The sequence below is a fragment of the Ptychodera flava genome, chromosome 2 (genome assembly GCF_041260155.1).
Source record: "Ptychodera flava strain L36383 chromosome 2, AS_Pfla_20210202, whole genome shotgun sequence".
In the NCBI taxonomy this organism is placed as follows: domain Eukaryota; kingdom Metazoa; phylum Hemichordata; class Enteropneusta; family Ptychoderidae; genus Ptychodera; species Ptychodera flava.
In genome coordinates this window covers 2,592,885-2,664,973 of record NC_091929.1, presented here as the reverse complement: position 1 = coordinate 2,664,973, position 72,089 = coordinate 2,592,885, and the positions used below count along the sequence as shown (strand labels likewise).

The following is a 72,089-nucleotide window of genomic DNA, read 5'->3' as shown; positions in this document are numbered from 1 at the left end:
TGAAAATCCATTCATGGATGCATTGACTTTCAGAAATAAAATTACAAAGAAATAAAGTAAAAGGTATGAAAGTAGCATTGAAGATTTATAATTTAGTTTCATACCTATTATGCCTGAAATGTTGAAGTTCATACACATGAACAGACTATCCATAAAGTCATACACCTCTAATCATATTAGTGGGATACAGTGCTGAATAGCTGTCATTAGAGCCAATGTCTTAACTGATCGGTTTTAACTCTCTTACCATCATACATTAGTATATACTCATTGTTTTCAGAGGTCGATTGGACCTGTGTACAAGGAAATGGTGATAAAAGAATTAAATTATATTTTAAATATAAATATCAAGAGCCTATTCATAAAGTCATACCCCTATACTTATTTAATGTGTCTCAATTTCCACAAAGTATTTTTATTTAATGAAGGTACAAATGCTCTTCCTAAATTCTGGCCAATTATCATAACAGCTCCCCCGCACACTGTACCCTCTCTCACTCTCTCATTTCTTTTTGACAAACGGGTAGTATCTCTCTCTCTCTCTCTCTCTCTCTCTCTCTCTCTCTCTCTCTCTCTCTGTTCTTTTTGACACACGCATGCATCACAGGGTAGATTAGTGTACTCTCTCTCTCGCTCTCTCTCTCTCTGTTCTTTTTGACACACGCATGCATCACAGGGTAGATTAGTGTACTCTCTCTCTCTCTCTCTCTCTCTCTGTTCTTTTTGACACACGCATGCATCACAGGGTAGATTAGTGTACTCTCTCTCCTCTCTCTCTCTCTCTCTCTCTCATATCAGTTCTTTTTGACCACACATATAAGTTCCCTTAGAGACACATCAAACAGATAGCCATATTGTGTCTCTGTCAGTTTCTATCTTCACATGAAACACCAAGTAATAAATCAATTCATTATGACAAATAACATTGTCATTACTCAGCGACAAAAAAGGACTTTTTAACCAATGAAAATTGGCTTGAGCTTTACTTCTACTGAAATTGCAAATTACACAAACTCCCAACACACAGACACAGACACACACACACACACCACACACACACACACACATTCATACAAATAAATATTCACAAAATGCAATTGTGCATTGCGATGGACATGACCTTTGAGGCAATCTTACTATTCACAAATAAACTCAGGGCTACTGACCAAGTTCAGACTATGAAGTAGCTTGATGCACTATAATTGTGACTGTTGACAACACCATGTTGGCTATTAAAAAACAACATAAGTATGAAAACTGCTCGTGGACTTTTAAGCAGTATTTGGGTTTTTTTTTTTTTTTTTAACACCATGTTGGCTATTGAAAACAACATAAGAATGAAATTTGCTTGTAGAGTTTTACGCAGTTTTTGGAGAGTTTTTTTATAACACCATGTTGGCTATTTATATTGAAAACAACATAAGAATGAAAATTGCAAGTAGAGTTTTACACAGTATTTGGGGAGCATTTTTTTTTTTTTTTTTTTTTTTAAGATCATGTTGGCTATTGAAAACAACATAAGAATGAAAATTGAGTGTAGAATTTTACATGTAGTGTTTGGGGAGTTTTTTTTTTTTTAAACACCATGTTGGCTATTGAAAACAACATAAGAATGAAAATTCCTTGTAGAGTTTTACACAGTATTTTGGGAGCATTTTTTTTTTTTTTTTTTTTTTAAGATCATGTTGGCTATTGAAAACAACATAAGAATGAAAATTGAGTGTAGAATTTTACATGTAGTGTTTGGGGAGTTTTTTTTTTTTTAAACACCATGTTGGCTATTGAAAACAACATAAGAATGAAAATTCCTTGTAGAGTTTTACACAGTATTTGGGGAAGGTTTGTTATTCTTTAACCCTTTTTTCCCCGATCTTTACATAGTGATATATATTTTAGACGTGTAAACAAGCTTTACAGAATGTGATCAAAGCCAATCTTGGCATGCAGTTTTTAACATAGCCACTGAGTTTTCCCTGGTAATTCAGGGTTCCCTGAGTTACCATTCACAATTCAGTATAAAGGTCTCGTGAAAACCCATGTTGCAAAATAACACAGATATCCTTCAGGGCCTATGGAACAGTTATGAACATTTCTGTTATTGTTTACTGCAGCAGTGCAGGCTATTTTTAAATATGGCAAGGGAAAATGCAATGTGGTCATATCCCCAAACCCTATCAAGTCAACTTTATTAGCCTTTCTAATGTTTGCCCGACACTATACATGTACCTTTTAATGGGGAAGTATTCTATGCCTTTGAAAGCTTCCCATATGTTGAGTAACTTCTAGGGTTTTCATAATTAGTATCATACTATATGTTTACACTGATGCTCACCACACATAAAATGCAATAAAAACTTGGATGTAGAAATTCTATTAAAATGATTTGTCACATTCGCAAATAAATTCAGTTTCACCAGCCAATCTACCAGTTTTGCTGATTGTTGAAGCAAGTAATGCTTCCTGGTTTGAAACCAAGGCAATCAAGAAGCAAAGTCCATCAGAGGGCATACTGACCACAGTCACTTGTGGTTCTGTACATGATGGTGATTGCTGTGTGGTACATGGTATGCATTACGTATGCCACACAGCAGCCACTGTGTATTGAACAACAAGTAACTGTGGTACAGACGGTTTGGATGAGTTCAAACTGTACATGTCCATGTAGGGATCATGGGCATGATCTTCCCGCAGTAGGAGTCCACAATATATGGATTTAAATCAGGACATGCCCCCAACATCTAAGCATTGCAGTCACATTGGGTCCAGCAATTCATCTCCAACAGACATAGTGCTAGCAGGAGTCTACTGGTGAGAAACAGAGGGCTCGCATGGGTTGCACTGACCACACATGAGGCTTACTTTGAGTTACCAGAAAGATATGGGGCATTTATACGGTAAGGGGCCGTTATTCAATGTACAAGAGGAATGTTGTGACAACAATGCACTGACCATGACCCGGCTGAGGGCATGGCCTAAGTGTAGCAAAATGATCCTGATAGAAACCACACGTAGAAATACAAAAAACATTAACACTTGCATGTTCTTTTCTGTTGCAATTCTGTTGCAAGTGTAATAATATTGCCCCCTGGAAGATATTAGTCAGCAGAACAGGTTGATTTCACAAGACCTTTAACCATATTGCTTCAATATACAATACAGCAGTAATCTCTGTCATTTCATGAGCATTTAGAAATTTAATATCAGAGTGAGAGCAAACACTAGCTCACTGTCATAATTGAATTTGAAGACTAAAGTTTGCATTTTTCAGCATCTCTGACATAGCTTTTGAGTTAAGGGGCCTTTCTTTCCTCCACAGCTCTCCTTCTCCCAATGGTCTTCACCCTCACAGTGAAAACATACAAAGCTGTCCATGTCATTTGCAGTAAAAGTAGATGAAAGTATTTCTCCATAGGCACAGCAGCTTAACACTTTTATCTGCTACTGGAGCATCTCAGGCAGGTATACTGGCAGATGGCTTTATTTTTGGCAGTTTTTTTCCCTAAAATTCCTCTCGGTTGTCACTTGCACAGTGCTGGCTGAGAGACTGACGTTAGCCACTGGAATATATAATTGAACCATCAAGTATATGGGTAAACAATCTTTGTCTTGCAGTGTCCAATTCAATTCAACACATCCATGTACAAAGTTGTCTGCAAAGTCTTAAAGCGTCCACTTTAACACATCTGTTTGCACAGAAGCTGTCTGGTATTTTATTGACATTAATCACTCTAACTTCTGTTGTTGAATCTAAATGGCATAGTGTTCATCAAGTCCACCTAGATGGCATACCGATATACTGTACTGTTAAGGATATCCCTTCTTCTGTCATTGAAACAGCACATACACATCGATGGTAGTCAGTTTGTAATATGTAAGTTAGGTAATCACATTGTTCCTTAGTTCATCTACAGTGTAAACTGCATTGGACGTCCATCTTTTCTTCTCTTATTGGAATACTAAGGATTATTTTAAATGCATGTCCAAATGCTGTGAGAACTATTTTAAGAAAATGTTTAAGTAATGAAGAGTAATTTCTGAGGTGGGATTTTTACTATTTGTACCATAATTTTTGGGAGTGGAGATTTAGCCGAGCGGTTCTCTCTGTGGCCTCTCCGCTAGGCGACTGATGCCGTATGTTGTGAGTCCGAACCCGATTGAGAACTAGCCGTATTTTACTCATTTGCATATTAGTTATACAATCAGCTTATTTTGAACAGCCTAAATCTGCATCACAAAATAGGAAAGGTTTGTACAAATTTTAAGAGACCTAAGGCAAGTAGTTTAAGATTTGAGCACTTCATGTATTTATTTACATAGAGGTAATCTAATTGGTATGGCTTGAATAATTTAGAATTGCAACTCAGATTATTTTTACAAATTTGAAGTACAAAGGAGGGAATTTTGGAGATTAAACTGAGTTTTGATCAATTCTTCATTATTGATCTCATTTACATATTTCAGAAGCAATGACATTTACTCAAAGTCATTAAGAAATCAAGAACTCTTTACGGTCTAAATTAAAGTGTCTGCAGTAGCAGTTTTACGATTTTTTCATGCTTTTATGTTATTTTACATGTCATTTTCATGGTATTATCCATGACAATTATATATTTGAAAACATAGGTAATTTTTCAATTTTCCAGGACTTTCCAAGACTTTACCTCATTTTTAAGCACTTTCTTCGACATTTTTAAGGTTATTCAAGGTGTTAAAATGCAAGGACTTTCCATTATCATATGGACCCTAGTTTGGGGTAATGTGCAGCATCTTAGAAGCTTTTTGTCAATTGGTTGGCTGAAACCAGTTGTTCTTATTGAATTATTTCCAAATAACAATTGGGTTGAGAAAATTCTAGGCACAGATTCCTTACGCTACTAACAATAATGGTAATCTACCAAGTAGATACAAGCTTCTAATATGCTCCACAATACAAGCACAGCTTTGTGTGCATTTCTTTGTTTCATTGAGCAGCTACTTGAACTTACATGATGTTTGCAGTTCCTCTGCTGTTTTCTTCTTTCCAGATCTTCTACACAATACAGGGCATCACAGGCACTCACAGCAATCCAGAAAGGAACATGCACCATAACAGATATGGATATGAAATAAATAGAAAGACAAATTCACTTCAGTCCTCCCACTATATATGCAACATATATTAGAAATCACATAAACAGAAATTGCAGTGTTTGCAAGACAATAGCATTAACCTACCTTTACCGTAAGCTACTTGAACTTGTATGAAGTTTCCAGTTCTTCTGTTGCTCTTCTTTCCAGATCTTCTACACAATACAGGCCAGGCACAGGCACTCACAGCAATCCAGGAAGGGCATGCATCATAGCAGATATGGATATGTAAAAAATAGAAAGAAAAAATTCACTTTAGTCCTTTACATATACAAGAAATCACATGAACAGAAATTGCAGTGTTTGCAAGATATCAGGACAGTAGGTTTTGGAATTTCGCTGGGTAGTTTTGACTTATGTTTTGGTAGGCTACTATGCGCCTTGAGAGTTCGATCCAAACGAAAAAATAAAAGAATCCCATTTGCAATGGGTTTTCAACCACAGTTGCCGCTCTTGCACAATGCTAACTGAGAATACTTGCACCAAGACACACAGGTCGGTCCTGCTTTAACCATCAGGGTCTGGTAGTAGATCATAATCATAAGGAATATCTGTAAGTCATCTCATTAATCCCATTTATTCATGTATTTCAAAGTGTAATCAGCCAGGTATTATGAACTAGTCACTTTTAATAAGTCATCATTTTGTAAAGTTTGCTAAAACCAGTGAGGCATTAGATGTGCCATGTTGCATTGTAACAAAGGTTTGAATATTTGAAGACCCTTTGAAAAAGAGATACTGCACATCTTTTTTACTGACTCAACCCATAATAACACACCATGGAGGTGCAAATACGCATACATTTTGGCTCAAAATACTTCTCACTTACTAAATTGCAGATGGGGTGACAGGTCTAACAGGACAAAGTCCCTATTTGATTATACACAAGATAATATAATCTATGGAACTATAAACTGTCTTTCCTATTTCCAATACAAGTGACCTGCCAGTATGCATGTACATAATGTAGATGACTACTCTGTGAATTGTCACAGACAGCAATCGTGGAACTTATCTGATACTCAGTGGTATTCATGATTCAAAGGACTCGCTGAAAAAGATGCTATAATGAAATGGCAACCAGATCACTGACTGGTGGACAGTTCCAAATGTCATAAACTTAGCACAGGATACCTTTCTCTAATATCAGCTCCCTTTAAGGCACATCAAACTGATCAGCCAAATTATGTGTCTCTGTGTCTAAATGTTCTTCCGTCTAGAGCTAGTGTAACTGATGCCAACCTTTGTTAGTGGAATACACTCATAACTTACTGCAGTCAATATCTTCACTGATCCGCTTTAACTCTCTCACCACCATACATTTTGTCAGTATTTTGATTGAACCCATGTACAGGGAAATGGTGGTAAAAGAATTACAGACCTTGCCTCCTAAATGCCCATGCCATGCAAACACCGTTGCACCCAGAGATTTCCAATTCTGCACAAAGGTAAACTCTTAGTAGGTAATTTTTTGATCACATTACCAAAACAATCAGTCACCTGACCTTCCGGCTATTTTGAATTTAAATTTTAAAACTGACCTACTTTGCATATAAAGGGATACATAAAATTCTGCTCAAGTCACTTTTTAAACAAAATAGCCATGCTCCTTCATGCCAAATGTCAAGGTCATAGGCCTTGCCAAAATTGAGAAGATGATTTTTAAAGCATTATTTTTCAGATTTTTCTTTAACCTTTGACTTTCCCTATACCTGTGCGGGTAAGCTATAGCAATGTCTCATTCTGGCCTTATTAAGAATCCAAAAAGATAGGTTTAGGACCAAAATGGAAACCTTAATTTTGGGTTGCCCTGACCTTTGACATCCATAGCATACTATGCCTCATTAATTATGCACATATCTACTTCTGGGCTTTGAAATAGAGCTAGAGGTCTGATTTTTTAGTATACAGGGATAACTATGGGATCAAACTTTTTTGACAAAATGTCACATGACCAGGCGCTTCCTAGTACCTCATTAACAATGCAAATTTAATTCAGGGCTAGTCAATAGACCTAGAAGTCTGATTTTTGGTATTAGAGGTTAACTATGCAATACATTTTTTTGACAAAAAGTCACTTGACATTGATTACTTTTGACCTCAAATATACATTCATAACTCGGTAACCACAAGTGTTACACACTTTACATTGGTATGATTGGAGACCTTATGATGCCACATCCTGTACCTCATTAATTATGCATGTCTGATTCTGAGCTAGCCAATAGACCTATTGGGCTGAATTTTGGTACATAGGAATAACATTCACAGAAAATATGACAAAACGTCAGGTCACAGGGATGACCTTTGACCTCAATTTCACAATATACCTATAGCTCATTACGCTATGTGCATATTTATTTGTCATATTCCCCCTGTGCAGCGAATTGTGTCAAAGCCATTGTTGCTTTGCAGCTATATTTATTTATTTATTTATTTATTTATTTTTATTCTGTATTTGCATGTCTTTTTTCAATATATGAAAATCCATTCATGGATGCATTGACTTTGAGTAGTAAAATTACAAAGAAATAAAGTAAAAGGTATGAAAGTAGCATTGAAGATTTATAATTTAGTTTCAGACCTATTATGCCTGAAATGTTGAAGTTCATACACATCAACAGGCTATCCATAAACAGTGTTTCCGTTAACGCAAATCCTGCGTATTTTACGCAAAATTGTTCGGAAATACGCAAAAAAAATCATGACTGCGTAAACAAATACGCATTGAGAAATACCGCCAAATGACACGACGTACTTGGCCCGCACTACATTGCCTGAACGTGGTTCAATGCAGGACAAAAATAGAACATATGCACCTGCTTTCAAGTGACATTTATCATGGTATTGCAACATTTTAGACTTTAGCAGACCGCAGCACTTTATGCAACATTGTATTTCATCATCACAAAACGTCATGTCAATCAGTTCTGTACAGACAATGGCACTAGAGATGCAAAAAATTCGAGAATCGATCGAGTCTACGTTGTTGGTAACACATTACAGTTAATGGTCATTATACGTTGTATGTTATTTGGAAAGTGTTTACGGGTGACCATTTAGACTCTGTCAGGTTGCATTCTTGAGAGGTCCCGCTGGACTTTAAACAGTATCTCCTTTTTGTTGGCCCTTTGAAAACACTAATGTCGTAGTCAGGAGGTATTTTCTTTGAACATGAACTCATTGGGCTGCTCAACGATCATATCCGGGACATGCATCAAGGCATGGGCATGGCAAACGTTACGCGTTCAGCTACACCTTGAAGCCCCCCAGGTTGTTGTTTTTTGTTAATAGAGCATGCGCATTACAGGAAACGCCCCAAGTTCTACAGAAAGACTGCCCAGCTCACTTCAGATACTGATTCCTACCGTACGCATTTTGAATACATTTTACGCAAATAAAAACTCAGTTGCACAAAATCATACGCAAGTTTTGAAATTGTAACGGAAACGCTGCATAAAGTCATACACCTCTAATCATATTAGTGGGATACATTGCTGAATAGCTGTCATTAGAGCCAATGTCTTCACTGATCGGTTTTAACTCTCTTACCATCATACATTAGTATATACTCACTGCTTTCAGAGGTCGATTGGACCTGTGTACAAGGAAATGGTGATAAAAGAATTAAATTATATTTTAAATATAAATATCAAGAGCCTATTCATAAAGTCATACCCCTATACTTATTTAATGTGTCTCAATTTCACAAAGTATTTTTATTTAATGAAGGTACAAATGCTCTTGCTAAATTCTGGCCAATTATCATAACAGCTCCCCCACACACTGTACCCTCTCTCACTCTCTCATTTTTTGACAAACGGGTAGTATCTCTCTCTCTCTCTCTCTCTCTCTCTCTCTCTCTCTTTTCTTTTTCACACACATGCATCACAGGGTAGATTAGTGTACTCTCTCTCTCTCTCTCTCTCTCTTCTTTTTGACACACGCATGCATCACAGGGTAGATTAGTGTACTCTCTCTCTCTCTCTCTCTCTCTCTCTCTCTGTTCTTTTTGACACACGCATGCATCACAGGGTAGATTAGTGTACTCTCTCTCTCGCTCTCTCTCTCTCTCTCTCTGGTCTCTTTGACACACACATGCATCACAGGGTAGATTTAGTGTACTCCCTCTCTCTCTCTCTCTCTCTCTCTCTCTCTCTCTCTCATATCAGTTCTTTTTGACACACACATATAAGTTCCCTTAGAGACACATCAAACAGATAGCCATATTGTGTCTCTGTCAGTTTCTATCTTCACATGAAACACCAAGTAATAAATCATTCATTATGACAAATAACATTGTCATTACTCAGCGACAAAAAAGGACTTTTTAACCAATGAAAATTGGCTTGAGCTTTACTTCTACTGAAATTGCAAATTACACAAACTCCAACACACAGACACACAGACACACAGACACACACACACACACTTCATACAAATAAATATTCACTAAATGCAATTGTTCATTGCGATGGATATGACCTTTGAGGCAATCTTACTATTCACAAATAAACTCAGGGCTACTGACCCAAGTTCAGACTATGAAGTAGCTTGATGCACTATAATTGTGACTTGTTGACAACACCATGTTGGCTATTAAAAACAACATAAGTATGAAAACTGCTCGTGGACTTTTAAGCAGTATTTGGTGAGGTTTTTTTTTTTCTTTTAACACCATGTTGGCTATTGAAAACACATAAGAATGAAATTTGCTTGTAGAGTTTTACGCAGTTTTTGGAGAGTTTTTTTATAACACCATGTTGGCTATTTACATTGAAAACAACATAAGAATGAAAATTGCATGTAGAGTTTTACACAGTATTTGGGGCATTTTTTTTAACACCATGTTGGCTGTAGAAAGAAACATCAGAATGAAAATTACTTGTAGAGTTTTACACAGTATTTGGGGAGCATTTTTTTTTTTTTTTTTTTTTTTTTTTTTAAGATCATGTTGGCTATTGAAAACAACATAAGAATGAAAATTGAGTGTAGAATTTTACATGTAGTGTTTGGGGAGTTTTTTTTTTTTTTAAACACCATGTTGGCTATTGAAAACAACATAAGAATGAAAATTCCTTGTAGAGTTTTACACAGTATTTTGGGGAAGGTTTGTTATTCTTTAACCCTTTTTTCCCCGATCTTTACATAGTGATATATATTTTAGACGTGTAAACAAGCTTTACAGAATGTGATCAAAGCCAATCTTGGCATGCAGTTTTTAACATAGCCACTGAGTTTCCCTGGTAATTCAGGGTTCCCTGAGTTACCATTCACAATTCAGTATAAAGGTCTCGTGAAAACCCCATGTTGCAAAATAACACAGATATCCTTCAGGGCCTATAGAACAGTTATGAACATTTCTGTTATTGTTTACTGCAGCAGTGCAGGCTATTTTTAAATATGGCAAAGGGAAATGCAATGTGGTCATATCCCCAAACCCTATCAAGTCAACTTTTTTAGCCTTTCTAATGTTTGCCCGACACCATACATGTACCTTTTAATGGGGAAGTATTCTATGCCTTTGAAAGCTTCCCATATGTTGAGTAACTTCTAGGGTTTTCATAATTAGTATCATACTATATGTTTACACTGATGCTCACCACACATAAAATGCAATAAAAACTTGGATGTAGAAATTCTATTAAAATGATTTGTCACATTCGCAAATAAATTCAGTTTCACCAGCCAAATCTACCAGTTTTGCTGATTGCTTGAAGCAAGTAATGCTTCCTGGTTTGAAACCAAGGCAATCAAGAAGCAAAGTCCATCAGAGGGCATACTGACCACAGTCACTTGTGGTTCCGTACATGATGGTCATCGATTGCTGTGTGGTACATGGTATGCATTACGTATGCCACACAGCAGCCACTGTGTATTGAACAACAAGTAACTGTGGTACAGACGGTTTGGATGAGTTCAAACTGTACATGTCCATGTAGGGATCATGGGCATGATCTTCCCGCAGTAGGAGTCCACAATATATGGATTTAAATCAGGACATGCCCCCCAAATCTAAGCATTGCAGTCACATTGGGTCCAGCAATTCGTCTCCAACAGACATAGTGCTAGCAGGAGTCTACTGGTGAGAAACAGAGGGCTCGCATGGGTTGCACTGACCACACATGAGGCTTACTTTGAGTTACCAGATATAGGGCATTTATACGGTAAGGGTAGGCATGGGGCCGTTATTCAATGTACAAGAGCAATGTTGTGACATCACAATGCACTGACCATGACCCGGCTGAGGGCATGGCCTAAGTGTAGCAAAATGATCCTGATAGAAACCACACGTAGAAATATAAAAAACATTAACACTTAACACTTGCATGTTCTTTTCTGTTGCAATTCTGTTGCAAGTGTAATAATATTGCCCCCTGGAAGATATTAGTCAGCAGAACAGGTTGATTTCACAAGACCTTTAACCATATTGCTTCAATATACAATACAGCAGTAATCTCTGTCATTTCATGAGCATTTAGAAATTTAATATCAGAGTGAGAGCAAACACTAGCTCACTGTCATAATTGAATTTGAAGACTAAAGTTTGCATTTTTCAGCATCTCTGACATAGCTTTTGAGTTAAGGGGCCTTTCTTTCCTCCACAGCTCTCCTTCTCCCAATTGGTCTTCACCCTCACAGTGAAAACATACAAAGCTGTCCATGTCATTTGCAGTAAAAGTAGATGAAAGTCTTTCTCCATATAGGCACAGCAGCTTAACACTTTTATCTGCTACTGGAGCATCTCAGGCAGGTATACGGGCAGATGGCTTTATTTTTGGCAGTTTTTTCCCTAAAATTCCTCTCGGTTGTCACTTGCACAGTGCTGGCTGAGAGACTGATGTTAGCCAATGGAATATATAATTGAACCATCAAGTATATGGGTAAACAATCTTTGTCTTGCAGTGTCCAATTCAATTCAACACATCCATGTACAAAGTTGTCTGCAAAGTCTTAAAGCGTCCACTTTAACACATCTGTTTGCACAGAAGCTGTCTGGTATTTTATTGACATTAATCACTCTAACTTCTGTTGTTGAATCTAAATGGCATAGTGTTCATCAAGTCCATCTAGATGGCATACCGATATACTGTACTGTTAAGGATATCCTTTCTTCTGTCATTGAAAGAGCACATACACATCGATGGTAGTCAGTTTGTAATATGTAAGTTAGGTAATCATTGTTCCTTAGTTCATGTACAGTGTAAACTGCATTTGACGTCCATCTTTTCTTCTCTTATTGAAATAGTAAGACACATGTTCATGGAACAGGTTATAGCACATAGTTCATTGATGTACAGTTGTAAACTACACTGTTAAGGATGTCCGTCCTTTGAACATTTGTTTCTTCTATCACTGTAAAACAGGGCATATATGTACATGGAACATTATAGCCCAGTCTTTCCTTCATTGATGTGCAGTCATAAACTGCATGCACTTTTAAGGATGTCTGTCTTTTCTTCTATTACTGAAACACAGTGCATAAATGTTAATAGTATAGCAAGTCCAAATCAGTGTACTTCTCAGTTGATCTTCAGATGTAAACTGCAATGTTCAAGATATCCTTACTCTCTTCTGTTGTTTAAATACTACAGTCCATAGATGATGGAGAGTTAGTTGTCCCGAAGGTTCAGTATTTCTCAGTTAATCAAAGGTGTACACTGCAGTGTTCAGTATATCCTGTCATTCACTGGTTTGTTCTTGATATGTCAACCAAAGTACAACATTGGTTTGATTTCCAGGACACGAGAATCATACAATCAGAACTGTCAACGATGGTGGATGGTTTATCAACAACATTTGGCCACTTCTTACATTCTGTTGTATTGGTAAACTGTAAACTTTTTGTGACGTTGAAGCTGTAGTTCTTGAACAGACCAATCTCATCAAGGAGGCACATTGCTAATCTTAATCCAAGGAGAGCTGAAGTTTCCACAGTTATTCCATTATCAGGCAACTTGCAGTTAAGTAACTGTTAGCTTCTACCTCATACTGCTGGCAGTTGCAATTAATAATCTTATGCATGGTACACATCAGCACTTACTGAGCTGTAGTAAGCAATGACACATTCAAGTTCTGGGACATGTTCAAGTCATTGAAATCTGTGTCAGCCTCAGTGTAAATGTCATATGTCCATTTCTTTATGAGGTTCAGGAGTTGGAAACAAATGCTGAACATTTATTCCTCTTCACTGCCAATGCTTGTCTCAGAGCTGTCATCAGGAATTTCATGATCAGATCCAAGTGAAATCCAACATGATTGATGTTAACCCTTTACTCAAGCTATGTCAGAGTTTATGGAGCCATCTAATAAGAAACAAAACTTTAGGGCAGGTGTACCTGCACAAATTGCCATGGACTCAAAGGTGTTTGCTCTGTCAAAAGTAAACATGGGGCCCCGGGGGCACCGACGTCCTTTGTGCCTCCTTACTGTTTATTATTTGCCATAAATGTGAAATCTGGCAAAAAGTCAAATTGTTTGGACATAAATGAAAGTTAATGTGAAAGTGAATCAAGAATAAGAGATGAACTCAATAGGATCAACAATATCTAAAACAGGAAACGGTGAACTTATATGATACAGAAGGGGAGAAAATTTAGCCACAAACTATTGTAATATAATGGACAATGGCTAATCTAAACCAAATTACTTAAACTGGATTGTTGGCATTGATTACACATGTATTTATTGTCCATCAAATAGAAAATAAATTTGGGCCATTGACTAAAAAACATTTGCTTGTTACACTCACCACACTTGTACTTAGTATTTGGAGTGTACACCTATCTACAATACAATGATAAAAAGTTTGGACTCTGTAGGTCAACAGTGCATCTTTAATGTGTGAGACTAAATTAAGCTTACCCCTCAAGTATGTATAGGCCAAACACAATATTTAATTTTGAATTATGTAGTGCAGGGAAGGACATAGAATATGGTGAAAAGCAAACTAAATATAAAAACTGAATATACAATTATATGGAAATGTTGTTTTACAGTCATGAGTATCTAGTGTGTGCCGAGAGACATATTAATTGGACAGTATCATCCTGACCAGAGTTTGTCTGAGTGGTTGTTTCCTTCTGATTTTCTGACACGGTGATAGGTACAAATATTATGTTATTCACCATAGTTAAGCAACATAGCTTGCATTTTGTTCACAGTAGAACTGAGTTTTACATGTAAGATAACTTTCTCATAAACTGTAAATTCTGGCTTGTGGCAGCTCAAACGTCGCAATACTACATTTTTTGATATGATATGGAGTGACTTGCACACATATGCAATATGCAGTGACAGTCGATATATTCATAGTAAGAGTCTACTACATTCAAGCATAGTGATGTTGACAACTACATGCATGCCAGTGCACGATTTCAAAGTAGCCAGGAGGAAATTCTAATAGTCTTTTAGTGGAAATAGGCCCTATAGGTATTAAACCACACGTGAAACAAACAACATTAGTTATCGTGACCTTGCTAAAGTGCAATCTCGGATCATGTATGATCTGATGATCATGCCAAATTACCATGTCGGATTATGCCGTGATTCTGAAGTGCGCGTAAATCGGTCAACATAAGCACACATAGACTCTCGCCAGTCGCTTGTACTGCTTGGTCTCGCGTAGCTTTCGGTATTTATACAAGCTCGTGCCTTCGGCACTCGACCTTGCGCCTTCGGCGCTCGATCGCCTACGTTGGATTACTACCGCAAGTGACTCCGGATCCGGTCAAAAGAAGGCACGAGGACTGTCGACAGTCTAAAGCACACACTGTCTTCAACAATGATGCTTCGGCGCTCGATCGCCTACGTTGGATTACTACCGCAAGTGACTCCGGATCCGGTCAAAAGAAGGCACGAGGACTGTCGACAGTCTAAAGCACACACTGTCTTCAACAATGATGTCAAAATCAATGCACAACTGTCGAAATTACCCAAAATAAGCAACAGAAAACTTAAGGTTATCGCTGTGTCGAAAGGACAGTACATCAACATAAAACGACGCTAGTTTGTTATGACATGGAGGTAGAAGGACAGAGCGAATTCTCTCGCTCTCACCTCTCGCTCTCACCTCCATGCTCTCACCCAGCTATTACTAACGGGCCGCCGGTGGGATTGCCTCGCTAAAGCAATGGATTCGCCGGTAACGAAGGAGCGTTTCGTGCCAAAAAATACATGACAGCAACAAAATACAATCACCGTGAACTTCATATTTACAAAATATCATCAAATAAATGCTAAAAGCTTCAAAACGTCAAAATTCGCACAAGACCGAGAAACAAGACAGCGTCGGTTTGATTTTTCAACCTTGCAATACAACGCTAACTTGTTATATGCGCATGCGCATATTAAGGAGAGACCCATTTGATTTCGGGGGGGGGGGTATGCAGGAAGTGGGTATGGGAACTTTTTTGTCAGAGAGACAGCATTTTTTAATTTCAACTGTCACACCTGCATCAATTTTTTTATCAAATGGAGTAGCAGTGCAATTTTTCAAATTTAAGCCAGTGTTTCACATATCACAGGATGGTTTTATATATTCATTTTACATTCCAACGAATGAAAACAAAATGGAAAGTCTAGTATATATACAACTTAAATTATAGAACACTTTTTTGGCAAATCAACAGTGATCAGTACTATACCTGCTTTTCTTTATAACAGTCAATTCCTTTTAAGTTCTCAGGGGAGATGTTATCTTTTGTGGTCAGAGAAACAAGGCTCACACATTGTATTTCATTATATTTGTTGTTCCTCAATTTTTCTTTGACAACTTGTAATCTTTCTAACATATTTATGTTGAGAGAATAATATATTGGTTTTTACACTAGTTTATTGACTCCTGTCTTGTGTTTTCAATTTTCACAATGTACAGAAGTCAAATAGTCCCATCTAGATATTGCCTGTACCATTGAGATATTGCAACAGAAATCCAGAAATATGATTTCTTGGGTCAGAAAAGGGAAGGAAAACATCGAGTGCACTGAGGTGTAAAGTAGTGAATGCTTATATCATAAGTGCTGGGGAAAAAAACACATGAGAATTGCTTGTGGTAAAACATTTGCGCTGCCTATGGCAGCATGCTAGCAAAGAACACATGAGAATGAATTTCCAAAATTTTGCTCATTTCAACTGCATTATGACAATTCCATTTTTATTTATTTCTGTCTGTTATGAGAATTTTTTTTCTCAAGCCATTACAGGCTTATTTTTTTCTTTTATTTCACCTGGTGACATTTTTTTTCTCAAAATCCTCCATAACCCCCCCCCCCCCACAAATCAAGTGGTTCTCCCCTAAGTGAGTCCCTGACCTATGCGGGCCAGTGGATTACTTCCTCAGTAGAACTGATATGCCTGCCGGTACCATCATTCTTCAGTCGATCAAAGGCGCCTTTCGTACCAAAAAATACACGACAGCCGCAAAGTGCATCACTGTCAACGTCATAACTATAGAATATATTGAAATGCACAGTGAAACGTTCACAAAGTAAAAAATGTGCCCACATCGAGAAACAAGATGGCGTCCGATTCGATTCTCAACTCAGATTTTGTCCTAGAGTTGTGCGCATGCGCAGACGGTAGCTTTAACGAAAGCGAGTCAAAATCAAGTAAATATAAAATAAAAATGGATAAAATATTGTTTAAAATAATACAAGGCATGTATCACCAAATTTTGAACATTTCTGACGGCATTTCAACTATACGAACACCCATGCCAAATATCACAATAATCAAATCAGTGGTTTTGAGGAAAAATTGAAAATAGTGGTTTTCACAAAAAAGCTAAAAAAGTGACTTTAAAATGATTCAATCAAAAAAAGAAAAAAGACCGTTTGAGATACATGCCAAAATGACCACCAGACCAAATTTCAGAAAAAGTTACTGAAGCGTTTCCGAGATACCTGCGTCCACAGCATACGGCCCACTGTATGCAACAACAGAGGCCGCGTCATCACATTAGTACTTTGGGCCAAAGGCCCAAAGGACTAAAAAAAAATGAAAAATCAAACAATCCAGAGATATCTGCTGATTGTTCATCATCATGACAAGATTTGTTCAACGCATTGGTCATATCCCTATGTACACACCCTTTGAAGACTTCATGTACACATACAAACACTCATGTATGTACGGACATATATAAACACACACATACATCCCCCTTACGGAAAACCTATGTCCACAGTAGATGAGAGTAGATCTACGGACCGTCTGCAGTAGACTTTATGTAGATCTACATCAGGGTTTTGTAGATGAACAGCCACAGCAGTTTGTCTACATGAAGCTTTGTCTACAGATATTGTCCACACCAGACATGACTATGTCTACATTTCGCACTAACTTCGTCTACGTTTGATCTACACTGATCTACCATCCAATCTAAGGGAGTTTCATCTACAAAATTCACTTAGGCAAACAAAGACTCATCTACTTCTACTTCAAAAATCACCATCTTGTCTACATTTAATCTGTACTGTTTCTTGCTGTATACTATGTCCAACAATCCAATCCCTTCAAATTCTATGATTGGCAAACTGCAGGCTCTATGCGAGAAGGCATCAGTAAAAGACAAGACATTTTACCTTACATTTGAATATATACTGTACAACATAGAGAGAAGAAATTAGTGAATTAATTTTCTTTTCATCCTAAGGCACTCCTGTTTAACTCGAAGAACACAAATGCAAAATATCACAGGGATCAAACTACAATTTTGTGGTAAAGTTAAAAATGTAAAGATTATCCAGTAATTAATTTTTGAAAAAGTGACTTTAAAGTGAATCACAATAAAATCAATAAAAAAATCAAGGTTTTCATTGATACTTTCTTCAGATGGGTCAATACAGTAGCATAACCACAGGCCGGACCCTGATCTAATTCGTAAGTTTTTTTTGGAGTTATGTGACTAATTACAAAACTTCATAAATATGCAAGTTAGCTATTTGTTAAATGATAACTTTTATCCTCGGCTTCATATCCAACAAACAATCAAACGAACCTGTTTGATATCCCAGCTGCTTTTAATTGTAAAAAATAAAATCAAAACTATCCTCGTATAAAACTTTCTGAGTATCATTAAGTCACTTCTGAATCGTGTGAAAATCAGCAGCCACGGCCCTATCTCTCAGTCAACTTACAAATAATTGTATTGACATTCTTATCATTGCCACATACGTAACAGATAAGACTACAGTACAGTGTTATTTTGGCAATGGCATTTCAGTACACATGCATAACACGAGTCAGCTTTAAAAATTACCAGTACTGCTTTAAGTAATTTCTTCACCTGCGAGTGACTTATTTTCTTGCATTTTTCATGGAGAGTTCGCGCATGGACTGATCTCCCCACCACCTTTCAGCCTCCATCTTTCAGCCTCCACCTCTTGCTCTTTAGAGCAAATGACCTGTAACTGGCTTCGATTTCCGGGTCAACTGTGAGAGTTGACCTTCTGCGCATGCGCAATCAGAAGGCGCCATGTTTTTAACGGTTCAGCATATCAATGCATATCGGGGAGAGAAGCCAGCCTGCTCACCATTCGTACTTCAACAAATCTTATTTTTCAAGCACATTTTCGTCATCTGTACACCTTGGAAACAATGTGACATCAATTCTGATATGCATAGAAAGTGTTCCGATCGAGAATTACATCGGGTTGAGACATAGGTTGGCATCGATAACTTGACGATGGCAGTGCCTCTACACTGCCAGTATACAGCTGTACTGGTACTGCGGTAATTGTAATGCAACTTGTAAGGTAGGCCCGTGAGGTAGGCAAGGTTTGTTGATCGCCTGTTTTAATACCACGACCATATGAATTTTGATTGTGTAACATGTAGAATATTTCAGTTCTAAATTTTTTAATAAAGCGTCGTTGAATGTACTGAAATGCTTTGTATGCAGTTTGTTCTGTTAATCATGTAATGGTATGTACAGTTGAGAAAGATTTTGAAAAATTTGAGTAGGCCTAAGCATGCACAATGTTCTACTCTCTATTTCGACCTGAATACCACTCATGATCGGTCATTGAATGATTGATTTTTCCAGCGTAAGATATCTCATGTTATGCAAAGGTCCTTGATACCATGGTGCTCAGTGAAGTTGCCACCAAATTACATCAAGAGGATGTTGTTGTGATATGCAATATAGTGATACTCATCATGAACTGCAGCCCTAGCCTGTGCTACACCATGGCCATCGGTCAATTTTTAAAGTCTAAAAATTGATTGACATGTTAACATACTTACATTTTCATTTCCAACACTTTTGCAAGATCTCCATGCCTCACTAATTTCTTGTTCTTTGTCTAAGCTACATCTTATACGTAATTTATTCCATCTACATCTTGTCTGCCTTTCATCTACATTTTATCTACTCTTTAAACTATGACCTGATGATTAATATGCACAAAAGTAGACGAAGCAATAGATCTACATCTTGTCTACATTTCATCTACCTGAGATCTAAATTTCGTCTAATTTTTCATCCACATTTTGTCTACATTTCATCTACTGTCTGAACTATGACCTCATTAGTATGCACAAAAGTAGATGAAGCAGTTCATCTACTGCCCAATTAAAATAAAGTCTACTGTAGATCTAATGTGGACTAGATGTAGATCTCAATTTTCCGTAAGGGCCAACACATACACATTCACAATGTAATCCTAAATTATATACACACAACATTCAACCGTTCATAATTGACAACACACTCTCTCTGTCTCTCATACCTTGCTGGTATACACAACCATACACATGCAAACATTCATACATGTATCATATAACATAATCCATACACCTTCATATGCAAGTTTTGCAAGTTTTGGTTACAATTAAGTCATTTTCATCATACAACTGAACTCCATTATGCACTTCAATTCTTCACTGTGTCAGTCTAGTCATTTTTCAGGTAATAAAATAATCAATATTCTTCTGTATTTAAAAAAAATAGTGATCATAATAATGCCACCATTTTTCAGTGGAATAAATTGGTGAACAATTTTCATGAGAGCCAACGTCTTCACTAATCTGTTTTAACTCTTTTACCACCACACATTGGTACATATACAACAACATAAGACTGAAAGTTGCTCTTCGAGTTTTACACAGTATTTGGAGATTTTTTTTTTTAAGCCATGTTGGCTATTGAAAACAACATAAGAATGAAAATTGCTCGTAGAGTTTTACGCAGTATAAGGGGAGGTTTTTTAAACACCATGTTGGCTATTGATATTGAAAACAACATAAGAATGAAAATTGTGTGTAGAGTTTTACAAAGTATTTGGGGCGTTTTTCTTTTGTTTTCTTTAACACCATGTGGAAATGGCGGTTAAATGGCAGGAAATGGTTAATTAAACCAGATCCCTTAAGAAGTGCAGTGCCAAGAGCAAAGAATCAGTGTTTTTGCTAAGGGCGGTAAGCAGGCCTGTTACTGGCATTCCCCAGTCATTTTAACGATGCTGTGATCCTCTCGGTGTATCGATACAAGCAAATAAGGGGAGAGCAGCAATGTTACTGGGTTCCAAAAACATTTACCAATATTCCCTAGCCTTAGCAAAACAACTGTGAAAATGGGGGAAATGTATACCAATAAGCAATATATATCATTAAATAAAGTAAAATTACACACAAACACACACACACACACGTTCATACAAATAAATACTCACTAAATGCAATTGTTCATTGCTATGGATATGACCTTTGAGGCAATCTTACTATTCACAAGTAAACTTAGGGCTACTGACCATGTTCAGACTACGGAGTAACCTGATGCACTATAATTGTGACTTGTTGACAACACTATATAGGCTATTGAAAACAACATAAGCATGAAAATTACTCGTAGAGTTTTACGCAGTATTTGGGGAGCTCGAGGTTTTTTTTTAACACCATGTTGGCTATTGATATGAAAACAACATAAGAATAAAAATTTGTGTGTAGAGTTTTACACAGTATTTGGGGAGTTCTGGTTTGTTTTTTTGTTTTGTTTTTTTTAACACCATGTTTGCTATTGAAATCAACATAAGTATGAAAATTGCGTGTAGAGTTTTATACAGTATTTGGAGAGGTTTTTTTTTTAACACCATGTTAAAATGGCGGTTAAATGGTGAATTAAACCAGATCCCTTAAGAAGTGCAGTGCGAAGAGCAAAGAATCAGTGATTTTGCTAAGGGCGGTAAGCAGGCCTGTTACTGGCATTCCCCAGTCATATTAACAATGCTGCGATCCTCTCGGTATATCAATACAAGCAGGTAAGGGCAGAGCAGCAATGTTACTGGGTTCCCAAATCATTTACCAATATTCCCCAGCCTTAGCTAAACAACTGTGAACATGGGATAAATGTATACTAATAAGCAATATCTATCATTAAATATAGTAAAATTACACACAAACACACACACATATTCATACAAATAAATATTCACTAAATGCAATTGTTCATTGCGATGGATATGACCTTTGAGGCAATCTTATTATTCACAAGTAAACTTAGAGCTACTGACCAAGTTCAGACTATGAAGTAGCCTGATGCACTATAATTGTGGTTTGTTGACAACAGCATGTTGGCTACTGAAAACAAAACTGCTATTTATATTGAAAACAGCATAAGTATGAAAATTGCATGTAGAGTTTTACACAGTATTTGGGGCATTTTTTTTAACACCATGTTGGCTGTAGAAAGCAACATAAGAATGAAAATTACTTGTAGACAGTGTGCGAAATTAAGAGAAAATAGCTTCAGGTCAGAAGGACCTGCACCAAGCCAAAGCTTCAGGTCCTTAGAGAAAACTACCGGTCCTCACTAAATGCACTTGTGAACAACCCGTATCATTATTAGAGTCAACACTCTATGGCTAAATATTATGATTTTAACGCTCTATGAAAAATATATAATTCCTTTCAACATACTGCAACAAAAGAGACTGCAACTAATCTTTAGGCCTAATTGTTCATGTCCTTTTATTAGAGTCAGCAAATATTCACTTCAAAAGGAATATTGTTTACATAGATTGCAGATAGTGTAAGTGAATGATCATGAATCATTCATCTACATTATTTGCAATCTCAAAAAGATCACAGCCCTCGTCCTCCTCACTAACACTGAAGTCCGAATCACATGATTCATAGTCAGACTCATCGTCATCATCTGCATTGGGTGTTACAGGTTCATTTGAGGTTGAGGTGCTAGCAACATCTGCAACACTATCAAAGACTGCTTCACTCAGTTGCGTATGTTTACTTGATTTAAAGGCTGGCCTGCGACTACGAATGCTAGATATCTTATTCCAAATATGTATGGCAGGAGCAGGGTCAAAGTCCTCTATGCTGGGTGAATGAAGTTTGATTCTCATTATCTCTGTCATGGTTTTACTTGATAACCTGTTCCTGTAGTCAGTCTTCGTTAACTTCATGACAGAAAAACCACGCTCACACTCAGCACTGCTTGCTGGTAAACTGAGAACTAGATCTATGAGGTCTAGAATATTAGGTGTTCTTTGTCTGTATTTCGCATTAATCTGCTGCCAGGTGATGCTGTAGATATCATCACTGAAAATCATGAAAAAAATACACAAAATGGGTATAACATTAGGTAAACAGGAGTAATAAGACATAGTCAAATTGACAATTTGATTGCGGCTTGTTTGAAACCAGCTTTGTTATAATTTTCATTCAGCTGTCATTCGGGCATAATCCTAAACGAACACATAATACACATGAAGTTATTAGAAATACTTACTTGCTGTAGAGCAGTTGCTTCAATAGATTCCACTCACACAATACAAGGGTGCAGTCAACACCTTGCCTAGTGAGGACGTCTCTCCAGTGCTCACTCAATGTCATAACAGCATTATCACCAAAGTCTTGTGAATAAAACAAAAAAAGAATGTCAAGAAAATCATTATCTCATAACCTGTACCTGTACTAAATATTCCTAGGTGAGAACTTTAAATTGCAACAACACGCATGACATGATTAAATGAAAACTATTTTTAAGAAGTGAAAACATGATGTATCTAAACACAAAGACTTGACCATTTCATTCAAAGACTGCAAGTACATCCTACCAATAATCTTTAACCCTTTTCCTGCCAAGTCGGTGAAAATCCGCTTGAAATTCGGTGTAGCTAGAATCTGAGCAGCCACGGCCGTTATCCTGCCAAGGCGGTGGAAATCGGGCTACTTTTTGGTACCCCCTTTCCTGCCTAGTCGACGGAACTACGTGTAGCAAACCCTTGCTCGCGCTAGGGGTCGTTCGAGGACAGGTTTTGGGCGAGGAACGGCGTTTGCTCTCGAAATGGGTTCACAGAGAGTCCAACGACAGGGAAAGGTGCGGAAGCTACCCAGCCAGTCCCCCACCCCGGTGGGGGACTGGTTTTTTTTGGGGGGGACGAGTAGCGTACTTGGCAGGTTAGCACGTTGACGTATTCTAGCGGAGTTTGGGGTAACTTGGCTCTGAGGCACTACATAGATTGCGGCCGAAATTGACCGTCTCGGCAACGCTAATCTGTAAGGCAACCGCCTAAGACCGCCTCAGCTGGCGGTGCAATTTTTTGCCAATGGTGCGAGACGAAAATCACGGACTTGGTCCTGATTGACGGGAAGTGCGGACGGATTTGACGGACTCGGCTTTCTCGAAGGCAACCGCCTAAGACCGCCTCAGCTGGCGGTGCAATTTTTTGCCAATGGTGCGAGACGAAAATCACGGACTTGGTCCTGATTGACGGGAAGTGCGGACGGATTTGACGGACTCGGCTTGATTAGTCCCTGACATGGAACTGATCCGAACGGACTTGAGCGACATTTGTGAAGGGTAACCACCGCTTTTAACCGACTTGTTACCTTCTCGAAAAGACTACCCACTCAGATGTCGGACGTTGTCGGCTGCACTTGGCTCTAGACGTTCAAGCCGTGCAACGAAACACACCGCCTCAGCCTTGCCATTCAGGAACATGGCCTCAAAATTTGATACCATTGTTCACCGACTTGGCGGCTGCGGTTAGGTGCGTGAACCGTTGTTCACCGACTTGTTACGCCTATGTTGTCCCTGTGAAGTTCGGCTAACGGCCGAGTCTAACGGGAGTTGGCAGACCTGTGTTTGGTTTATACCGTAGTATGACCGACTCAGGTAGAGGTACCTGTCGGTATATTCCGAGTTTTACGCACTCGGGCGTCAATGACGGGTCGTCATCACCGCTGATGACGTAGACGTGCTGGCCACGTTATTTGAAGGAGCCATGTTTGCCCAACGGACGAGGCCGAGACAGCCGTTGACAATTTTGGCATCCTTCATCTTTGACCGCCTTAGTTGGGTAAGCCGCTCGGCAGGCGACGGTTATGACCTAAACAAGCCGCTGAAGCACTGTTCGTTGCCGTACAAGAACGAGACGGCCAGTCCATTACTGCTTAATGGGCAATCTGTCGGGTTGGCTTGTCACCGACTTGGATGACAATACGCCCTGCGCAGGCGTACTTAGAAGGGACATGAGGTAAAGATACGGGTTTCCCACCCGTACTAAACATGGGCTTGGGCCAACGTCCTTGGGTGGCAGGTGCGCATGCCACGTACCCAGCTGGACGGAATGTCAAGTTGAGATGCTAATGACATTGACTATGTTATGCTAAGTGCTCGAGGGATTTGCATCGCAAATGAGTATTATTAGCATATCAAATGGTGCGGACAGGCAATTTACATGACGGGTAGGAATGTCAGCGCCGGTTGGTGGACTGATTGCCGTAGGTCCATTATAATAACAGGTGGTTGCATATATTAACACCCCTGCGTCCAATCATGTCCAGGGCTTTGTTTCCCTGTGGCTTTAAAAGGGAGGGACCTGCTAGTCTGTCGACACTGTTCCAGACATGAGCTTGACGGACCGCAAAAGTTTTCTGAAGGCGAGCAGACGACTGAAGCTCAAAGATGCAGAGTCTCCGGGCGGTAGTGGTAGCGATCGTTGTGATGTCCCTAGTAAACGTTCTAAGAAGTCGGGCAAGAAACGCTCCCGTAAGGCAAAGCCATCTCCGGCTGAAAAACCCAGTGGTAAGCGTAAACGTAAGAGCGATCGTTCTGCCGATGAGGATGATGACGGGTCACCGGTTGCCAGTGGTTCTCACCCGGCTGCTCCGGGAGAGACTACTTCACCTGCAGAGACTACATCTGCTCTTGTGGGAGATACTTCACCTGCACAGACTACGTCTGCTGCTGCTAGTGAGACAGTGAGTAATGAGACGGCTGATGCCATTGGTTCTCCCCCGGCTGCTCCGGGAGAGACACCACCTGTTGCTACTATGAGCCCTCATCCTGCGTCAGGAGAGGTTCCTGTGCCCAGTGCGAAAGAGCTTGAGTCCTCGTCATCAGCAGAGGCTGCCCAGCCCGCTCCTGCCATAGTTTCGTGTGCTGCGATGTCCCCGCCGAAAAAGATAGTGCGGAGGGTTCGTTATCAGGATAGCCCCCTGATTTTGAGCCAGATATGATCCTTGATGCCGCTACGGGCGAGTTCAGGCCCAGACGCCCAGACGACGGTGATATCACCGCTGAGTCCGACTCGGAGGTTGACGAGGATGCGGCAGAGGACGATGACTTTTATGACAGGCAGTATGTAGGTGAGGCAAGCTCTGACGACGATGATGACGTTGCTGCTGTGTTGGCGGAGGACGACACACCTCCTGTCTGGCGTATGTCGGAGACTACCGATGCTAATATATTTGAGGAGACCGATTTTGACCATGAGAGAGGACCGACTTTCACCTTGCCCAGCCACGCCCGTGAGCTCGATTACTTTTTTAAGTTTATTCCAGCTACACTGATCAGATTGGCCAAGGACGAGACTAATAAATACGCCAAATTCCACCAGCGACATATCGCTAGGAAAATAGATAAATACTGGCGTAACGCTGACTACCGAGAGGTGCAGGCGTTCATTGGCGTCTTAGTCTGTATGGGTATCGACCGTAAATCATCAGTGGAGGATTATTGGTCTAGCGATCCCTTTCTGAGAAACCAGGGTATTTCTACTGTGATTACCCGCAGTCGCTTTCAGCAGCTTATGCGATACTTTCATCTGGCAGACCCAGAGAACGATCCACGTCGTGATCCTGATGAGGCACGCCGCCGACGTCGGTGTCAGGAGGATCCCCTGTATAAAATCAATCCATGGATGGAGCCCATAGTTGACCGGTGCGTAAATAATTATAAGATGGGTAGAGAGATCTCCATCGACGAGGGCATGGTGCGATTTAAGGGCCGTTCTAAATTTAAGCAGAGATTACCGCATAAGCCTGATCGAGACGGTTTCAAGATATGGCAGCTGTGCGACTCCACCACTGCATACATAGCTAACTTTGCACCGTACCTAGTTGTGAAATATCGGGATCGGACTGATGGGAGACGGCCGGAGGAGCGAGGGTGGTGTGTGAAAGGAATTACGATGGAGCTGGTCCAGCCATTCTGTGGATATAATCACAGCCTATTCTGTGATAGCCTGTTTAGCACGGTCGTTACTGATAGAGAGCTGATGGAGACCGGGATCTACATGGTCGGGAGTTTTAACCGCCGTAATCGTCGCACCATGCCCCCTCAATTAATTCCGCCGGGTAAGAGGAAGCGCCTTCCTCTGTCTGTTGGGGATATGAAAGCCACGACCAGAACGGACTCTCGTCTTAACATCACTGCTTATCAGGATAGTAACGCTCAGGTGCTGATCTTGAATACGGTCTATCCACCCTTGGAGTGCGTGCCAGTGGGGGAGGGAGACGAGCGGCGACAAGTGCCTCTGTCGCTGTATAATTATCGCCGGTACATGGGAGGCGTCGACCGAGCCAACCAGAAGCGCAAGTACTTTCACACTGGGCGCAAGAACCACAGATGGTGGACATATCTGGCATGTTACCTGATTGATGTTGCCCTGGTAAATGCATATATATGCTTCAAGCATGTACACCCTGATAGTAAGCTGACCCATAAGATGTTTCATCTGCGTGTCGGGAAACAACTCATTGGCGGTTATTGTGGGCGATCGCAGCCCAGTGTGAGAGAGGTCGAGGCCACTGTTTCTCTTGCCTCGTACATCAATCCACAAAATCAGCCGATGCACGTTGTCAGCCGTTTGGAGGGGCGGCAGAAATGCTGTAAAGTATGTAGCAGAGAGGGTAAGACCACTGCGAGCGGACGACTGTCTGAGACGTCCAAAGGATGTAGTCTGTGCGGGGTTCATCTTCACGAGGGCGAGTGTTTTGCGGCTTTTCATCATCGCATGATGCTACGAGGTAAGAGGAGCATTGGCGTGCAGACCTCTACTCACACAGCCCCGACGACACCCATCAGCAAGAGAACCCGACGTAAATAACGGACAGGGGACAGCTTCGCCTAACAGTGGCTTGACTGTATTCTGAACACGGACCATGATCACATTTTGAGCACGGTTGTGCCGTTTGTTTGTGCTTTACGATCCCGCTGATTGTAAATTGAAACACGGATTATTTTGTACAATCCCCCGATTGTAATCTTTGTAACACGGACCATGCACTCGGACGTCGAGACAGACTCTGAGATTTATTATTCGGCATAATGTAAATTATTCCCGAATAAAATACTATCTATGGATCGCATATTTTCGTTTGTTTTGTTTAGACGGATTATTTTGTACAATTCCCCCTATTATAATTTTTGAAACACGGATCTGCCACCCCGATTGTAATTTTTGAAACACGGACCATGCACTCGGACGTCGAGACAGACTCCGAGATTTATTGTTCGGCATAATGTAAATTATTCCCGAATAAAATACTATCTATGGATCGCATATTTTCGTTTGTTTTGTTTTTACCCCCACTTTTGTTTTTGGCAGATCCGTAAGGACGCTATAGTAATGGATGAACGTGCGTTGTATCACGTGGGAGGGGCACAGCCCAACGGAGGCTGTGCTCGTGCGACGTAGACGTTGTACCAACCATCTGTCGTTGGGGTTAGTGCATAGAGCAGTTGCACTGTCCAGAGCTAAGGTGGTACAAAACTGCACCTTAGTAACAACTGCACAACTAACCTGTTAGGAAACGGTAACACTAACGAGCTAAGTGTTCACTGAACTGGCCAAACTACGTACACGCCTTCCTTCAATGGCGGAACTATGTCGTTGACACTACGTCAAAGCAGACTGCAATGTGCGACTCTTCCAAGTCGTTCAAAGTACGTGGCCAAGTGACACAACCCAGGGGAAACAGGACAGGTTTGAGGGTGCTCCCGCACCCATAGCACTAACCCCTGGGTCTTCTACTAACCCACGAGAGAGGTGACGTTTCCCCGGTGTGGCCTTGCGTGCCGGCGAACGAACTTTACTTCCGCGAAAGTAAGCTAGAAAAGGGCATAAAAGTGCACGTCCCCCGGGGCAAAACAACGCCCGTGACCTCGTCATTTCTGGACACAACCTCATCAGCGGTTGCCCCTCTATACGGGCATGCAAAAATTTTGAAGTCTAACACGTATATGGTCGGTAATCGTACCCCGAAAATGCGGTATTTTCCCGCCAAATGCCTGGCAGGAAAGCGTGCAGGAGAGCCTATCTTCTGTAGACACGGAAAAGGGGGCCGGTTTTGACCGACTTGGCAGGATAACGGACAGGGGCGCTCGGCAGGAAAAGGGTTAAAGTTAAATTACTTTAACAAAATATGTTGAGAGACAAAACCTGAACTGTAACAGAAATTGAAATTATGATACATCATTACTTTCCTATTTTTGTGAATCTCATCAAACTGGCAGTTTAGAGTATAAAGAATAGCATGCACTTGTTATACTGGTTGGTAAGTTAGTATATTTAGAAATAACTGAAAAAATATTGAAAGATACACCAGATGTATTGTGCTTCAAAAATGTAATATCGAAATTAAATCTAATATTGAAACTCGAAAGCTATGTAAGTCTCAATCAGTATTCAAAAGAGCTATGATACATGGACTCAACAATCATTGAAAACAACCAAGCAAACAAGCATGCAAAGTAACTGTGAGTTCAACTGTAACAGAATAAGAACATAGTGATTAGTTATTATATCATATTTGGAAATGACCTTCAGTTACTACTGTGGGAATTGGCCATGAAGAAAGATTGACAATCTTTGTTGCCTGTAGTAGGTCACTATTAATGTCTACAAGGCGGACTTCAAGGCAGGTCAGCAATCGTTTGATTAAGACACTGCCAGGGTAAGTGTAATTCCCAGTAAGTTTCTCTCCACAGTACTCATCTTGGCTAGTAGAAACAGTTCGCCAACACAGTCCAGGCCTGGTAAAATATAAGTATTAGTTCGACATACTATTTTTATTTCATCCACACTTGACAGCATACTAGAAACAAAATATGACTTTTTAATATCATTATACTGTCACTTGTATGCAGGACAAGGAGGTAAGTGACTCACAAATATGCATGTTTGCATTCGCACATGTTTATAGATGCACACATTCACACAACTTGTAGTTATTGTTACTATTTCTATGTAAAATCTCCTTCAAATAAAATATTAGAAATCATTCATTTATTTACTCCAAATACAATTACTTACATAGTCTCCAACTTTGCAATGATGTGATGGTTACTTTCAATTGTTCATGGCATGTGTATATACTTGAATCTCTCTGTTGAAGCTGAAGTGACAGACTTGACAGGGTAGCAAGTATGTCTTGAAGGAAATGGCCGTAGAAAACTACTGACTTCGAGGTCATCAGCTGTGAAAGAGCCTTGGCTTTAGGACCAAACCTGTGATTAGGTGTAGCCTTGATCTAAAATTTCCAAAACATTAATCACAAAAACAATCGTATTATTACAGATACCTAAAATCATAATATTAAGTTTTGTCTTTGATCAAATTTTGGAATAACAAAAAAGTTACCATGTATAGAAACATATCAATTCCACCATACACTAAAAACTACAGACAAAATTGTAATAAAATATGTTAATTGATCATAAAAAGCTCACCTGATTCAGATGTAGCTTGATGGCACTATAGGATTTCCACAGACTTTGTATAGCTCTCAAGGTGTGGGAAAGCCATCTCGTCCCTCCGATCCTAAGTGGCATAACTGGAGCTGTGCCCAGAGTTTCAAATGCCTTTTGAGGTTTGTTCTCTGCAAGGGGCTCTTATGGTACATTTTATAGAGTTCTCCGAGTAAAGTCATCAGACAGTCATGTGCCTTACACTTCACAGCTTCCTTGAAAGCCAGTTCTAGTCGGTGAACTAGACACTTGATCATGACGATAGATGGTGACAGGTTCTCCCTCAGCTTTACTATGACGCCATTGGACTTACCAGTGTTTACTGAAGCCCCATCAGCAGCAAATCCTACCACCTTTCCAAGTGACTCTGGCCCCATTGCTTCAGATACACTGTGTGTTATGGCATTATAAATACCGGCTGCATCGGCTTTCTTCACTTCCTCCAACGAACAGAAATATATCTTAACATTTCCTTCACGAGCAGATCTGATATATACGATCTCATTTTCGATGACAGATACATCAGTTGAACCATCACTTACTATGGAAATGAACTTGTTGTCACTCGTTTCATTCTGTAGTCTTTCCCTTTCCACCTCGCTGATCGCAGTGATAAATTGCCTACAGGCTTTATCATTACGGTAGGTCTCACCAACTTCGACTCCTTTCATAACATCAAGACTTGACATCCAGACGTAGTCCTTAAATGGGCGACTATTTACACAGATGGAATGAGCGTTTCTGAAGAGATTCGTAAGTTTACTGAATACAGACTCGTTCATTTTCTGCAAAGCCATCTCTGCGCTACTCGTACCACATGGAGCGGTGCGGTGCTTTACATGCTCAATGGCTACACTGTGTCCTTTACTTTGAGCGTGAGCAACAAGGCTTGAATGACGGAAATTCTCTGACCCAATGACAAATGGACCCTTGGAATAGCTATAGAACGTCGATGTCCTTGCAATCGCTACCTTATTGACAGCTAACTGACCGTAGGCACTGCGGCATTGTTTGCAGTACATTTTCTGTTTGTCATATAGAAGCCAACTACCGAATTCCGTTTGCCAAGCACTCTGAAATGTCCGTCGTCTTTGCTTGTCGTCGTACTGTCTCTGTTGCTGTCGCCGTTCTTGATCTGTCTGTGTCGCCGTCTTCTTCTTAGACGGCCCGGGGGCATGGTCGCCTTCTAAATACGCCACATAGAGGACCGGTGAGCCCAGAAATCACAGCGTTGATCGCGATAGATTCCGTAATTATTTAGTGAAACGTGCTGATGTTTAGGTGCATGCGCAGAATGCGTTGAATGTGTTGAATTTCACAGACGTTCTGATTGGAGAAGACATCAGTAATTTGTGAAATTAAACCAATCATGTGTTTCCTAATATACAGCATATATGGAATGAGTAGACTCGACACATACAGTTGAACATGCTCAACCTGTTGACCGGTACATTTGGCTTGAACAACATTAAACAGGCATACAAGTTACATGAGTATAGCATACCGGACGCGTGTTGGTAAAATTTTATACAGAATCGATTGGATTTTATAGCTTCGAAACTATAAATTCCAGTCGGTCACAAGGACCGACATGTTGCTGAAAACTTTCGGCCCGAACAGAATTCTGTCGGTCTCGGGCCGTCGAACCGACGTTAATTTCGCACGCTGCTTGTAGAGTTTTACACAGTATTTGGGGAGCGTTTTTTTTTTTTTTTTTAAGATCATGTTGGCTATTGAAAACAACATAAGAATGAAAATTGAGTGTAGAATTTTACATGTAGTGTTTGGGGAGTTTTTTTTAAACACCATGTTGGCTATTGAAAACAACATAAGAATGAAAATTCCTTGTAGAGTTTTACACAGTATTTTGGGGAGCGTTTTTTTTTTTCTTTCACCCTCCTTCTTCGATCTTTACATAGTGATATATATTTTACAAGTGTAAACAAGCTTTACAGAATGTGATCAAAGCCAATCTTGGCATGCAGTTTTTAACATAGCCACTGAGTTTTCCCTGGTAATTCAGGGTTCCCTGAGTTACCATTCACAATTCCGCAAAAGGTCTCGTGAAAACCCCATGTTGCAAAATAACACAGATATCCTTCAGGGCCTAAGGGAAAATGCTATGTGGTCATATCCCAAAACCCTATCAAGTCAACTTTATTAGCCTTTCTAATGTTTGCCCGACACTGTACATGTACCTTTTAACTGGGAAGTATTCTATGCCTTTGAAAGCTTCCCATGTTGAGTAACTTCTAGGGTTTACATAATTAGTATCATACTATATGTTTACACTGATGCTCACCACACATAAAATGCAATAAAAACTTGGATGTAGAAATTCTATTAAAATGATTTGTCACATTCGCAAATAAATTCAGTTTCACCAGCCAAATCTACCAGTTTTGCTGATTGCTTGAAGCAAGTAACGCTTCCTGGTTTGAAACCAAGGCAATCAAGACCGTCAGAGGGCATACTGACCACAGTCACTTGTGGTTCCATACATGATGGTGATTGCTGTGTGGTACATGGTATGCATTACGTATGCCACACAGCAGCCATTGTGTGTTGAACAACAAGTGACTGTGGTACAGACGGTTTGGATGTGTCAAACTGTACATGTCCATATAAGCATCATGGGCATGATCTTCCCGCAGTAGGAGTCCACAATATATGGATTTAAATCAGGACATGCCCCCCACATCTAAGCATTGCAGTCACATTGGGTCCAGCAATTCGTATTTGGGGCGTTTTTCTTTTGTTTTCTTTAACACCATGTGGAAATGGCGGTTAAATGGCAGGAAATGGTTAATTAAACCAGATCCCTTAAGAAGTGCAGTGCCAAGAGCAAAGAATCAGTGTTTTTGCTAAGGGCGGTAAGCAGGCCTGTTACTGGCATTCCCCAGTCATTTTAACGATGCTGTGATCCTCTCGGTGTATCGATACAAGCAAATAAGGGGAGAGCAGCAATGTTACTGGGTTCCAAAAACATTTACCAATATTCCCTAGCCTTAGCAAAACAACTGTGAAAATGGGGAAAATGTATACCAATAAGCAATATCTATCATTAAATAAAGTAAAATTACACACAAACACATACAAACACACACACACACACACATTAATACAAATAAATATTCACTAAATGCAATTGTTCATTGCGATGGATATGACCTTTGAGGTAATCTTATTATTCACAAATAAACTCAGGGCTACTGACCAAGTTCAGACTACGGAGTAACCTGATGCACTATAATTGTGACTTGTTGACAACACCTTAAAGGCTATTGAAAACAACATAAGTAACATAAGTATGAAAACTACTCGTGGAGTTTTATGCAGTATTTGGCGAGGTTTTTGTTTTTGTTTTGTTTTGTTTTTTTTTTAACACCATGTTGGCTATTCATATTGAAAACAACATCCGAATGAAAATTGTGTGTAGAGTTTTACACATTATTATACATCTACCAACGAGAACAATAGAATTTAGCGTGCGCTAAAAAAGCCGTACGGAACGCGCGCCCAATCCGTAACACATACGGTTTCAAGGCGCCCCATTCCCTGCGGCTGTATCTGCGCGTTCACTGTAGAACGGTTTCAAGAGACCCCTTGGACGAGTGCCAGAACAAGTCTCGCGCGCGCTCTGTACGTACGTATGTGTGTAGTGCACACACTCCAAAACTTGCAGAAGCGCGTCCGAGGTAGCGTTCCACACTGACGCGATAAAATTGGAAGAAAAATTGTTGACATTGCACGAAAACGGTCACTACTCCGATTCTTTGATGCCCCGATCAGGAATGTAAGATGTATAAATAAAAAGGCTATTACGAAAATACCGCAAAGGATGCACTCGGACATTGGCGTCGTGCATCGCCCTCCGCTTTGCGTCGGGCGATACGCTGCGCCAATGTCCTCGTGCATCCTTTGCGGTATTTCTGTAATAACCTAATAGTATTTGGGGCATTCTTTTGTTGTTGTTTTTTTTGTTGTTTCTTTTCTTTTAACACCACGTTGAAATGGCAGTTAAATGGCAGGAAATGGTTAATTAAACCAGATCCCTTAAGAAGTGCAGTGCCAATAGCAAAGAATCAGTGTTTTTGCTAAGGGCGGTAAGCAGGCTTGTTACTGGCATTCCCCAGTCATTTTAATGATGCTGTGATCCTTTCGGTGTATCGATACAAGCAGATAAGGGGAGAGCAGCAATGTTACTGGGTTCCCAAATCATTTACCAATATTCCCCAGCCCTAGCAAAACAACTGTGTACATGGAATAAATGTATACCAATAAGCAGTATCTATCATTAAATAAAGTAAAATTACACACACACACACACACACACACACATTCATACAAATAAATATTCACTAAATGCAATTGTTCATTGCGATGGATATGACCTTTGAGGCAATCTTATTATTCACAAATAAACTCAGGGCTACTGACCAAGTTCAGACTATGAAGTAGCCTGATGCACTGTAATTGTGACTTGTCGACAACACCATGTAGGCTATCGAAAACAACATACGAATGAAAATTGCGTGTGGAGTTTTACACAGTATTTGGGGCGGTTTTTTTTAACACCATGTTGGCTATTGATATCGAAAACACATAGGAATGAAAATTTTGTGTAGAGTTTTACACAGTATTTGGGGCGTTTTTTTTTAACACCATGTTGAAATGGCGATTAAATGGCGGGAAATGGTTAATTACACCAGATGCCTTAACCCTTTACACCCTGACCCCCTGGTACTCGATGACGTCATCGGACATTTCTGTCTGAGCCTGGTTCAAAGGGTTAAGAAGTGCAGTGCCAAGAGCAAATAAAGAATGAGTGTTTTTGCTAAGGGCGGTAAGCAGGCTTGTTACTGGCATTCCCCAGTCATTTTAACGATGCTGCGATCCTCTCGGTGTATCGATACAAGCAGATAAGGGGAGAGCAGCAATGTTACTGGATTCCCAAATCCTTTACCAATATTCCCATCCTTAGCAAAACAACTGTGAACATGAGATAAATGTATCCTAATAGGCAAAATCTATCATTAAATAAATCATTGACAATGACATAGTCCCCACTTGTAATAGGGATATTAGTCTTGATGGGGCAGGAAAATGTGGTCATTAACAAGTATCACTGGAGTGTATATGTTCAGATGAATGGGCACATAGGACTATGTCATTGTTCCCAATTTGAAACAAGAGGCATGTCCAGCGTTCTCACCAGGCCGCGATTCCGCGACATTCTCGCGTATTTTTCTGTTTTGTCGCGGATTTCTTGGGGCTGTGCGCGCCAATAGTGGCGCGCCTTTGAAATTATAAACTTTCGTGATGCCAGCCGTACGGCGCGGCCGGCCGTATCATACAGCCAATACTTCTCACCATGGACGTTGTTACGTGCAGGAAAACGAACAAAAGGGTGAATCAGCAGTTAACGTTTAAACAAAATTTATTACGAAAATAAAACTAATTGCTAAGTCAGGGATAGAGTACAAGCTTTAAAAGTGTACAGACTACTTATCTCAGCTGGGACGGCAAAGCTCCAGTCTCAGAGTTGTAACAGTCAGTTGGATGAATGAACAGTCCTTGCAGGCTTGAAGCTGCACAAAGTCCACAGTATAAATCCAGCGTTGGCAGTGAAGGTCTTGAAAAGTCTTGAGAATGACTACTGCTGGAGTTTAGTAACACACAAGAGACACGATCCCCAAAAGTCTGACTGAAAGCTGAGCGCGTCCCTTTTATAAAGGCATATAAGAACAATCTAGAACTTTATTGACATGCTAATTACTGTTCTAAAATTATCTCCCTTACACAACTAATCAACTTTCCAGAACATTCCAAACATGACTAATTGAATTCAAGGTTGTGAGGTCATCAAGGGCAGTGACCTTGGGAATGTTCTAGACTAATTGAACTCAGGTCATGATGAGTGTGGGGGAAATGACCTACACAACAACGTAAATGATTGACGCGAGTAATTACACTTCCTGGTTGAAACCGAGGCAATCTGGAGGCAATACCCGTCAGAGGGCGTACTTAAGCCACAGTCACTTGTGATTCGATACATGATGGCCGATGTGTGGATGCATTATCATTACGTATACCACACAGCGGCCGTCGTGTATTGAACCACACGAGACTGTGGTAGTCTGACGCACTGGACGTGGTGTTCGCCTTGCATGCATACCGGTACATGTCCACGGAATTCGCGGAAGCTGGAGGCGTCATGGGCACGATAAATATTTTCATAGGCTACGACAACGATAATCCGAACTACGAAAACACAAGAATGTAAAGCTTGTATATCCCTAAGGAATTACATGAACATTTTTCGAAAACAACGAACTCGAAGCTGGTGGCATTATACTGTGAGTTCCGCATGGCAACCAGGGTCTTGACGGGAACGACGTTATAGTGTTCGTGCCGTTGAGATTCAGTGAATTTTTGTTCTCGAAAAATAACGCAACTTTGTCTGAGATAATTTTTAGGTCTTTGCTATGTTTGGAATCATGTATAAACTACGCGGGAGATACGTGTTGTGTGATGTTATCAGGCATTTGCTCAGTTCCTCGCCCACGCGACCTAGTACCTACGACTGGAAATGATCGACAACTGGCCCACTGCCGATTGATGATATTATTCCAAAAGTAGTTCCGAGGTTTAAATGTGGAATAGTTGGAGGAAAGTTCTCTTATTATGCAAACAATTATCAACTCTTGGCTTGCGCATGTGATAAGTATATTATTCCAGGCGAACTTATACGTGAGAACATGGGCGTCTTTTTTCCATGCTTCAATCAATTGACAAAATTTGTAGCCTTGGCTGGCGACCAAAATTTCACGTCAAAAGTTGATGATTGTTTACAAACATCATAGGGATATGTTTCCTGATCTAAATAAATGCTGACTTGGCCTATTCCTTCTGCTGGTTGTGAAAGGGGTTTAGTGTGCGAAAAAAAAGTAACTCATGACAGGAATCAACTGGGAGCTGAACGACTGGACACTCCAGCAACTACTGTTATTGTAGAGGGCCCCGAAATGGACTTTCACACGGGAAAGAACGAAAGTCCCATAGACTTTTCATTAAAAGGCACTGATATTCAATATCAGTTGATATTTTCACCGAATGTTTACAAAAAAGTTGTTAAGTTGAATGAGTTGTTGAGTCCTTTATTTTTTCCATGCATAGAATAAGGTTCGTATTTGCAGTTTGACTTTTTTAACATATTTATATATTGTCTCACAAAAATCATCCGTTGTCCCGCTTTTTTTTGGTCAGCGGGACAAAATGTCCCACAAATTTTTTTTTCTGGTGAGAACACTGCATGTCTAAGTTATGGTTCTAAATCGGGAAAAAAGATCAGACCTCTAGCTGTATTGGCCAGCCAAGAAATACATATGCGCATAATAAATGAGGTACAAGATGTTACATCTTAAGGTCTATTATCCTATCAAAATTGAAGCGTAAAGAACTTGTGGTTACTGAGTTATGCATATATATGCATAATCAAGGTCAAAGGTCATCAAGGTCATGTGACATTTTGAAAAAAAATTGTATTGCTAATTAATCCATATATGCCAAAATTCAGACCTCAAGCTCTATTGGCTTGCCCATAATTATATATGTACATAATTAATGAGGTAAAGCATGTGTTGTCGTAAGGTCTCCCATCCTACTAAATATAAAGGACATAGCACTTGTGATTACTTATTTATTGACATAATCGTGTATTTTAGGTAAAAGGTTACCGAGGTCACATGACATTTTGTCAAACAATGTCTATCCTTTAGTCTATCCCTAAATACCAAAAATCATACCCCTAGGTCTATTGGCTCGCTCAAAATTAGATATGCGCATAATTAATGAGGTACAATATGTGGCGTCATAAGGTGTCCCATCATACCAACTATGAAGGATGTAGCATTTGTGGTTACTGGGTTATGGACAAATATGTATATTTGAGGTCAAAGGTCACCAAGGTAACGTGACACTTTGTCAAAAAAATTGTATTGCTAAGTAAACCCTATATACCAAAAATCAGACCTCTAGGTCTATTGGCTCGCTCAAAATTAGATATGCGCATAATTAATGAGGTACAATATGTGGCGTCATAAGGTGTCCCATCATACCAAATATGAAGGGTGTAGCACTTGTGGTTACTGAGTTATGGACAAATATGTATATTTGAGGTCAAAGGTCACCAAGGTCACATGACACTTTGTCAAAAAATTGTAGTGCTAAGTTATCCATATATACCAAAAATCAGACCTCCTTGTCTATTGGCTTGCTCAAAATTAGATAGGTGAATAATTAATGTGAGGTACAATATGTGGTGTCATAGGGTGTCCTATCATACCATATACGAAAGGTTTAGCACTTGTGGTTACCGAGTTACGAACAAATATGTATATTCAAGGTCAAAGGTCACCAAGGTCACGTGACATTTTGTCAAAGTGTCTGAGACATCTGTGTGAACGGATTGACTCACGGACGGACATGACCCAATCTATAAGCCCCCTGGACTTTATCTATGGGCACTAAAAACTGTGTCACTACATCCTTTTTGCAATATGAATACGATGAGAAACTAAATTTTTATTTTTCTTGGCCTTATACATGGGAGTCTATGGACTGCCTTATACATGGGTGTCTATAGACTGCCTTATACATGGGAGTCTATGGACTGCCTTATACATGGAAGTCTATGGACTGCCTTATACATTGGAGTCTATGGAGACTGCCTTATACATGGGAGTCAATGGAGGTGAAAACTAAAAAGTCCTCTAACACGGCCAAATTTGATCGCATTGTGAAACAAATCGACGTGCATCTGTATGAGGTAGGTTACTATCCTTGTACCAAGTTTGAACGAAATCGCTCCAGGCGTCTCTGAGATATCTGGGTGAACGGACGGACGCACGGACGCACGCACACACACACGGACGCACGCACAGACGCACGGACATGACCAAACCTATAAGTCCCCCCGGACGGTGTCCGTGGGGACTATCATTAAATAAAATAAAATACACACAAACAAGCACACACACACACACACTCATCTATAGACATTCACACATTAACACACACACACATACACTCATTTAGTTTCCTATATATTATGGCTGACATGTGGAAATAATGACATCAAAAGTCTATTCATTAAGATATATACCTTCAACTAAATGTCTATCAATTTAACACAAAAGTAATTTTTACCTATGGAGGTACACATTTTCTTTGCTAAATTCTTTTGAATTATTTACAAGAACTTTGAAATACACATCAAGTATTTACAAATTTTAACATATGGACTGCAAAATGTACACTATTATAATTTTTTTTTTTTAAATGGCTCTATTGTAGCAACTCATGTGAAGATGTATTTCAATGGAATTCAAGGTTTCTCTCTCAGAAGCTGTGGCAGCATAGTCAAGTTTAATTACTGTGTGCACATCCAGTTTGAGCATGCTCCTCAATGCCCTAGCTCAGTCACTGCACACATACGAGTTAAAACAGATATAAAAGAACTAAAATAGCGTCAAGGACACTGAAGCTCCTCAAGTGTGAGGCCAGTTAAAGTAGTTGGTTGTTCGTAAGCAGTAATGGATTTGGAGGCATGGGGTTGGGATATGGGATACACAAGATTTGTGTTAGATACATTTAATTGTATATATGGCATGATTCGGCTCATTAATATAAATTGCATATATTAACACCAATCTGTCCTGATGAAGTACGTGGCAGTTTATTATCAGGCGACCAGTAAAGTGAGTAACGCCATTTACTGCATTGGAATGCAGATGAGCCTCAGTAATTTCTCTGTCAGCACTCTAGTGAAAATTGCTTCATTGTGTTTTTCAACATTTACATTTGTAGTATACAAATGAATTGCATTTTCACATTGATCTGCTTGACCAGAAAATTCGTAAGCCTTTTGCTGAAGTAGGTTTATATCTTCTTGTGTATATTGGCCAACTCTGAGACAATTGAGTAATTCTGCAAAATGTTTATCATCTTTCTGTCACATAACATCTGTCAGTTCATGCACTGTACAGTACTCTTTTCAGAAGTTCATTGATAAAGGGCCATATCCCTGGTATAGATCTTCAAAAATCCATCCATCCATGACAGGTTTGAGTTGTAACATATCACCTACAGAGACTATTGACACACCACCAAATATCGTTATTTCCTTTGATTTTTTGAAAACGGAGATTAATAAAATTGAATAAACAGTTACAAACCATGCTAAGTTTATCAATGATGACAACTGATAAATTTATATATTTTGTTTGTAGAGTGTTTAATTTGTCAGTGTGTAATGGTTTATAACGAAAACCTTGACTTGCTGGTATTTTAAAAGCAGAATGAAATATAGCTGCAAAGTAGCGAAGACCAGGTTTCCAGACATCTCGATGCACAGGGGCGATAGAGAAATAAATATGCAAAAAAGATGAAAGGCTACAGTAGTATTTGTGTAATTGAGGTCAAGGGTCATCGAGGTCATGTGATATTTTGTCAAAAAAATTGTACCCATAGTTATCCCCTATATATCAAAAATCAGACCTCCAGCTCTATTGGCTTGCCCAAAATTAGATATGTGCATAATTAATAAGGTACAGGATATGGCACCATAAGGTCTCCCATCATAAAAAATACCGCAATTATACGGTGTCGCTCAAATTTGATCAGAATTGGTACATACCAAAGATTAACAATAAGTGTTATTTCTATCTGTTCAGTGCAGGAAAATTATACGTTGATGTTATGACAATTTCTGCACAGTACAACCAGGAAAACAACGAGAAATATTTAAACCAGAAAATTAAGAATGACAAAAGTAAATATGGTCTGAAACTTTAGGTACTGAAGGTCAACTTTAGCAATATGCATAACAGAGAATCTTTCAACCATAGATGTACAAAAATAGACATCCATGGTTTCAGCAGATCTGTTAATATGTCACAGTTCATAAACTAAAACAGAATTAGGTATGTGCATAATTAATGAGGCATAGGAAGCGGCTGGTCATGTGACATTTTGTCAAAAAACTTTGCTCCCATGGTTATCCCTATGTACCAAAAACACATTGAAGTTGACAGCCAGTTAATTAGCCCCAACATGCACCAGTTTATCACATGACACATGGACACACAGACGGAAGTTTATTGGCCAAATCTTGACAGAAGGAAGTAAAAGTTGACGCCGCCATACTGGTTTTCAATTCTAATAGCTCCTCAGTATATAAAACTGAGGAGCTAAAAATGACACTGGTTGAATATCACTCTCAGTCTTGGGAGAAAAAAATTGATGTAGACACTTAGTTTCTCTCAATTTGTTATTTTACAGAGCAATTAATTATGGGGCTGTGGATTGGAATCTTGAGACCCTCTGAAAAGCTACACAACAAATCATACGTTAAGTCCCTCTACTTGAGTAAAGAACAGAATAGAGGAATCAATGACAATATCTGGTATGTACAAGATGTACACTCTGATGAACCAATGGTTATCATATCAAACTCAAGGCCTTCAGTGGGCAGGATAGTAAGATTACCCTTGGTTCTTGTAACATCAATCATCAACATTGTTTGCATGTTTATGGGTGATTATGGCTTGCTATAATCATTGTTAACGTCTGGAGCGACACGGGGGGAAGGGTTTAGACCTTGACATGTATGGGTCACCATGCGTCACCTACCTTACACTTCTAGATGCATTTGAGATGTAACCTAATCTACCAACCGCCTCGATTACCGTTATCTCAACAAATTACATCACCCTTTCCACGTCATTATCCATGCGCACATCAGTGTGTTCAAAGCTATTTTCGTCCATTTCAATCTCTGCCACGCTCAAGTTCACATCGCAAAATTCGCCATGCCAAAATCGAAGAAAACCAAGGGCCGCGCCTACGCCCGGGCGGCCACCCGTACATCGACGAGGACAAAGAGACGCCCAGCGCACCTCGACAAATTCCTACTCCAGCCAGTACCGACGGAAACCACACCAACCAACCCTGCCGTCGACATGCCGACAACAGCCGCAGCGGCAGCCGACCCAAGTGTATCAGACCACATCGCCAAACTGATAGAAACCGGCATTGCAAGCGCCATTGACTCAATCCGACGTGAACTACGGCAGCCAGATACCAGCAACGCCACAGCAACGGCGCCCATCCCGACGTCCAACTTGCAAGTCCAGCCAACTGATACAGCCGTTGGTGCACTATCACCTGCCTCAGTCGTCGTCGCTGGGCCGGCGACGCTCGCCGCTCCGTCCAGCTCGCTACCTACCCAAGGCCACCCAAGTAATCATCCCTAATCACGTTAATGAATACCAACCCACCATCACAGCTACCCCACCAGCCTTGACCACCAGCGGTGGCGCTGCGCACATCCGGGATAACTCCACCGCTAGCGGCGCACCTCATAACAACAACACGAGCAATATGGCCGCGCCCTACAGTCAACTCGCCCAGCCAGCTGGTCACAACGCAACGCCATGGCGCCCTCCGCCTAGAGCCGGACCAACGGGCAATACTTCAGCAGCAATACCCCCAGCCGACCTGCTCCTGCCGTACATCGACCAGTCAACACTCAACGCCTTGGCTAACCTCGGTAAGTTCATCGAATTTGGTGACTTGCACCCTGATGCCCTAGCCCCCAACTCATCCCAGGCTACCAAGACACAAGTAGCTTTTGACCCAGACAACCGTGGCGTCGCCACGTTCACAACCGAGGTGAAGCGGAAAGCCATCGACGACTTTGACACCTAGTTACAGTGCTTCCTCGTCTTCTCCTCCTATCGTACATTCTACTACCCACATTTGGCGATCCCCATGGCCAACTACCTTCGTTTCCTCGCCTCCAAAGCTGCTGCCTACAAGCCGGAGGCCTGGCTAGCCTATGACAAACACTTCCGCCTGAACACTTCCCGCTACCCAGATAGGGCCAACTGGAGCCAGCCAACCAAGACCTCAACTTCCAGTACTTCCAAAACCAGCCACACCTCCTGCGTCCTACCTGCTTCGGTTGTGGCCAACATGGTCATTTGAAGACTGATTGCCCAAACCGACGCAGCAGCAGCACCACAACCCGTTCTACTGGGAGAGCCCAGCGAACAAGAAACAGTCTGACCAACCTCCGGTTTGTCGTTCTTTCAACCGAGGCACATGCAAGACACCCTGCAACTATGGCAGACTACACAAGTGCTCCGTGTGTAACTCAACCGAACACGGTGCTCAGCAACACCACCAACGCATCAAATCAGAGACCCCCCAGCCCTTTCGAGGGAGCGACCATCCACCAGCGACAATCGCCACGCTACAGCCGACAACGCCAATCAACCTAACTAAGCTCTCAGCTGCCCTGCACGACCACCCGCACAAACAATTCACAGCCAGCCTCATCCACGACCTCACTCATGGTGCCGACATCGGCTTCGGTGGGAACCGCGCACCACGCTACACTCGCAATGCCCAGTCCGCAATGACCGATCCGGATGCCGTCACCACCGCCATAACAAAAGAACTGCGCCTCGGCCACACAATTGGCCCGTTCGCCGTGCCACCTCTGCCAAACTTCGTCGTAAACTCGCTTGGACTTCGGCCTAAAAAATCAGGCGGCCCCCGCATAATAATGGACCTATCCCAACCACGAAACGATAGTGTCAACCACTACATCAACAAGAAGACTACACCCTCACCTACTCCCGCGTTGACGATGCCGTCGCGATATTACAGAGACTTGGCCAAGGTGCACTCATCACAAAAGTGGACATTAAGCACGCGTTCCGACTGTGCCCGGTACGGAAGGCGGACTGGCACCTCCTTGGCTTTAAATGGCAAGGGATGTTCTTCTTCGATCGCGTGCTCCCCTTTGGCCTTCGCTCTGCACCGTTCTTATTCAACCGCCTGGCCGAAGCACTCCTCTGGATCGTCAAAAAACAGAGCAAACACTCAGGACTTACTGCACTACCTGGACGACTACTTTGGCGCTGGCCCCCCCAACTCCCCGCAAGCCAGCAGTACCTCCTCGACACCATGCTCAACACATGCCGCGACCTCGCGATACCCATCGCCCCAGAAAAAGTCGAAGGCCCATCACCCACCATGACGTTCCTTGGCATCACGTTGGACACACTTACAATGACACTATGCTTACCCGACGACAAGCTACAGGACCTGCTTCAAACACTTCCCACTTGGCTCCACCGACACTCATGCACTAAACGGGAGTTGCTATCCCTCATCGGCACCCTCAGTTTTGCATGCAAGTGCATCCCCGCCGGGTCGCATCTTCCTCCGCCGCATGATTGACTTAAGCACAACCGTACGCAAGTTGCGCGACACGATCACACTATCTGACGCTTTCCGCCTTGACGCGAAATGGTGGTGCGACTTCCTACCGACATGGAACGGCACGGCCTCATTCCTCGATACAAAGTGGACCCCCTCTCGCGACCTTGACCTCTACACCGACGCCTCGGGCACTGTAGGCTCCGGTGGCTACCACGCTGGGCATTGGTTCACCGTTGCATGGCCTGACTCTCTCCAAGCCTCAATCGAATGGAAGGAGATGTACCCAATACTAGTCGCTTGTTCAATTTGGGGGCATCGTTGGCATGGCCGCCGAGTGCTGTCCCTTACCAAAATTCACCCTACATTTTGCCTACTTTATGTAGCCATGAAGTGTACATATTTCTCAAAACTATGTATTATCTTTGTACAGAATCAGTAAAGAAAAAAGATACATGTTTTACACATAGAGTGTACCTATATAGTACACAGAATCCAATGTGATGCTACTTAAAGCTATCCAATATTGGAACGCTTTTGTATACGTAGAGCGTACTTAATCTTAGGGAACCTCCGTGAAAAAAGTATGCATGGAGTGTACTTGTTGTGGAGGGGTAAAAAAGTGTACACAGTGCGTACTTGATTCGTCGAACATAAACAAGTACACATAATGTATATGCTAGTCATCCATTATCACATCGACTGCGGGGTGTAGGGGTGGGGTGGGGGGGGGGTGTGATCGATAGGGGTTACTCATTCATGCAGTATTGATAAGTTACCTTAGTCTCTTGATGTTGATTGTCAACAGCAACACTCACCTCATTTTCCTGTCTCTTATTCAAAGCACACACTGAAACAATCATATTGCTTAATTAACAACAGTGATCATACTTTAATAACAGTGTGAAAGATATAAACAACAACAATGCATATTTTGAAAGATGACGTTACCATTACTGTTGTGTGCGTTCAAATATTTGTGTCCAAAAATTCTAACTCTTAAATTTTAGAAAATTTGTGATGAGCAATTTAGGATATTGTAAGTGACAGACTAACTTATAAACCAATACATTTAAATATTTGCCATTAATTTTAGCACTTATCGGCACTTGTGTAATAAAAAAAATCTTCAAATAAGCATTAATATTTCAAACAGCAGAGTTAAAAATATCATTATAAAATGACAATTTCACCAAAAAACTTGAATGTACAAAATGGTGTGAAAAAATCAGTATGACACTGTTGAAGCTGGAGCAAGAAATAAAATTCTTGTGTTCAATTCAGCAGTTTGAAACAAAGAGGTAAAATACAGTTTCTCAGAAGATTGTTTTATCGGCATGAGTACTGTATTTTGACAACATTATCAAAGTACTGTCGGAAGTGAAAAGGTTTTACAAAATATCCAAACTTGCATTGTTCAGCATGTTGACAAATAGTAAAATTGCTTAATGTACTGTCCTGAGTGATGTCACACTTCATTATAAGGTAAATGTACATATCTTTTCTGTAAAATAGTGAAATGTGAAAACAGCAGTCCAGTAAAAATGATTGCACAGTTTGAGATGGTTTGTTCTAAGGATAGGTTTCACTGTACTTGCATTGTGAAAAATGTAATGATGAAATGTTCTCTGAGTATGAAGTCTCTGTTGCGTTGAAACAAGTTTGACAGATTCATGGAATGCTTCACTCACTGTTAGTTATATCAGTCAATATCAGTATCCATTTGTACACCAGAATGCTCAGGAAATGTATTGCCATGGATACTGCCATCTCCATCGTCACTTCTGCTTCCATCAGTATCTGTTGATCAATAGTTAGATAACAATAGTCAGCATGGACTTCATGTGAGCAAAAATACAAAATATGTTAATTTCACATAAAGTTACACTCATTGCACTATGTGAGGTGCTTGTAGGGAAAGAGAAAGGAATATATGAAACTTACCAATAATTGCAGAAACAGTATTAGGATCAATGCTTTCACGACAGTTAGCTCCCTTCAAGTTTTTTCCAACCAGATCCTTTGTTTTGTAGAAGCATTGCAGCAGGAAGAGTGCTGCCTTGGTCCCAGACTCTTTCAGTGTATTCCTTTATTCCTTGCATTGTTCATCTGCTGTTCATAAGTAAATACTCTTGAACCAGGTATAACTGCCAGCATCTTCATTGTAAGAAATATTGAATGCAATAAAAATAAAATTAGTATGTGACCTTGTTTATTACAATATTTGTGTAATCAAAGTACTTGACAACTTTCACAAAAATGCAGTTTCTAAAAAATATAAAACACATTCACTATGAAGAACTTCATCAGTAAACCTGTACTGCTCAGAATGGCACAGGTAGGTAAAATGTTTGCTACCAAATAGAAAAATAAGTTCTGTCTTTAAAAGCAATTACAGTATTTGCAGTGTACTCTTTCATAAATTTCACATTTATTAATATAAGTTGATTTAACGAAAATATGATGATGGAGCTGCATGGTCCATTGATAACATGTTTTCTGGGTCTGTCATGCTGTGGCCATGCAATCCACCGGAATTGTCACAAATGATTGGTTGAAGATGCACGTGATATGGGCTAGCTCGGAATTAACGGACAATCACTGATACCTTGGAATTTGAATGGTCTGTTATTACGTAACCCTTCCTTACATTGTGGAGACAATGACACAAATTTTCTAACTTATAATCATGCTTCAGTGCGGATATTATACCTCAATGTCTTTCAAAAATGTATGGGAATTAGGTCTGATCATAGTTAAGTTACAAAGATTGTCGGGTTTTGGCCGGTTTTGTGTATCCATGAACCAAGGTCAAATGCATATGCCTACCAGTGCATACGATGAATAACGATGACTCGAAATATTGCACGACTGAAACCATAAAACTTCATATTGAATACTTACCATGGTCACCAAGTGAGTAGATACTTTCTTGCCTCTTGATTTTCCCATTGTTTGACGATTTATAGTTCGCTAGAATGAGTTTTTGCGGACGATACGGTTACACTGCTCTCAGCTGCTGTTGATTGAAATCCAGTCTCCAAATCTACCCGCCGGGACAATTTGCGCGGTGCGCAGTACCGCCAGAATTAAAACATTGCGTGTCATTGGTTAGATTCGTAATGCAGTGATAAGGTCTTTAGATAATTTCAAACTAAGTGAATCACCTGTTTTTATAGTTTAAACTAACAAATGAACAAAAATTATCCCTCAAATTGGTTGCCGAGCTAAAACTATTATGACAGTTGGATGTTGAACGAAGTGACACTGACCCTTGACCTTTGTGAGAGCCAACGGCAATGCGTGTTGCATACGGTACCATTCATCATACAACATGGCAGACGCAGTAAACAACAAGAAACGATATCGTCGATCAACTACAAGAAAAACGATCACTGTTTTACCTTTGCCATTTGAAAAGCCCACATAAAGGATTACAACGAATGACAAGATGGCGATGGAACAGCAACGATGACATAGTGTTTCGCAAGCTCAGAAGCAGCCATCGGTGTGACAACGTGTCTCTTCATATCGAAGCTTCAATATGGTTCAGAAACAGCTGGTGATCGTACGCGTTGTACGCGTGGCACAGTGCAGTGATACGCCTTCGTCGTCACCTCGAAACGGCATTTGCAGCGATGTGCATACCGAAATTCCACATAACGAAATGATAACCAGTTATTACGAGTTTATGATGGTATAACAGCAAACTGACATTGACAACAACTCTGAACTAGATGATTGCGAGAGTGAAGTGGTCGGAGAGGCAAATGCAGAACCGGAACGCGGAAGTACTGGTGCATGGTGACTACCGATAGTGGAGCAGCTTTCAACGCCATTGATTCTCACGTAAGTAGTCCAATATTTTGATATGTTGCATATTCTTTTGCGTGATTAAAAATAACTATTCACATCCTAAATTCTTTAAATCAATTGCTCAGTCACCCCTCACTTTTAATACTTTCCCATCTACTTTCCATACACTGTGTTTTCTCAGCAAAAATTAAAAAGGTATTGAACTGTAGATGCGTGTGTTATTTGCCCTAAATTATTTATGTTCGGACAGCATAGTTTGTTTCTAAATGCGTGAATGGACTGAATTTGATAGAGCCAATTGCAAAAATCAACCATCTACTGCACAGAGTATTGATCGACATAATTCCAAAGGTTGGTTTTTACATGACATACAGGCTTCTTTAAAACCATGTTGCTTTGTCAGTATGTAGCTCAAAATTACATAATCAATGATGAAGATTTTCAATTTAGACATTGTGTTATTTGCCAATGTACAGAATGTAGAAATAGGAAAATCTGCCTTGCAGTAGACTAAACAAAGGACACAATTTAAGAGAAGTCATATTTTGTTTAATAGTGTTATTGTAAAGCTTATTGAATTACACAATTGTACATGCATATTAAAATATACAACTACATGTACTGCATACAGTGAACATAGGATACTATTGGGGGGGCATTTATAATAATATGAAGCTTTGCAGAACATGCAGTATACAGATAATTTATTGCTTTATATTCTTTATTGTAGAGGAGAAGGCAAACATAGTGGTCTGCAATATTTAAGACACTACAGAATCATACCAGATGTTCTGGACGAAAAGCTGTACAAGAAGCATCTTCAAGCAGATGGATTCTTCATCCAAACTGATGATGAAAAGAAAAACCAGGAGCTACATGTCTCTTTTCAAATCAACTTTGATGGTGTAGCACTTTTCTGTTCATAAAAATTCAGTGTTTGGCCTGTTTACATTGTTGTGAATGATCTCCCTAAGAAAGGTACGGAATGCTACTGAATTTACGGGTAATATCCTAAGTACAGGCTATTTCTGCTTGACCACGTTACTTACAAATTTTTTCATTGTGTACAACAAGTATGAAGGTAAAGTGCATACTTTATTGTCCCAATCCAGTTTTCTGTTCAGATGTGTGTGTTGCAAAAGGGTAGAACATCTTGCTGTCATAAATCAATTTGAAGAGATGAAAGAAAAAATTGTGACTGACAGTCTTTTCACTGTTCCATTCCACATATTTAACTTTTACATAAAGAAAAACAAGCAGTTGTGGCCATCCCTGTAAGCCAAATTTTATGAGGTAATGGTTTCTGTTGCTACACTCAACAAAGATTGTAACTTTGTTTGTCACGTTCCTAATACATTTGAAAAAGACTGATTTGGACCATGCAATGTGCCTGATTTAAAATTAAATAAAGATGAATTTACTGTATATTAAATATTTTGTAGATGCAGTTTTATTTAATATCAGTGTTTCATCTAGGATGGCATCAACAGGGGGGGGGGTTCCCCCTTTACCAGAAAATTTAGGGGGGATTTCACCAGTTCATGCATGTGTTTTACCTGTATCTCTAAGGTGTGACTGGCGCCATTTCATGGGGGCAGGTCCCCCCTTGACAAATTACTGGGGGTGCCAACATGTCAGCTGAGGGGAATCCCCCTGTCCCCCTCTCTAGATGAAACACTGTAAAAAAATCATGCATGATTGCAAACAATGATATAGTTTTTGAAGTGCAGTTCTTGTGTAAGAAGAACACAAACTTAGAACACTTTGTCATCATGCTATTTCATAGTTATGCGAAGGCAAGTTGTGTCAGCTCTATATGTAGTCTCCTGGATGAAATGGTTGAGCATTAAAGAACATGTGAATACCACAAGTTGGCACAAGCAATGTGTGAAATAGATGTTGCTGTCTCAATCTGTGGCAATTTCACTCCCTGATTTCAGAAGTCAGTTAGCCATCCAGTCGGAGTGTACACTTGAAGCGTACCCATACTATCCATATATCTGACTTAGACTCTGCTGTAAATTTTCTTCGCAATTTCTGACTCAGACTGCAGTTATCTGCTTAGAGTGCACAGTTAAGTTTAGACTCTGTAATGATGAACTCTGGCACAGACCATGGGCTATTGCAAAGTTATGTAGGTTTCGCATAGCCTTGGAACTGTTGACAATTCTAACCTTACACTCTCATGAAGATTTGCAGCACAATTGTAGGGACTGAGCGTACTCGGACACTACAAACTATTCTTGGGGCAGCTTCGTTCAAATTTTTTCTTACCTGAGGCATGTGCAGTAGGATTCAAGTATATGCATTTACTACCAATTTTTCCAAAATGATACTTTTCACAGGGTCTGAGTATACATTACATCTACTTTCCAGTATGTTTTTTTGGTAAGGGGTTTCATTGTGACAATCAAACCGTCGTGCACATCTGGAAAAAAGGCACTACGAGATGCCCTGACATCATGCAACTAGTAAGGAGCATCTTTTATGAGGCAGCAAAGGAAATTTCCATGTCATGATCGCCCACGTCAGTGGAATTGATAACTCAATTGCTGATGCACTTTCTCGTTTACAGATGGAGAGGTTCCGAGCATTGGTGCCCGAAGCGGATGCCGGCACACACCTGTACCAACGCGACTATGTCCATCCCGCTTGCTACACAACAACTGACGGAACTAGCAACTGCCTACATCCATAACAGTGTGGCCGGGAACACGCGACGCACATACCAGGTAGGACAAAAGTGTTACTTGGATTTCTGCTCGTCACACGGACTAGCAACCTTACCTGTCACGATCAGGACAGCCATACTCTTCGTTACGAACCTGGCAAATCGAGGACTAGCATATCGAACCATTAAGGTGTACCTAGCCGGGGTGATGCATCACCACGTTGAGCGCGGGTATGCCGACGACGTAACAACGCACGCTCTCCTGCAACGAACACTGCAAGGGATCAGGAGAAGCATTGGAGAAGTGCGCCGGCCACGACTACCAATCACCATTGACCTGCTCCGTCGCCTCAAGGAATGCCTGCGTCAGCGTGCCGACATGTGCAGCAACGACAAGCTCATGGTATGGGCAAGCTTCACGCTGGCATTCTACGGCTTTCTGAGGGTAAGCGAGTTCACCGCTCGATCACCTACGGAATTCGACGTAAACGCCACACTACTCGCCCGGGACATTGTGTTAACGGACGTGATCGAAATCAGGATAAAGTCATCGAAGACCGACCCGTACGCGCGTGGGCACACCATCCGTATTGCTCCGACCGGGACCTCTGTGTGTGCGGTCCGCTCCTATTGGAAATATACCGGGAACCGCGGATACATGTGCCCTGAAGAACCGGCGTTCCAATTCGCGGACGGCACATGGCTTACGCGACAAAGACTGAACCTATGCCTGCGGGAACTGCTTACCCAGGCAGGGATTTCCGATGCTAAAATGTACGCGACACATAGTTTCCGCAGTGGTGCAGCCACAACTGCTGCCGAAGCCGGCTTGCCTGACTGGCTCATAAAGACACTTGGCAGATGGCGGAGTGACGCGTACCAGATCTACATCAAGACGCCGCGGGAGACCCTTGACGTAGTGCCGAAGGCACTCGCGACACGCCAGCAATTCGATATAGGACTCGGTTCGCGGTGGACAATGCCAACGTTGTAATATCACTATACAAACTGTAGAGACACGAAATGTAGGAACAATGAACATGTATAAGGAGGCGTTTCCCAGTGGCGCATGGTCACCATGGGGGTGTGGGGGACTGCATTGCGGCCGCGCTGCGGCCATGCATGTCCGCAACTTGGCCGTAATTTGGGGGGTACTGTCATGGGCCTGTAGTGGGCGCCCGGTAGCACGTTGCCTGACGCACGGTGCCAGGAGTCTGGTACCGCCGTCCAGGCCGCCATGACGCCTTGACGCCCCCGCCGTGACGGTACATACATAACCCCGGATTTCGGCCAAACACTTGCCTCCGTGTCGTTTCTTTGCGTTAATGGGTGATTATGGCTTGCTATAATCATTGTTAACGTCTGGAGCGACACGGGGGGAAGGGTTTAGACCTTGACATGTATGGGTCACCATGCGTCACGTACCTTACACTTCTAGATGCATTTGAGACGTAACCTAATCTACCAACCGCCTCGATTACCGTTATCTCAACAAATTACATCACCCTTTCCACATCATTATCCATGCGCACATCAGTGTGTTCAAAGCTATTTTCGTCCATTTCAATCTCTGCCACGCTCAGTTCACATCGCAAAATTCCCACCCACCCTCCGCAAAAAAAAAAAAAAAAAAAAAAAAAAAAAGTGCCTCGCTGCAGGGTAGCAGCTCACAATAAAAGAATATTGTATTCCACTAATTTGATGGCTTTTCACAATAAAGTTCCAGGGGGGTACTGTCATGGGCCTGTAGTGGGCGCCCGGTAGCACGTTGCCTGACGCACGGTGCCAGGAGTCTGGTACCGCCGTCCAGGCCGCCATGACGCCTTGACGCCCCCGCCGTGACGGTACATACATAACCCGGATTTCGGCCAAACACTTGCCTCCGTGTCGTTTCTTTGCGTTAATGGCTAGTTTAAAGAAGTATGTCAGAGATTTCATTTTGAACAACATACAATGACCACCACACGATACTGGCTTAAAATTTGTACAAAAAATGCCCAGCAGTGGGATGGAAGATGGGAGTAAAGATAACCATCCACATTTGCTCTGACATTGCAAGGTCAAAGCTACAAAGTGACCTGTACTTGAGGTCAATGTCCAATTAGTGCGTTACCTTTCCTGTCACTTTGTCCCCATCTCAATATAACCATTATCCCGACTGATTACACTTGTGGAATACATGAAACCATAATGGGATATGAAATGAGTTTATGACTGACAAGATATTCCTCGAAAGGTGATCAGCTATCCAGAGCCTGGTGATTAAAACAGAACAGTCCCTGTATGTCTTGTTACAAGTACTCTCGTATGTGCAAGAAACAACCCCCCCCCCAGCACTGTGTTTGACTACCGATTGCAAATGAGATCCAATCGCAAATGAGATCGAAACATTGTGGTTCCTGATTCTATCTTGCAGACACCTAAACTTGCCACAGACCAAGAAATTTTCAACGCTTATGGGACTGAAGTTGCCCTACATAATATGCCAACTGAAACATCCTTGGAACAGAACTTTAAGTATTCGAAACAAATGTAATGATTGGAGTCAAAATGCATTTGCAGACCATCAAAATATTCAAGTTTATAACAAAACTGGTCCCCGTAAATTAACCCAATTTTGCATATTCCTTGGATGAGCCTTTCAGTTGACATAGGATGCACAAGTGCTGAAAGTTTCTTGGGAACGTCTTAAACATTCCACTTACCTTGTGTGTAACTTACCTTGCCTTGATCTCTTTATTACCTTACCATAGCAAATTGTACCATACCTTTCCCACCTTTATCACGAAATCCTCCTCTGAAGATATCTTCCGATCTACAAGCTGGTTGAGAGCAGTAAAATGCATTAGTTTATGATTCTACTTAGAAGAACAGCAAAGAAATCTCAGACACTTCTCAACTTCATTTTTGAGTTCATAATGTTGCAAATCACTTGACAATGTACAAAACAAGACTTTCTGTGAATGCAACCAATTAATTCTGTTCCCTAGACAGGAACCCTGTTAACACTTAAACCAACTTAGGTCTTTTTGAGAAACTTTAGTGCCGATCAGAGTAAGAACCATGAACCAACATTCATAAGCTTTGCTTGTTTGTTACCAAATAATACTGAGCAAATGAGTGAGTCACTTCAAAAATCACCAAAATAATTGTAAATCATTAAAGACCTGAATACATAAATGTGTGAGATATGACTTGGCAATAGCACAGCAATTTTACTTTTTTTGAGTCAATTACATGTTAAGATAACAGTACATTTTCAACAAGTTCATGACTTTTGCAATGATTGAAATGTCTTTATAAACTGAGGTCACGCTGAGTAGACCTAAACAAGGTGAATACAGACAAAATGGTACGATGTGGCCAGCAACGACTCGCTGTCAACTCTCACATTTTCATAAGATGTAGCTGTGATTACACAGGTGCTGTAGCGTATCAATTGCGCTCGGGTCAAAGAACCCGCTGCAAGCCAATCCATTGACTTTTGCTTAGTTTACTATGACACCGATCAGTGTCGCTGATTTAGCTCCCAAAAAAATGAAACATTAGGTTTTGAATAAATCAACCCACCTGGTTTAAATAATGTATTAGAAGACTGTGTATTATTATTAGGGTTTCGACACCATAGGTGGGAAACCCTCTTGGAATCGTTCCGTTTTTTATTATTATTATTATTATATTATTATTATTATTACAAGTTTAGGGGCTATTAGTATTATATAGAAATCTAAAAAACAATTCATTGAAGCTGTGGGACTTCTGAAAAAAAGGTGTTGTCACTTCTGAATTGTTGCCATGGAAACATCTCACATTAAAGTGAGTGTGATTTTTTTTGTGTGTGTTAACCAGAAAACCCCTTATTATCAATTTTTACATCAATTAATAGTTCTTTAATAGGAATTAGGGAAAAAGTAACATTTTCAATCCCAGAATAGTTACCATGGCAACTCAAAACATTAAAATAAGTTTGGTTTTTGTGTTCTCTGACCCAAACTCCCCCCACTAGATAATTTTCATATCAATCAAAGTAACTTTTCATAGATATTAGAAAAACTGAAATTTTCAACCCTAAAATGGTTACCATAGAAACATGGGGCAGTGAAATTGATATCGTATTTGGTCTTTTCGATCCAAAATACCCTTATGGTGAAATTTTCACGGAAATTGAACCTATTATTATTCGCGTTATTATTTCTATATAATACTTATATTAATTATTCTGTCGCACTTCTGCAACTAGTTGGTCAAGTTCAGCAGCAATCTCTATAGTGCCAGGCAGCCAAGTAAGTCCAACTCCGCCAGAAAACATCACCATGCTATCCTGCCAAGTCTGCTAAAGAGGGGTAAAAAAAATCAGCCCCCCTCGGGTGTGGGGGACTGGCGGACAGGTTTCTGCACCTTTTCCTGTCCATCGACTCCCTGTTAACCCATTTCGAGAGCAAACGCTGTTCCTCGCCCAAAACCTGTCATCGAACGACCCCTAGCGTGAGCAAGGGTTGGCTACACGTAGTGCCGTTGACTAGGCAGGAAAGGGGGTACCGAAAAGTAGCGCGATTTCCACCGCCTTGGCAGGATACGGCTAGTTTTCAATCCGGTTCGAACCCACAACATACGGCAACAGTCGCCTAGCAGAGAGGCCACAGAGAGGGCCGTGGCTGCTCAGATTCTGGCTACACCAAATTCCGAGCGGATTTTCACCGACTTGGCAGGAAAAGGGTTAAAGACCACTTCAGCATACAGATAAATCATTATCATTGTCAATTACAACATGTTTTCAAGGGATAAAGTTTTTTAAAATGTCAGAAAAATTAATTTGATATCACTCGGGCCTGTCAACTACATTCAGTTGACAAGGATAATAGCAAAATTGTGTAGAATTATGTTTAGCTCATAACTTGAACAAACATTTTAAAATACATCATAGAATACGGGTTTTTACAACCCAGAAAACGATCCGCTAGAATCATGACCAGCCTGGCTGTACAAAGTTTTTTACTGATTTAAATAAACTTGATTGAAGATACAGTAAAATCAAAGAGTTTATTCAATTCAATGAATTATAGGAACACAATTTTCAGTGATTTTAATTCACTGTACTAATTTCACATTAAAACAAATCCGCGAGGCGATTAAGGAATTTTTGGCGATGTTGAATATAATTGAAAAAGAGAGCTAAATTTCAGTGTTCATGTTTGATAAAACCTCAAAGTAACGACACCGAACGCCAGCCTGTACTACACCATGTGTGTACAAAACACCAGCGGTCAATTGTAACACAGTACACACAACGCGACCTGAAATTTGACACTGTGATTGACGTAGTATTTCAAAAGTACGAAAAGTGAGACAAAGTAATTTTTTGTTTATTTAGATTTGATCTAAACCTCTCAACACCAACAGACAAAGTCCTACTCTTACGCAGAAAATCAAAGTTTTCAATCGTTGACTTTCTCTTCCGCGATGCACACAAACATGGCCCCTCCACAAAATGTGATGTTGATCAACTTGAATATTGGCATCGTGATTGACCATGGATTGATTGACATGGCATATCAAAGTATGAAAAATAGTGACAACATCACTGTTCGCTCCCATATAGTTATCAAAACAAGTCAACAATTGTATGAAACATGGACATACATATACAGACAGACTGACATACACAAACTGGCACAGAGTGATGACATTGACCCCAAGTATGCCTTGGCCCATGGAGAGTGATACAGATATAACAAACAGCTGAATGTAATGATAAAATAGTTAAGTATAGGCCTATACAGGCACTGAGAGTGAATATGTTACAGCAATTTGATTAGTTTCTTTTCCTTTTCTACTTCTGTGATAATCTTTAACCCTTTTCCTGCCGAGCGCCCTTGTCCGTTATTCTCCCAAGTCAGTAGAAAACCGCCCCATAATATGTGCCTGCAAAAGATTGGCTCTCCTGCATGTTATCCTGCCAGGCATTTTGGCAGAAATCGCCCATTTTCAGGGTAGTTTTAGCCGTACTTATACGTGTTAGACTTCGATAATTTCTACATGCCCGTAGACAGGGGAAGGAGCTCAAGGGTTGCTGCAGAAAAAAATTGAGGTCACCGGCTTTGTTTGCCCCTGGGAGTGCGTCATTTTATTGCCGTTTCATGTTTATTTTTTCGGAAATAAACTCCTTCAGTATTACGTACGTCCGCTAGGCACAAACATCACCTCACTCGTCTGTTAGTCAGAGACCCTGAGGGTCGTGCTAGGGGTGCAGCAGCACCGTCAAACCTGTCCTGTTTCCCCAGGGTAGGGTCAATTGAATACGTACCTCCAACGACTTGGCAGTGTAGCACAAAAACTACGTTTTTGCCGTTGTATTAACGACATGGCTGAGCCATTGAAGCACAGCTTTACGTAGTTTTGCCAGCTCAGTTGGGAGTTGGCTTACGAGTGTTACCGTTCATTACTGACTTAATCGAGTGGTCCTCAGTCAGGTACGGGTTTGTACCGACATGGCTTGGGCTGCAGCTAACCAGTGATAACCAGTCACTACCCCCAAGTCTTCAGTTCACTTTTGCGATGCACGGGTGCAACGCAATATGCTTCCATTGTTCTAGCCATCGACGTGTCCACATGCTGGCAGCCATATTGTACTGCTAGCTGGTTTGCATAACAAAAGCAGTCCCTGCTAAATGCAGACGGTATCCCCTTACATGTAGCATATTGACCTCATGTGCCCTTTTGAATTCTCTGTACGCAAACAGCGTACGTAGTTACCAATGCATCGGCAAGAGGATACATTTGCCTGCAAACCAGAGCCAGTACTTCGGACGGTGGAATAAATAAAAAATCCAAAGCTACGTCCATTGAATGGCACGGCCAAGGCAGTGAAGGACGTTGCCTGGCTTGAACTTGCAGAGCTGAAGCCCAGCTTAGTACGTCGGACACCAGTTTGTAATGGTATTTCCGAGTCGTTCATATCCGTTCCATGGGAGGAACAAGTCGAGCCGTCCCGTCAAAAATACGTTCTCATTTTCAGTCACGCACAACTGAATAAGTGACTTTCGTCTCGCACCATCAGCATATCTGCCAAGTCGTTTGCAAGAGGTAGCCTTCTAGATTAGCATTGCCGAGTTGGTCAAGTTCGGCAGCAATCTGTATAGTGCCAGGCAGCCAAGTACGTCCAACTCCGCCAGAAAACGTCACCATGCTATCCTGCCAAGTCCGCTAAAAAGCGGTAAAAAAAAACCAGCCCCCCTCGGGTGTGGGGGACTGGCGGACAGGTTTCTGCACCTTTCCCTGTCCTTGGACTCCCTGTGAACCCATTTCGAGAGCAAACGCCGTTCCTCGCCCAAAACCTGTCCTCGAACGACCCCTAGCGTGAGCAAGGGTTTGCTACACGTAGTTCCGTCAACTAGGCAGGAAAGGGGGTACCAAAAAGGAGCCCGATTTCCACCGCCTTAGGAGGATAACGGCCGTGGCTGCTCAGCTTCTAGCTACACCGAATTTCAAGCGGATTTTCACCGACTTGGCAGGAAAAGGGTTAAGACATTCAATCTGCAAGGCAGTTTATGTATTGACAAATATGTTATCTTTTACAAGCACACAGTAAACTGTTCTTGATTTTACATTTACAATATTTGACATAGACTGAAATACATGAGATGCAACCAATGTTTACACTTTGCCCATACACCAGATACATGGAGAAATTTCAACATACAATCATCAACTCAGAAACCCTACAGGAAAAAATAAACATTGTTTTCTTCCAGAACAGCTGGTACATCCACATCTGGAACAACTTACAAACCAATTACACAAGGATGATGACACAAGAGATAAAGTTAAACTGTGGTGAACTTGACTATTCCTTTCAAATCCCTACCTAACTTGACATCTTACATTGTAAACTAAAATACACTGCATGGTTAATTGTGCACAAAAATACATCGGGATGGACCATTTGATAAGGGATGGTGTCTGGAAGATCGATGAGGTACATTATCTTTTTTATCCGATCCATTGTACATTCTTTTTTCCCCACTCTCTCACCTTTTTTTTTTGTCAAACCTTCTCTGGCTGAATTTTTTTTATTGGCATTTGTTTGGAATTTTTTAGAAATCTGCCAGAATTTTTTTACCGCATTTCAACACCAAATACAGTTTACTATATCAAATGCTTACTAAATCACCACATTATATACTCTTAGTTCCAGTAGGTATAAAATTACCAAAAAAATCTTAAAAATACAAAATGAAAAATATCCCAGTAAAACTGAAAGTTTCGCAAAGTTGTCCAAAAAATTCAAAATTCCGGATTTCAACTTAATTTCAATATATCTTATTAACAAAAACCCTAAGGACCGGTTTACTAAATATCAAAGCAATCAGACTGGTAAATTTTGAGAAACAAATTTTTTGACCAAAAATGAGAAAAATTGCCCCCCAAAGTACAAAATTGCAGATTTCATCCTAATTTTAAATATATCTAATCAACATAAACCCTAGGAACCTGTACACTAGATATCAAAGCTACCAGATCAGAAGTTTTTGGAGAAAAATTTTTTGACCAAAAAAGGCAAAAATTGCCCCAAAAAAAATAGCGTCAATGACACTGTAGCTCCCATCCTGGACTATTTAGTGTTTGTTCTCTGGTCAGATATTTGAACATGTGTGAAAGGGATAAAGTGCATGAAGTGAAAATACTTAAATGAAATGTACTGGAGACAGTGAAATATGTTTAATGTAATTATTCAGAATATAAAATGGAATAAATACAGAATTAGATATATCGAATACTGTGATAAACCATTAACTCAACAAGTCATTTACAATGACATAGTCCCCACTTGTAATAGGAGTATTAGTCTTGATGGGGCAGGAAAATGTGGTCATTAAGAAGTATCACTGGAGTGTATATGTTGAGATCTATGGGCACATAGGTCTATGTCGTTGTTCCCAATTTGAAACACATGAGGCATGTCTAAGTTATGGTTCTAAATCGGGAAAAAAAGATCAGACCTCTAGCAGTATTGGCCAGCCAAGAAATACATATGCGCATTATAAATGAGGTACAAGATGTGACATCTTAAGGTCTAATATCCTATCAAAATTGGAGGGTATAGAACTTGTGGTTACTGAAATATGCATATATATATGTATAATCAAGGTCAAAGGTCATCGAGGTCACATGACATTTTGAAAAAAAAAAATTATATTGCTAATTAATCCCTATATGCCAAAAAATCAGATCTCTATTCGCTTGCCCAGAATTAGATGTGTACATGATTAATGAGGTAAAGCGTGTGTTGTCATAAGGTCTCCCATCCTACTAAATACAAAGGACATAGCACTTGTGGTTACTTATTTATTGACATAAACATATATTTTAGGTAAAAGGTCATCGAGGTCACATGACATTTGGTCAAAAAATTTCTCTCCTATAGTTATCCCTATATACCAAAAATAAGACATCCAGCTCTATTGGCTCGCTCAAAATGAGATATGCGCATAATTATTGAGGTACAGTATGTGGCGTCATAAGGTGTCCAATCATACCAAACATGAAGGGTGTAGCACTTGTGGTTACCGAGTTATGGAAAAATATGTATATTTGAGGTCAAAGGTCACCGAGGTCACGTGACATTTTGTCAAAAAAATTGTTTTGCTAAGTTATCCCTATATACCAAAAATCAGACCTCTAGCTCTATTGGCTCGCTCAAAATTAGATATGTGCATAATTAATGAGGTACAATATGTGGCGTCATAAGCTGTCCCATCATACCATACATGAAGGCTGTAGCACTTGTGGTTACTGAGTTATGGACAAATATGTATATTTGAGGTCAAAGGTCACCGAGGTCACGTGACATTTTGTCAAAAAAATTGTATTGCTAAGTTATCCCTATATACCAAAAATCAGACCTCTAGCTCTATTGGCTCGCTCAAAATTAGATATGTGCATAATTAATGAGGTACAATATGTTGCGTCATAAGGTGTCCCATCATACCATACATGAAGGCTGTAGCACTTGTGGTTACTGAGTTATGGACAAATATGTATATTTGAGGTCAAAGGTCACCGAGGTCACGTGACATTTTGTCAAAAAAATTGTTTTGCTAAGTTATCCCTATATACCAAAAATCAGACCTCTAGCTCTATTGGCTCGCTCAAAATTAGATATGCGCATAATTAATGAGGCACAATATGTGGCGTCATAAGGTGTCCCATCATACCATACATGAAGGCTGTAGCACTTGTGGTTACTGAGTTAAGGAAAAATATGTATATTTGAGGTCAAAGGTCACCGAGGTCACGTGACATTTTGTCAAAAAAATTGTTTTGCTAAGTTATCCCTATATACCAAAATCAGACCTCTAGCTCTATTGGCTCGCTCAAAATTAGATATGTGCATAATTAATGAGGTACAATATGTTGCGTCATAAGCTGTCCCATCATACCATATATGAAGGGTGGTAGCACTTGTGATTACTGAGTTATGGACAAACATGTATATTTGAGATCAAAGGTCATCAAGGTCACATGACATTTTGTCAAAATATCCGAGATATCTGCGTGAACGGATGGACTCACGGATGGACGAACAGACGGACATGACCCAATCTATAAGCTCACTGGACTTCATCCATGGGGACTAAAAATTGTGTCACTGCATCCTTTTTGCATATGAATACGATGAGAAACTAAATTTTTATTTTTTGTGGCCTTATACATGGGAGTCTATGGAGATCTGCCTTATACATGGGAGTCTATGGACGTGTAAACTAAAAATATGCAAATTTCATCACGATTTGCCCAACTTTGGGAAAGGTCACTCCTATGCACTTCCATACCAAGTTTCAAATCAATCGGACTTGTGGTTTCAGAGCAGGAGATTTTTGACCAAAAATGGGAGAAAATTACAAAAAAATTCATGAAAAATAGCAAGTCCAAGATACTGACCCAAGATGTGCACAATCATTTCATGTCAGCCAAAAGTACTTACATGCTAATTTTTCATGTAATCTGCTCAGTGGTTATTGAGTTTTTCAATTTTGACTGTTTTTACATTTTTTCACTTAATTTGCATATTTTTGGCAATGACAACTTCATTTGAACAAAATCTCATCTACAGCCCATCATCCATGTACACACCAAATATCAAGATGAAATGTAAAGCGGTTTTGGAGTTTTTGATGTTGACGGACAGACATACAGACATACAGACATACAGACATACAGACATTTCCCTAGCCTATAAGAATAGCTTCCATTGCCATATATACATATGGCTATGGGAGCTAATAAAAAAATTGCCAGTTTCAACATACCTTCAATACATTATATGAGATTAATCTTAGATACCTGTATACCAAATACATGTATCAAAGCTATCAAATCAGCAGTTTTTGGATTAAAAAAATTTTTATCAAAAATTGGGAAAATTGCCCCAAAATTACAAATATGACAATATCAATACAATTTGTACAAGCATGACTGAGGTCATTCTGAGGAACATGAATATTAGGTTTCATAGCATTCAGACGAGCGATTTCAGAGAACAAGATTTTTTGACTAAAAACAGAAAAAATACCCTAAAAATACAAACATGCAAATTTCATCCCAATTTTTGCACACATAATTTAGAATACCTAAAGAAATCTGCATACCCAGTTTCAACCAAATCTGACCAATGCTTACTGAGTTTTAGCCATTTGTAGGATTTTTCCTTTTTTCCCCCTCATTTGCATATTTTTGGCACTGACATGTTCATTTGAACAAATTCACATCTCCACCCCTAGGTGCACCTGTACACCAAATGCTAGGACAGTAGGTGCTACGGTTTAGGAGTTTTTGATCCGGACAGACTAACAGACATACATACATACTTACATACATACACACAGACGCCATTTTTCCACCTTATACGAATACCTCCCATTTGCATATATACATATGCATATATGGGAGCGTAAAAATGAGACTCAGTAACTTTTGGTTGCTTTAGATTTGATCAAAAACCTACCAAACCCATCAGACAAGGCCCTACTCTTACTCAGAAATCCAAAGCTCTCAAGCGTAGACTTTCTCTTCCGCGTTTGAGCAAAACAAAAGTCGGCTTCATGCGGAAATGGTCGGCTATTCATGGGCATAACGTAATTGTATGTTAGTCCAATTTTCGGCTATACCCAATGTAACGTCCGAATAATTCGGCCTGTGATCTGGCAAGCAAGGTTGACCTCGAGAGTGATTCCAAGTATGTGTACAACATGTTCGCTGATCACAGTACTACAGTGATAGCAACAAGTTCACCACGTAAATTGCTAGACTACATGATATAGCCACATTGGCACTTCTGAAATATTATCTCCGGCTTGCAAGACCACCAAAAAAATCCAAATATTGTTATCAAAACCTGAATTTCCGTGCCAGAGAGCAAATAGTGCTGAAAAGTAGCCGGCCAAAATACGAAAGTAGCCGGTCAATTTGGCCAGCATCTGGTAAAAATGAGCACACTGCTTTTTCACGAAAAATCCCTAAACATGAGCCAATTTTTCAGCCAAAAAAAAACCCTGAGCGTGGTCATGTTCTTCTTCAACTATCAGAGTCAGAGCTATCTCTGTCACTGCCAATATGCAGTGACAGTGACATTGCAGTAGTAAGGCAGAAGCTGTATTAACTTTGATTATTTTGACAACATTTTTGTTCAGTTCATACCACCATGTTCTTCCTCCGTACAACATGTTGAACTGTCCTGTATTCAGCTTGCCAACACATCCTGTGTATGTGTGTACTGTGCATTTGTATAATTGACAATTGACTTTCAGTTTGGACTCTTAATTCAATTATCATCCAATACATATGTATTAATATACAGGCTTTGTTGACAAAGTGAATACTATGTTTCAGCATACAGCAAGAAACTGTATTTGATATATTGCATAGAAATATTGAAAAAAATTATCAACATTTGCAGACTCTGCCCCATTACTAGGCAGCGGCCCACTTGTTTGGGGATTTTTTACGAAAAAAACATACACATTTAGATGTTTTCGAGATAAAATTCATGAAATGTGACAAAACGGTTCTAGATTTTAATTATGACTAACATTAGAACAATAGCACTGCATGCAACAACAAAGTTTGTCCAAATTTTATGCAGAGTTGTCCGAAAGTCACATATGCAGCTTTATATAGTGACAAACCTGAAATCGCAATCAACACTATTGGTAGCGACGCTAATTGGGCCTTGAGAGCGCTGCAAGGTTGACATTAGTCTGGCAGAGACCCTGCAATTCACATTCTTCCCTGTTGAACATGCGCGCGCCCTTCAGAGACGCGCCGCGAATGCCAGGGTCTGGACGTTCTTGCAAGCGACCAGTCGGATTTCTGCCTGATCCTGGTACTTTATAGAACTCCACGCATCCGTTAATCAAAAAGAAATGACAAGTACCATAGCCAAATAAATTAAAAATGAATCAAAGTAAGACTTAAGTGGACACCGTGGCTAATTAGGCATGACTTACGAAGACAACGCAGTCACTAGCCAAGAAAGAATTCTTGTTATTTATGTAAAGCCAAGACAGAGGACTTGTTGGACTTTACACTGAATGGAATGTGGGGTGCAGCATTGACAGGCCCAAGCAATTAGCCATAGGCAGGATTGAAATAACAGTCACCCAGGGCTTGAAATTAACTTTTTTCCCTGGTAGTCCCATTGGGCTACCATTTTCTGAAGTTGGTAGCCCAGTGACAAGGTCTGGTAGCCCATGCATGAATGAAGGTGTTTTTTTGTAAAGGATATGATATTTTTTATTTATAATCTAGACAATGAGAGATTTATTTTGCATGATTCTATCCAGGAAGTAAATTTTCTAGCGGTTTGACATCAATGCCTCAGGAAAACGGTAGCATGTGTAGTGGACAACGGTGACACCTCAAAGTTTGACAACCTATTCACACATACATAGAACTTATATACAAATTTTGATGTTTGCCTTGACAACTTTTCACTCAGCACGTGTAACCATAACATGGCTAAAAAATTCAGGATGACAACTTGATACAGTCATGTTCCTAATACTTTCGTGGCAATTGGCTATATTTCTCCACCATAGTACACTATCATGGGATGATCTGGTACACTTCGGAAAGCGTAATTTGTGGATGGCCCGATGGTTTTTTCTTTCAAGTTTGAATAATTTTGTGTATAATAATTGTGATTGATACATTGTGATTAAACAACTATGAAAATGAATTTTCACTGGCCATCATTTCCCGAGCCTGTCATCCAAGTACATGTACGTTCTCATAATGATATTTTATTGGAAGTTTGTCGCAACAAATTCGACTGCACTGTCGCATTATAATTTGCATGACAAAGTCATAGTCTGGCCTTTCTGTGTCAAGCCTGGTTGACTGTCGTACCGAGCATAGGTCATCTCAGAGCGATCAATATCATGTCGCCAACTAAGTAATTTCATGTCCCAGGCTTTGGTAGTCCGTGTGGGCTACCATTTCATGGACTTTGGTAGCCCCAGGGAAAAGTTGGTAGTCTGTGGACGCGGGACTACCGCTAATTTCGAGCCCTGTCACCATATGGTGCACTATGCCACCGAATCTCAGCCCTGAACCTCTATTAGTTCCTAAGATGCATGAAAGTAGGTCAAAAGTGAGCAATTAATCAACAAGCCTCATCAACTTAATTTTTAATATAGTAATTCTAGAGGATTACCAATGAGTATGCACAGTCCCACTAAATTAATACCATAACTAATAAATCATCTCTAAAATCGGAATTCTATCACATATTCGTCATTTTGTCCCTAGATCTATATTAATTCTTCTCTACAACACACTTATTCTTCCCCATCTCAATTACTGCATTGAGATTTGGGGAAACACTTATTCATCTCATATTAATCAGCTTTTTCGCCTGCAAAAGAAACTGGTCCGTCTCATCACATTTTCACATTTTACAGCCCATACTAAACCACTTTTCCTTCAGCTTGGCATCTTGAATATTTTTAAACTTAGCAAGTATGCTTGTTGCATGTTCACCCATGATTTAAAATCCAACCGTTACCCCCGTGATGTTCAACAATATCTCCACATCCCTTCACACTCTTATCCCACCCGATTATCTAGCAGAGGAGACTACCTTATTCCACATCATAGCCTCACACTGGCACAAAACCAATTCAGATACTCGGCAGCTACACATTGGAACTCCCTTCCCTCATCACTCAAACAGATCACCACAAGGCATGTATTCAAAACAAAACTCAAACACTACCTTTTACATAGTGACGATTAAGTTTCACATAACTTTACCAGTAATTTATTGTATCCGAGTGTTTCAAATGTTGTGTATTTCTGCAGTTGCATTATTTAACTCCAAGTTTTTTCGATCACATCTGTAAATGTCTTCTCGTTTTATCACCAGCTGTACGGACTGTCACCAGATCTTATTGTACTAGATAATATGTTCCCGGGGCCATGAACTTGTACTAGTTCTACCGAACTATCTTCATGGCCCTCACCACTCAACTTCAGATATTTCAGACACATTATGTAACAAATATTATACATTTTATTTATTTGCACTGAATTGTATATTTTTACAAAATGTTCATTTTTTCGTCAGTGGTGAAATAAACAAACAAACAAACAAACAAATTTGGTTGAGTATTTCTTGAAATATGGCCTAATTTCGCAAATTCATCAAATATTTAAATGAGCAATTAATCAACAAGCCTCATCAACTTAGTTTTTAACATAGTAATTGTAGAGGATTACCAATGAGTATGCACAGTCCCACTAAATTTGGTTGAGTATTTCTTCAGATATGGCCTTATTACTAAAAGTCATCAAATATGCAAATGAGCAATTAATTAACAAGCCTCGTCAACTTAACTTTAAACATAGTAAAACTAGAGGATTACCAAAGTGTGTGCAAAGTGTGTGCAAAGTCCCACTAAATTTGGTTGAGTATTTCTTGAGATATGGCCTAATAACTGAAATTCATCAAATATGCAAATGAGCAATTAATCAACAAGCCTCGTAAATTAAACTTTTAACACAGTAAAATTTTCGAATTCCTCTCACGGTTTATTGGGGTTTTTTTTGTTTTTTGGGGGGTTTTTTGTGAACGCAGGTTTACTTTAACTTTGGCCTGAAATTCTAGAATACATGTAGGGCTTGTTGTGGACGAGATGTAGTAGTTTATGATGATGACACTCCCACACGGCATGCACCATCGTGACCATGTGCTGACATTGCATTTGTGCACGGCGTAGCGACTGCGGACTAAAATGCAGACCAAAGTATTTGACATTTTGAACTCATTTTCGAGATAAATTAACATGAAAAAGTAATATGAACTTATTCCTACCTGAATTAATCGCCATGGTCACGATGTACTATCAGAATTTCGGAAAAGTCATCCTCTGAAATCACTCAGATCAGAGTCAGCAGTTCTTCGGCCATCGATCCCGTTCCGTTCAATGTGCGCATGGCTGATTGACAGATGAACATATCCATTTATTTGTAGTCCAAATTTTCTCATATTTCAACGATTAGTATTCTAAATATTTTACATAGATAGATAAATACTTTATAAAATGGGATCAATCTTTTAGCTAAAAGAATGTTTTATTTTGTCGTAACTTAAACTCTTTGGGTAATATAAACATTTGACGAACACTCGGCTTGATAAGCTTGAGGAGATGTACCAAGTCTTGTTCCCTGCCCCATTTCAACCGCTGGCTGCGCTGCATGCTCATTCTCAGCCTCACAGCCTAGCCGGTTCTGGCATGCGGCATGGCACTGAGCCGCCGGCGCGCCGGTCAACTCAGCCAGCTGTAGACATGTAGAAATGAAATCCCGTATATGTCGGTACTCCGACAGGGGATAGCGAGCAACACCTTTATACATCGTAAGCATTGTGTAACATAAGCTTGAAATTTCAGTGTGTGCCTATTGTAGCACCCCTCACCATCTTTTTCTCTATTAGCTTTTGTGCTCCAAAGGAAACCGTCCATAAGATTATCTGTTAGGGACTGGTCAGTTTCATCGGCCCGGGGGGCGGTGGATTATTTTTTGCCGACGTCAAAAAGTGGCTGACCCCCCCCCCCCCATTCCAAATTTTGAAAACAGGGTGACACCCATTCCAAATTTTGAAAACAGGGTTACCCCCCTCCGCGCGACAACAGTAAAACAAAAGGTGGATATAAATTGTGTGTGTATATATATATATATATATATATATATATATATATATATATATATATATACCATAAAAGCACAGCTAATATTGACGAAAACCGCCCTTTTTAACTGTATTTTAATCATAAAAAGCGTCTTTTTAGAGAACACCTGAGACACAAAGGAAAATAGTTGCATCTATGAGAACGAAAGATATCTTGTCATTTTTTATCTCTAAAATAAGTCACTGTATCAAAGATATATATATATATATATATATATATATATATATATATATATATATATTGTGAAATATTTGTGCATGTTGCTTTCTCATACTCAATTCTCATAGAGACTACGGAAAAGTATCAGGAATTTGTCATGCTTTCAATATGAACTGTAGATTTTATAATGGTACACTTTCTCTTAGCAAACATCAAGATATCTCTGACATATATCTCTGATTTACCAAAGTATGGCGTCCGAAGGGCGCATCGAAAAATATGAAACATCCTGATATCTCTGATATATATGTCTTGCACATTAAAGTCATGCACCGGAAGGGCGTGCTGAAAAATGTCCAATATATTAAAGTAATGCGCTCGAAGAGCACGCTGAAAAATATTGAACATACCGATATCGTTGATATATGTATGCCTGATATGTTAAAGTCGGGCGTGCTGAAAAATATCTCTGAATATTAAAGTTACTCGCCCAAAGGGCGCGCCGAAAAATGCAACTGAATGATGAAATTTGTGGCTAACGCGATGCATTTTAGGCAATGATGAGCCTGTGTCAAAATTCAAAAACACACTGACCCCATCCCCCTCCTATTGGGCATTTCAAAAACATGGTGAACCCCCCCCCCCCCATCACCAAAGTCTAAAACAGGTTGACTCCCCTATAAATCCACGCCCCCCCCCCGGCCGAAGAAACTGACCAGTCCCTTAGTTGATACTCAATAACTCATTTGGCCTAATTATCTACCTATCACCAACACCGAACTGCGATAATTGCATAGATTAAACCAACTTGGTGCAAGGTAAAAGACTTTTACCTTAGGGGAAACAAATTTATTTATTTGGGCATGGGGTGCATTTTCCCATCAATGTGACGTAATTGATGTTGTCAGCACAGTATCAAATTTGTTTGTCGCTTGCAGAAGCATCGATCCACTTTTCCTCGTTAACCAATTTTTAACAGGCGTTCCAAGTACGTGTCACTTGATAGAATCTGTACTTCTGAATAACTTTCCAAATTTTAGTATAAAAGTATATTTAGAGAATAACATATTGCCTGAAATCTATTATAGTGAACTTGATGTTGTTATATAGCCAGTCATGTTGTACCCTATTTTCATCGTCCGGGTCCGTTACTTCGACTCCGTCTCATCAAGCTTGCTAAGACCAATGCTCTGGAATATTTTTTATACTTTCATCACCCTACTAGGTATATAAATTCTCAAATATTCTTGCACTTTGGATTGCAAGAATGTTCGACGGATTGGAGTGGAGGAGGATGACATAAACGTTTCAAATCAATATCACATATCCCGATTCGTAGCTTAAAATGTTAATTGACACAAAGCAACAACAAACAAACACTTTAATCAATCAATTAATCAATCAATCAATCAATCAATTAATCAATCAATCAATCAATCAATCAATCAATCAATCAATCAATCAATCAATCAATCAATCAATCAATCAATCAATCAATCAGACTTAAAGTTAAGGGATGATTTACGCCAGTAATCTTTGCTAACACTCAGATGCAGTCAGGGAATGAAAGAATCAGAGTCATATAGATATACTTGAAATGATAAACGTTGATTATTTGAAATTATGCTTATAAATTATTTTGAAAGTGCTCTAAGTATTAAAGTCAAAATCATCGACTTGGCGAATTAATCACTAGATTTTGACGAAAGCGTATGAGGACTTACGTCTAAGCCGTACCTGAATAGATAATAGCAGCTTGTGAAATGTACTACGGTGTAATGAAGGCAATAGTCTGTTACTACTTGAAATGAAATCCCACCGAGATTTTACAAAGGCTGGATTCACAAACACTTCTAGAGGGGACAGAATTGACGGGTGAGGGGTTTGAAAATATGTGAGGAAAGGGGGATTCAAATGAAAACTGACTCTGATTGATATGTGTTGGGATGTCTGTTGTCTGAAGAGTCACAAACATAAATTGTATGGAAAAACATTCTCTGATGTGTTTTTATTGTTAAGAATACATACAAAAACATATACAGGTACTTTCTTACACCAATAGACATCGACAAGATCACATGGATCTGCTCCAGCCTGTGTCAAAAGAAACTACAATTAATTTTTCTTCAATAACGATGATTACAGTTTTTACACATATACTGTGGGGAGTAGAACAAGAAATCGCAGTCGATACACAGAACAAAAGTACTAAAAATTGGCCAAAAGGTACAGTTAATGTCCCTTTTATACAATTGTGTTAACTATGTTCAGTTTTCCTGACAGGTGAGGGAAGTTATCCTGTTTTCAAAGCATTTTATATGATCACTGTTTTTCTGTTTTAGCAGATGAAGTTTTCCAGTGCTTATGTATTTCGAAGAGATCCACTCTTGCTTCATTAATAATAAACAGAGCCATATTCAAGTGTGCGCCCCCAACGGCTGGGCAAAGCAAATCAATTTCCTTGATAATGTTATCAAAGTACCATAATTGTATCATTTTGCTTCGAAAATATTCAACATCGCAATTTTCCTTGTCACACGATCGGTTAACCTGACAAAAAAATTCGATACTATATTAATGAAATTCTTTCCATTGAATTTTGGATTTTGCTTCCTAAGTTTAACAACTGTCCTCTGATCATTATGTTATCGTGAAATTTCATATACGATGACTCAACTTTAATTCAGCACTTAGCCTTGAATAAACTTTGTACTTGAGTTCCTCTGATAACATTTTGATGGTAAAATATACAGCTGCCCGGGTTGCGATATTTACTGATAAAAAAGGCAGCATGTGGGGTCACTAGTATGCGTCAGCCAGCATAGTGGTCAGGTTTGCAGATATCAATAGTGTTATTGAAAGCGTCATTATAGGGGACAGTTTATATGTACAATAGAGGAGTTGGATAAGTAGAAATCATGACAACTTAAATCAATGTGGCTGCTTGGATCATCAATACATTGTTTATTATACCTTAAACTTGCGTTAGAAGGAGGAGCCGACAAGACAGGTTACAAACGTCAGTTAAAGGGACTTAGGTTTGAACATGGTTGATTTAAATGCGATAAATCCTCAGTCCTGTGTATTTCTATTACGTCTGGATATTATTGACATGACTGTAAATTAACCAAATTCTGGAAATAGTCCACTTATTATTATTTTCCTCGGAACCCCTCTCCCCGAAATACAATCAAGAGATTGTATCAGCCTTGTAACTATAAAATTTGTAAATGAAAGTCAAGACAGTTACTTTCATCGTATAATTTTTTATGTGGGGAAGCTATGCCTGGTCGAGTACACATATAAAAATACGCCAATTTACGTATATGAGAGAGCTGTTGATTGCACCCCTGTTTCGCAGCGAACAGGCGGCATTGTTGGTTTATGTTTGTTTGTTTTGAAGGAAAAAATTAACACGGTTTCTTTATATCCTCACAAATAAGAAAAGCAAATTTTGTTTCTTGTTGTTTATGTATGTCTTATTAAGCATCAATACACTGTCTAGTCATTGCAACTTGGCGCAGACCATTCTACTGATAAACGTTGTGTACTAAATGAAGAACACAAATTCCAATAGGCGAATCTGACCTACCCTATATGTAGATATTGCGTTCGCGGTTGACGATCGCTTTGAGGCTACAAACATTAACCAGGCCAGCTAAACATTAACCTAACGACAACATGTGACATTTAGCAGACTAGGCTGTAGCCTGTCGGTTCACTGAAGAGGACGAGGAGTTTCGATAGCAACCGCAGGATAATCAATATGGGGAAAGTATGTGAA

The 72,089-nt window shown here is 40.0% G+C and overlaps 3 protein-coding genes and 2 long non-coding RNA genes across 5 annotated transcripts; 2 read left to right on the top strand and 3 right to left on the bottom strand.

Moving 5' to 3' along the window:
- Window positions 1-22,067: 22,067 nt before the first annotated feature.
- LOC139151363 (uncharacterized) lies at window positions 22,068-23,181 on the bottom strand. Its single transcript, XM_070724073.1, has 2 exons — window positions 22,871-23,181; window positions 22,068-22,680 (listed from the first exon to the last, which is right to left on the bottom strand). The coding sequence occupies exons 1-2, from the start codon at window positions 22,972-22,974 to the stop codon at window positions 22,173-22,175; spliced, it is 612 nt and encodes a 203-aa protein (XP_070580174.1). The 5' UTR covers window positions 22,975-23,181; the 3' UTR covers window positions 22,068-22,172.
- A 6,524-nt stretch (window positions 23,182-29,705) lies between these two features.
- Window positions 29,706-31,305, bottom strand: LOC139151369 (zinc finger protein 862-like). Its single transcript, XM_070724088.1, has 2 exons — window positions 30,101-31,305; window positions 29,706-29,901 (listed from the first exon to the last, which is right to left on the bottom strand). The coding sequence occupies exon 1, from the start codon at window positions 31,138-31,140 to the stop codon at window positions 30,157-30,159; it is 984 nt and encodes a 327-aa protein (XP_070580189.1). The 5' UTR covers window positions 31,141-31,305; the 3' UTR covers window positions 29,706-29,901; window positions 30,101-30,156.
- A 13,969-nt stretch (window positions 31,306-45,274) lies between these two features.
- LOC139151356 (uncharacterized) lies at window positions 45,275-46,569 on the bottom strand. Its single transcript, XR_011556412.1, has 2 exons — window positions 46,355-46,569; window positions 45,275-46,210 (listed from the first exon to the last, which is right to left on the bottom strand). It is a non-coding gene; the product is annotated as an uncharacterized lncRNA (long non-coding RNA).
- A 1,178-nt stretch (window positions 46,570-47,747) lies between these two features.
- Window positions 47,748-49,658, top strand: LOC139151350 (uncharacterized). Its single transcript, XR_011556407.1, has 2 exons — window positions 47,748-48,259; window positions 48,957-49,658. It is a non-coding gene; the product is annotated as an uncharacterized lncRNA (long non-coding RNA).
- A 1,207-nt stretch (window positions 49,659-50,865) lies between these two features.
- On the top strand, window positions 50,866-51,891 carry LOC139123714 (integrase/recombinase xerD homolog). Its single transcript, XM_070689873.1, has one exon. The coding sequence runs from the start codon at window positions 50,866-50,868 to the stop codon at window positions 51,889-51,891; it is 1,026 nt and encodes a 341-aa protein (XP_070545974.1).
- The last annotated feature ends 20,198 nt before the right edge of the window (window positions 51,892-72,089 follow it).

Excerpts from the sequence above, each read along its gene's own strand:
- LOC139151369 (XM_070724088.1), bottom strand. The coding sequence starts at position 31,140 with ATGTACTGCAAACAATGCCGCAGTGCCTACGGTCAGTTAGCTGTCAAT.
- LOC139151363 (XM_070724073.1), bottom strand. The coding sequence starts at position 22,974 with ATGACATTGAGTGAGCACTGGAGAGACGTCCTCACTAGGCAAGGTGTT. Across the intron at positions 22,681-22,870 it reads AAGCAACTGCTCTACAGCAA|TGATGATATCTACAGCATCA; the intron begins GTAAGTATTTCT and ends CATGATTTTCAG.
- LOC139123714 (XM_070689873.1), top strand. The coding sequence starts at position 50,866 with ATGTCCATCCCGCTTGCTACACAACAACTGACGGAACTAGCAACTGCC.